This window comes from Oncorhynchus mykiss, chromosome 19, assembly GCF_057628025.1.
Source record: "Oncorhynchus mykiss isolate SJ-2025 chromosome 19, ASM5762802v1, whole genome shotgun sequence".
In the NCBI taxonomy this organism is placed as follows: domain Eukaryota; kingdom Metazoa; phylum Chordata; class Actinopteri; order Salmoniformes; family Salmonidae; genus Oncorhynchus; species Oncorhynchus mykiss.
In genome coordinates, this window is record NC_143040.1 from 2041604 (window position 1) to 2112351 (window position 70748).

The 70748-nt window shown below is 45.5% G+C and overlaps 5 protein-coding genes across 7 annotated transcripts in view; all 5 read left to right on the forward strand.

Moving 5' to 3' along the window:
* Nucleotides 1-15429, forward strand: part of LOC118936495 (NACHT, LRR and PYD domains-containing protein 1 homolog) — an 18621-nt gene extending 3192 nt beyond the window's left edge. The window contains exons 5-11 of the mRNA XM_090209859.1: nt 6679-6743; nt 6876-7090; nt 7279-7535; nt 7693-7821; nt 13509-13635; nt 13713-13742; nt 14382-15429. Coding sequence (XP_090065985.1) covers nt 6679-6743; nt 6876-7090; nt 7279-7535; nt 7693-7821; nt 13509-13635; nt 13713-13742; nt 14382-14716 — 1158 coding nt within the window. The 3' untranslated portion in view covers nt 14717-15429. The remainder of the gene's footprint in view (nt 1-6678; nt 6744-6875; nt 7091-7278; nt 7536-7692; nt 7822-13508; nt 13636-13712; nt 13743-14381) is intronic.
* A 3729-nt stretch (nt 15430-19158) lies between these two features.
* On the forward strand, nt 19159-28129 carry LOC149974632 (protein NLRC3-like). Its single transcript, XM_090209855.1, has 4 exons — nt 19159-19226; nt 23847-24168; nt 25944-26110; nt 26208-28129. Exons 2-4 carry the CDS (start codon nt 23873-23875, stop codon nt 28127-28129), a joined length of 2385 nt encoding a protein of 794 aa, XP_090065981.1. The 5' UTR covers nt 19159-19226; nt 23847-23872.
* An 817-nt stretch (nt 28130-28946) lies between these two features.
* Nucleotides 28947-32720, forward strand: LOC149974633 (neoverrucotoxin subunit beta-like; the record flags this gene model as incomplete). Its single annotated transcript, XM_090211789.1, has 3 exons — nt 28947-29164; nt 31580-31626; nt 31763-32720. Coding segments are annotated over 3 exons (819 nt in total), but the record flags the coding sequence as incomplete, so codon positions are not given.
* Nucleotides 32721-33575: 855 nt separating this feature from the next.
* On the forward strand, nt 33576-51167 carry LOC149974634 (NACHT, LRR and PYD domains-containing protein 1 homolog). 2 transcript variants are annotated; one of them, XM_090209831.1, is made up of 9 exons: nt 33576-34037; nt 34521-34558; nt 41993-42057; nt 42190-42404; nt 42593-42849; nt 43007-43135; nt 49828-49954; nt 50032-50061; nt 50701-51167. In XM_090209831.1, exons 3-9 carry the CDS (start codon nt 42050-42052, stop codon nt 51033-51035), a joined length of 1101 nt encoding a protein of 366 aa, XP_090065957.1. In that variant the 5' UTR covers nt 33576-34037; nt 34521-34558; nt 41993-42049; the 3' UTR covers nt 51036-51167. The 2 variants fall into 2 exon arrangements, with proteins under 2 accessions (XP_090065957.1, XP_090065956.1); XM_090209830.1 differs by lacking the exons at nt 33576-34037; nt 34521-34558 and having other exon boundaries at nt 40871-42057.
* A 7858-nt stretch (nt 51168-59025) lies between these two features.
* LOC149974635 (protein NLRC3-like) overlaps nt 59026-70748 on the forward strand; it is a 15360-nt gene continuing 3637 nt past the window's right edge. The window contains exons 1-14 of one of the 2 annotated variants that reach the window (XM_090209776.1): nt 60015-60151; nt 61927-62093; nt 62191-63991; nt 64075-64248; nt 64328-64501; nt 64670-64843; nt 65409-65455; nt 65592-66141; nt 67739-67974; nt 68459-68496; nt 69146-69210; nt 69343-69557; nt 69746-70002; nt 70160-70288. In XM_090209776.1, the coding sequence (XP_090065902.1) occupies nt 60081-60151; nt 61927-62093; nt 62191-63991; nt 64075-64248; nt 64328-64501; nt 64670-64843; nt 65409-65455; nt 65592-66141; nt 67739-67974; nt 68459-68496; nt 69146-69210; nt 69343-69557; nt 69746-70002; nt 70160-70288 (4098 nt within the window). In that variant the 5' untranslated portion in view covers nt 60015-60080. Of the gene's footprint in view, nt 60152-61926; nt 62094-62190; nt 63992-64074; nt 64249-64327; nt 64502-64669; nt 64844-65408; nt 65456-65591; nt 66142-67594; nt 67998-68458; nt 68497-69145; nt 69211-69342; nt 69558-69745; nt 70003-70159; nt 70289-70748 lie in introns of those variants that run through there. The other variant, XM_090209775.1, reaches the window with a different exon arrangement.

Consider the following 70748-nt stretch of genomic DNA (forward strand, 5'->3'; position numbering starts at 1 on the left):
CATACTGGGATATAGACAGTCCTGTGTTCTGCTTTAGTAATATAAACACAGTCTCACAGCCAGGTGTGTACTGACCAATCATTCATACTGGTATATAGACAGTCCTGTGTTCTGCTTTAGTAATATTAACACAGTCTCAAAGCCAGGTGTGTACTGACCAACCATTCATGCTGGGATATAGACAGTCCTGTGTTCTGCTTGGAGGCATGCAGGATTTTAGCTGTTGTCATATTTTGTCATTAGACAGTTCAATTGATAAATCACCAGCATTCCATGTAACATTGATTAAATACATTAGTTATAGTGTCACGTATTATCAAGGTGGGTGGAATCAGGCGCAGAGAGCAGGTTTCAGTGATTCGACAGTTTATTCTCCGGCGCACAAAAAACACGGTCAACCCAACACACAGGGTGAATAATCCAAACACAGGATCAAAATAGACCGGAGAGTAAAACACAAGTACTACACCAAATGACATGAATACAAAACAATCCCGCAAGGGCGGGACAACCTACTACATATAAGGACGTTAATTAAACTAAAATACACACAGGTGAAACTAATAAGACAAAACCAACAGACAAACGAAAAAGGGATCGGTTAGTGGCTAGTAGGACGGTGACGACGACCGCCGAGCACCGCCCGAACAGGCAGGAGAGCCAACTTCGCCGGAAGTCATGACAGTAGCCCCCCCCCCCCCCCTGACGCGCCGCCACCGCAGCGCGCCGCCACCGTCCTCGAGGACGACCCGGAGGACGAGGTGCTGGGCAATCCGGGTGGAGGCGGTGGAAATCTCTCAGGAGAGAAGGGTCCAAAATGTCCCCCACCGGAACCCAGCATCTCTCCTCTGGACCGTACCCCTCCCAGTCCACGAGGTACTGTAGGACCCCACCCGGCGTCTCGAATCCAGAATGCCCCGAACTGTGTACGCCGGGGACCCCTCGATGTCCAGAGGGGCGGATACTGTAATACCTAGGAAGTTGTAACCTGTAACACACCTCGTTTATTCTCCTCAGGACTTTGAACGGCCCCACACACTGCGGCCCCAGCTTCCGACAGGGCAGGCGGAGGGGCAGGTTTCGGGTCGAGAGCCAGACCCTGTCCCCCGGTGCAAACACGGGGGCCTCACTGCGGTGCTGGTCAGCGCTCCTCTTCTGCCGTTCTCCCGCTAACCGTAGTGAGTCCTGAACGGCTTTCCAGGTGTCCTTGGAGCGCTGTACCCATTCCTCCACCGCAGGAGCCTCGGTCTGGCTCTGATGCCATGGGGCCAGGACCGGCTGGTAACCTAACACACACTCGAAAGGGGACAAGTTAGTTGAGGAGTGGCGTAGGGAGTTCTGAGCTTGTTCAGCCCAGGGAACATACCTTGCCCACTCACCAGGCCGGTCCCGGCAATAGGACCGCAGAAACCTGCCCACATCCTGGTTTACGCGCTCCACCTGCGCATTACTCTTGGGGTGAAAACCTGAGGTTAAGCTGACCGAGACCCCCAGTCTCTCCATAAACGCCCTCCATACTCTGGACGTGAATTGGGGACCCCGATCAGAAACGATGTCCTCAGGCACCCCATAGTGCCGGAAGACACGGGTAAACAAGGTCTCCGCAGTCTGCAGGGCCGTAGGGAGACCGGGCAACGGGATGAGACGACAGGACTTAGAAAACCGATCCACAACGACCAGGATCGTAGTACTTCCCTGGGACGGGGGAAGGTCGGTAAGAAAGTCCACCGATAAGTGTGTCCACGGCCGTTGTGGAACGGGGAGAGGTTGTAATTTCCCTCTAGGCAGGTGCCGAGGAGTCTTGCTCTGAGCACACACTGAGCAGGAGGAGACATAAAATCTCACGTCTTTAGCCAGCGTGGGCCACCAGTATCTCCCTCTCAGACTCCGCACTGTCCTCTCGATGCCAGGATGACCCGAGGAGGGGAGAGTATGAGCCCACCGGATCAGCTTGTCCCGGACCCCCCTCGGCACGTACTGAGTCCCCACTGGACAGTTAGGGGGGGCCGGCTCTGACCGTGAGGCCTCCTCTATCTCCGCGTCCACCTCCCATTCCACCGGTGCCACGAGACATGACGGTGAAAGGATGGGAGTTGGCTCAACGGACCGCTCCTCGGTATCATAGAGGCGGGACAGCGCGTCGGCTTTGGTGTTTTGGGAGCCTGGCCGGTATGAGAGGGTAAACCAGAACCTGGTAAAAAACATGGCCCATCTAGCCTGATGTGGATTTAGTCTCGTCGCTGCCCGGATATACTCGAGATTACGATGGTCAGTCCAGATGAGAAAAGGGTGTTTATTCCCCTCAAGCCAATGTCTCCACACCTTCAGAGCCTTGACTACAGCTAACAACTCCCGGTCCCCCACATCATAGTTTTGCTCCGCTGGGCTGAGCTTGCTCGAAAAGAAAGCACACGGGCGAAGCTTGGGTGGCACGCCCGAGCGTTGGGACAGCACGGCTCCGACCCCAGCCTCGGACGCATCCACCTCCACTATGAACGCTAAAGAGGGGTCCGGATGCGCCAACACGGGCGCATTGGTGAACAGCTCCTTCAAACAACTGAAGGCTCAGCCCGCCTCTGCTGACCAGCGCAAGCGCACCGGTCCTCCCTTCAGCAGTGAGGTGATGGGAGCAGCCACCTGACCAAAACCCCGGATAAACCTCCGGTAGTAATTCGCAAACCCTAAAAACCGCTGCACCTCTTTCACCGTGGTCGGAGTCGGCCAATTACGCACGGCTGTAACGCGGTCATCCTCCATCACCACCCCGGAGGTGGAAATACGATACCCCAGGAAGGAAACGGACTGTTTGAAAAACTCACATTTCTCCGCCTTGCAATACAGGTCATGCTCCAGCAGTCGCCCAAGTACCTTACGCACCAGAGACACATGCGCCGCGCGTGTGGCAGAATAGATCAAGATGTCATCGATGTACACTACCACTCCCTGCCCGAGCAGGTCTCGGAGAATCTCATCTACGAAGGATTGGAAGACGGCTGGAGCATTCTTCAACCCATATGGCATGACGCGGTACTCATAGTGACCAGATGTAGTACTAAATGCGGTTTTCCACTCATCTCCTCCCCGGATACGCAACAGATTATACGCGCTCCTCAGGTCCAGTTTTGTGAAGAAGCGCGCCCCGTGAAATGATTCCACCGCCGTAGCAATGAGAGGTAGTGGGTAACTAAACCCCACTGTGATGGAATTTAGGCCTCTATAATCAATGCACGGACGCAGACCTCCATCCTTCTTCTTCACAAAAAAGAAGCTTGAGGAGACGGGTGATGCGGAGAGCCGAATGTACCCCTGTCCCAGCGATTCAGCAACATATGTTTCCATCGCTACCATCTCCTCCTGGGACAATGGATACACGTGACTCCTAGGAAGTGCAGCGTTCTCCAGAAGGTTTATCACGCAGTCCTATCGACGATGAGGTGGTAATTGGGTCACCTTCTTTTTACTGAAGGCGATAGCCAAATCGGCATATTCAGAGGGAATGCGCACGGTGGAAACTTGGTCTGGACTCTCCACCGTAGTCGCACCAACGGCAACTCCTATACACCTACCTGAACACTCCTCTGACCACCCCTTAAAAGCCCCCTGTTGCCAGAGAATCACAGGGTTGTGTTGAGCTAACCAGGGAACCCCCAACACCACTGGAAACGCAGGTGAATCTATAAGGAACAGACTAATCTGCTCCTTATGATCCCCCTGCGTTACCATGTCCAGCGGCACCGTAGCCTCTCTAATTACTCCTGACCCTAATGGTCGGCTATCTAAGGCGTGCACGGGGAAAGGTAGGTCTAACGACACCAGGGGAATCCCTAGCCTTAACGCAAGCCCACGATCCATGAAATTCCCAGCTGCGCCTGAATCGACTAGCGCCTTATGCTGTAGAGAGGGAAAAAACCCAGGGAAAGAAGTCAACACATACACATGACCGACAGGAAGCTCTGGGTGAGTCTGGTGCTTACTCACCTGGGGTGATCGAGCAGTGCTCCGCCTGCCCTCCCGACTCCCAGACGAGTTCCTCCAGCACCGGTCGGACGTGTGCCCTCGTCGACCACAACTGGTGCAGGAGGACACTCCTCCTCCGGTCCCCCTCGAAGCCGCCCCTCCTAATTCCATAGGGATAGGGGCAGGAGGGCTGGGAAGTGGAAACGACAGGGCCTGATCCAAACGCCCGCGGGCAGCCAGCAGGTTGTCGAGACGGATAGCCAAGTCAATGAGTTCATCCAGTGTGAATGTGGTGTCCCGACATGCCAGCTCCCTGCGGACGTCCTCCCTGAGACTGCATCTGAAATGATCGATCAAGGCCCTGTCGTTCCATCCTGCTCCTGCGGCCAAGGTCCTGAACTCCAGAGCAAAGTCCTGTACGCTCCTCGTCTCCTGACGCAGGTGGAACAGCCGTTCACCCGCCGCCCGACCCTCTGGTGGATGGTCAAAAACAGCTCGGAATCGGCGGGTGAACTCTGGGTAATTATCCCTCACCGAGTCCGGACCATTCCACACTGCGTTGGCCCACTCGAGGGCTCTCCCAGTCAAGCAGGAGACGAGGGCGCTCACGCTCTCCTCTCCGGAGGGAGCAGGACGCACGGTAGCCAGGTATAGTTCCAGTTGAAGGAGGAAACCCTGGCACCCAGCCGCCGTTCCGTCATACTCCCGTGGGAGTGTCAGCCGAAGAGCCCCGGAGCGAGATGTGGTCGCAGGAACAGGAGGTGCTGGAGAAGGGGGTGCTAGAGATGAGGTGGGAAGGCCACTCCTCTCACATCGATCCATCCTCTCCATCATTTGGTCCATGGCAGAACCAATCCGGTGAAGCACGCTGGTGTGATGGAGGACCCTCTCTTCCATCGATGGGAGAGGAGACGCGGCTGCTCCTGCTGATTCCATGGTTGGTGCGGGATTCTGTCACGTTTTATCAAGGTGGGTGGAATCAGGCGCAGAGAGCAGGTTTCAGTGATTCGACAGTTCATTCTCCGGAGCGCAAAAAACATGGTCAACCCAACACACAGGGTGAATAATCCAAACACAGGATCAAAATAGACCGGAGAGTAAAACACAAATAACAGGAATAAAAAAACAATCCCGCACAAAACAAGGGCGGGACAACCTACTACATATAAGGACGTTAATTAAACTAAAATACACACAGGTGAAACTAATAAGACAAAACCAACAGACAAACGAAAAAGGGATCGGTTAGTGGCTAGTAGGACGGTGACGACGACCGCCGAGCACCGCCCGAACAGGCAGGAGAGCAAACTTCGCCGGAAGTCATGACAGTAGCCCCCCCCCCCCCCCCCGACGCGCCGCCACCGCAGCGCGCCGCCACCGTCCTCGAGGACGACCCGGAGGACGAGGTGCCGCCCTCCATACTCTGAACGTGAATTGGGGACCCCGAGCAGAAACGATGTCCTCAGGCACCCCATAGTGCCGGAAGACACGGGTAAACAAGGTCTCCGCAGTCTGCAGGGCCGTAGGGAGACCGGGCAACGGGATGAGACGACAGGACTTAGAAAACCGATCCACAACGACCAGGATCGTAGTACTTCCCTGGGACGGGGGAAGGTCGGTAAGAAAGTCCACCGATAAGTGTGTCCACGGCCGTTGTGGAACGGGGAGAGGTTGTAATTTCCCTCTAGGCAGGTGCCGAGGAGTCTTGCTCTGAGCACACACTGAGCAGGAGGAGACATAAAATCTCACGTCTTTAGCCAGCGTGGGCCACCAGTATCTCCCTCTCAGACTCCGCACTGTCCTCTCGATGCCAGGATGACCCGAGGAGGGGAGAGTATGAGCCCACCGGATCAGCTTGTCCCGGACCCCCCTCGGCACGTACTGAGTCCCCACTGGACAGTTAGGGGGGGCCGGCTCTGACCGTGAGGCCTCCTCTATCTCCGCGTCCACCTCCCATACCACCGGTGCCACGAGACATGACGGTGAAATGATGGGAGTTGGCTCAACGAACCGCTCCTCGGTATCATAGAGGCGGGACAGCGCGTCGGCTTTGGTGTTTTGGGAGCCTGGCCGGTATGAGAGGGTAAACCGGAACCTGGTAAAAAACATGGCCCATCTAGCCTGATGTGGATTTAGTCTCGTCGCTGCCCGGATATACTCGAGATTACGATGGTCAGTCCAGATGAGAAAAGGGTGTTTAGCCCCCTCAAGCCAATGTCTCCACACCTTCAGAGCCTTGACTACAGCTAACAACTCCCGGTCCCCCACATCATAGTTTTGCTCCGCTGGGCTGAGCTTGCTCGAAAAGAAAGCACACGGGCGAAGCTTGGGTGGCACGCCCGAGCGTTGGGACAGCACGGCTCCGACCCCAGCCTCGGACGCATCCACCTCCACTATGACGACCGCCGAGCACCGCCCGAACAGGCAGGGGAGCAGACTTCGGCGGAAGTCGTGACATATAGATTAGATGAGTTACTTTCGTTAATGGGCCAGTTTCCCAGACACAGATTAAGTCTAGTCCTGGACCTTAAAGAACTTTCTATTGAAACTTCCATTGGGCATGCTTTTTTTTTTATTTATTTTTTTTATTTTACCTTTATTTAACCAGGCAAGTCAGTTAAGAACAAATTCTTATTTTCAATGACGGTCCAGCACTAGACTCAATCTGTGAGGCAGGAAACAGGCCCCATATGTATTACTGACATGCTTGTCCTTGTTCAGGACTTCACACACTGGCTTGAGATTGAACCCTTGACTTCCACTGTCCAGGGAGTGACAATGTTCAGGTAAAATAACTACTTTTAACATTTCATTCCACTTGCTAGTGTATTTCCCCATTACCTTTGGGAATAGTCTTCTAATCCAACCTCTCCATTTGACCATTGACCCTCTCTACCATATCTTGTTGTTGCTCTCAGACACAGGACACCCAAAGGGAGTTATGAGTGCACAGTGTCTGGGCTCCGCTGGCTGTGTGAGAGAGATGTCATTCTGAAGTATCACTTCAGGAACTGGGAACCCTACAGTCAACTTCTGAAAGACATGCAGTACACACAAGGTGGTCCATTGCTGGACATCACTATGGAGTTAGGTGAACTGGAGGAAGTTCATCTGCCACACTTTGTCTGTTTAGGTAAAACCATATAGAAATAGTTTTCAGAAAGACATTTCCATGTAACTGAGTTTCACTTCCTAAATTAATGAATGAACTATTCTGGGAGTTTGAGTTTACTGTGATCTGGTACTGCATATTCTTTGTGTTTTAGTTGGATGAATAATACAATATTTGTCTTTCTGTCTCCTTTGTATTGTGTTGTTCAGGGACCAACCCTTCCCTGAGGAATGAGATGAAGATTCTTCATGTAGAGGAACATGGAGTGTCTTTAGAGGAAGTGCATGAGGTCACCAGATTCCATGCTAAGATTCTCCATCCAAAGTTCTCAGCTATCTCTGTTATACTGAGATTACTGTCTTGGAACGTAGATGTCCACTGTGAGCTGATGCTCTATCTGACAGTGATAAAGGAAAAACTAATTCAACGCCTATACCTGTTTCCCAGTAACCCCGGCCAGATACAGGTGAGGTACCATTATTATAGAGATGACCTTAAACTGTACCACTGGTTAGTTATGTTGACACTCATTAAATGAAGATAAGTGTGTTGCTAGTTTTCTGAATAATGTTTGAATTAGACTATACATTGACTGGCTGTGTATTCCGTGCCTCGTTTCGCAGGCTGTGGAACAACAGGAAATAAAGTTTCAAGGGTCTAAAAGGATTCCCATCACAAGACCAGAGCGGTCCTTCAAACTGAATAGTTACTTCAGACTGAACATTCCCTGTTCAACCTCCATCACTCCACCGGTACAGTTTTAGTAGACTAAGAACATGAATCTGACATTTAAGTCACATATATCTCTCTCTCTCTGTCTCTGTTCATGCTGGCAGTGTTTGGTGCATGCTGGGTATTGTATGAGCGAGTGTGAGTGTTGCCTGGAGTTAGATCGCCTGTGGTTACTTTTCTGGGTGGTTTCCTTTTTGCCACTGATTCAGGTTTTTTTCAGTGGTAGAATTAGATATATTGTATTTCTTGTTGAATTGTTTTGGTTGGGATGGCGACCCACATGGGGATGTCACTGGAAATGGGGATGGCAGTGGAGGAGATGCCCGGTACTAGTGATGTGGTACAGGAGGGGGTTCAGGTGGGGCTAGTCTCCCAGGTAGTGGAGGAGATGCCCGGTACTAGTGATGTGGTACAGGAGGGGGTTCAGGTGGGGCTAGTCTCCCAGGTAGTGGAGGAGATGCCCGGTACTAGTGATGTGATACAGGAGGGGGTTCAGGTGGGGCTAGTCTCCCAGGTAGTGGAGGAGATGCCCGGTACTAGTGATGTGGTACAGGAGGGGGTTCAGGTGGGGCTAGTCTCCCAGGTAGTGGAGAAGATGGTACTAGTGATGTGGTACAGGAGGGGGTTCAGGTGGAGCTAGTCTCCCAGGTAGTGGAGGAGATGCCCGGTACTAGTGATGTGGTACAGGAGGGGGTTCAGGTGGAGCTAGTCTCCCAGGTAGTGGAGGAGATGCCCGGTACTAGTGATGTGGTACAGGAGGGGGTTCAGGTGGGGCTAGTCTCCCAGGTAGTGGAGGAGATGCCCGGTACTAGTGATGTGGTACAGGAGGGGGTTCAGGTGGAGCTAGTCTCCCAGGTAGTGGAGGAGATGCCCGGTACTAGTGATGTGGTACAGGAGGGGGTTCAGGTGGAGCTAGTCTCCCAGGTAGTGGAGATGCCCAGTACGGGTGATGTGGTACAGGAGGGGAGTGTTGAGAGGGATGTGGCAGAGGGGAGTCACGTGTCTGTGACCTCAGTTGAGGAGGATCAGGATAAGGATATGAACATTTCTGATATGATAGCAGCTGGCGATGACTCAATGGACAATCTAGGTAAATGCGTTTCTGGACCAGACTTTGGGGAAATCTGTTAAATTGGCTTGGGTATTAGAGGTAATAAAACAGAAATGGCTTCATTTAGTTTTTCAACAGGAGATACATGATGAGGCCAATGAGGTGGACTTGGGAATATGGTGGGAGGGGCAGCTTTTACACATGTTTTGCTGTTTGGGGTTTTAGGCTGGGTTTCTGTTCAGCACTTTGGGATACCAGCTGATGTACGAAGGGCTTTATAAATACATTTTATTTGATATACTCAGTCATGGTACTACTTTCATCCTGGGACGGCAATTTTGTTTTCTTCAGGCTTAAGGGTGACTGGTATCTAGAGATTGTCAAGGGTTAGGTTTTAGTGGTCAATGTTTTTTTTGTAATGTTTCTGCTCCTGATGAGGGTACAGAGTCCATTGCTGTATTTGATCAAGTAATGGAAACCTTAAGACAGCGTGGCTTCTTGTCTGTCTGGTCTACTAACTGAGTTTGAGCTTTCTGATGTGTGGAGTGTAAAGAATGCAAAAGTTAGTCAGTAAACATGGTTAAAAATTAATGAAGGTGGTGTCGGTGCAGCAGGGTTAGACAGGTTGTATTATCTGAGCTCTACTGTAGTATTTAATGAAGGTGGTGTCGGTGCAGCAAGGTTAGACAGGTTGTATGTATCTGAGCTCTACTGTAGTAGTTAATGAAGGTGGTGTCGGTGCAGCAAGGTTAGACAGGTTGTATGTATCTGAGCTCTACTGTAGTAGTTAATGAAGGTGGTGTCGGTGCAGCAAGGTTAGACAGGTTGTATTATCTGAGCTCTACTGTAGTATTTAATGAAGGTGGTGTCGGTGCAGCAAGGTTAGACAGGTTGTATTATCTGAGCTCTAGTGTAGTATTTAATGAAGGTGGTGTCGGTGCAGCAAGGTTAGACAGGTTGTATGTATCTGAGCTCTACTGTAGTAGTTAATGAAGGTGGTGTCGGTGCAGCAAGGTTAGACAGGTTGTATGTATCTGAGCTCTACTGTAGTAGTTAATGAAGGTGGTGTCGGTGCAGCAAGGTCAGACAGGTTGTATGTATTTGATCACTACTGTAGTAGTTAATGAAGGTGGTGTCGGTGCAGCAAGGTTAGACAGGTTGTATGTATCTGAGCTCTACTGTAGTAGTTAATGAAGGTGGTGTCGGTGCAGCAAGGTCAGACAGGTTGTATGTATTTGATCACTACTGTAGTAGTTAATGAAGGTGGTGTCGGTGCAACAAGGTTAGACAGGTTGTATGTATCTGATCACTACTGTAGTAGTTAATGAAGGTGGTGTCGGTGCAGCAAGGTTAGACAGGTTGTATGTATCTGAGCTCTACTGTAGTAGTTAATGAAGGTGGTGTCGGTGCAGCAAGGTTAGACAGGTTGTATTATCTGAGCTCTACTGTAGTAGTTAATGAAGGTGGTGTCGGTGCAGCAAGGTTAGACAGGTTGTATGTATCTGATAACTACTGTAGTAGTTAATGAAGGTGGTGTCGGTGCAGCAAGGTTAGACAGGTTGTATTATCTGAGCTCTACTGTAGTATTTAATGAAGGTGGTGTCGGTGCAGCAAGGTTAGACAGGTTGTATTATCTGAGCTCTACTGTAGTAGTTAATGAAGGTGGTGTCGGTGCAGCAAGGTTAGACAGGTTGTATGTATCTGAGCTCTACTGTAGTAGTTAATGAAGGTGGTGTCGGTGCAGCAAGGTCAGACAGGTTGTATGTATTTGATCACTACTGTAGTAGTTAATGAAGGTGGTGTCGGTGCAGCAAGGTTAGGCAGGTTGTATGTATCTGAGCTCTACTGTAGTAGTTAATGAAGGTGGTGTCGGTGCAGCAAGGTCAGACAGGTTGTATGTATTTGATCACTACTGTAGTAGTTAATGAAGGTGGTGTCGGTGCAGCAAGGTTAGACAGGTTGTATGTATCTGATCACTACTGTAGTAGTTAATGAAGGTGGTGTCGGTGCAGCAAGGTTAGACAGGTTGTATGTATCTGAGCTCTACTGTAGTAGTTAATGAAGGTGGTGTCGGTGCAGCAAGGTTAGACAGGTTGTATTATCTGAGCTCTACTGTAGTAGTTAATGAAGGTGGTGTCGGTGCAGCAAGGTTAGACAGGTTGTATGTATCTGATAACTACTGTAGTAGTTAATGAAGGTGGTGTCGGTGCAGCAAGGTTAGACAGGTTGTATTATCTGAGCTCTACTGTAGTATTTAATGAAGGTGGTGTCGGTGCAGCAAGGTTAGACAGGTTGTATTATCTGAGCTCTACTGTAGTAGTTAATGAAGGTGGTGTCAGTGCAGCAAGGTTAGACAGGTTGTATGTATCTGAGCTCTACTATAGTATTTAATGAAGGTGGTGTTGGTGCAGCAAGGTTAGACAGGTTGTATTATCTGAGCTCTACTGTAGTATTTAATGAAGGTGGTGTCGGTGCAGCAAGGTTAGACAGGTTGTATGTATCTGAGCTCTACTATAGTATTTAATGAAGGTGGTGTCGCTGCAGCAAGGTTAGACAGGTTGTATTATCTGAGCTCTACTGTAGTATTTAATGAAGGTGGTGTCGGTGCAGCAAGGTTAGACAGGTTGTATTATCTGAGCTCTACTGTAGTATTTAATGAAGGTGGTGTCGGTGCAGCAAGGTTAAACAGGTTGTATGTATCTGATCACTACTGCAGTAGGGTTGTAAGGTGACATTACTCCTGAGGGTTTTTCTGATCACCATATTGTTACTGTTGATATTCACTTGTCATGTCCATGAAGGTTCACCTTATTGGTATTTCAACATGAAGATATTACATGACGCAATGTTTTGGGAAAGGTTTTTGGTGTTTTGGGAAAAATTGAGGGTTATTAATTTGAATTTTGAATCCTTGAGACAATGGTGGGTGGTTGGGAAGGCCCAAATACGTGTGTCTTGTCAACAGTATACTGCTCCGTCTAGTATTGAGTTAAAGAGACTATCAGGGCCCTTAAACAGGACATCACATCTATTGAATTGAAGTTGCTCACTCAGATGGACCCCGGAGCCCCTGGCATCAATGTTTTACAATCTGAGTTCTATAAGCACTGGGGTGCTACCCCAGCTGTCTATTGGGGGGGATTTTTATGAAGTGGTGTGTGAATCTTGTCATGAGTATTCTCTTCCTGTATCCTGTCAACGTGTTGTGCTTTCATTGTTGCAAAAGGGGGGGATTTGGCCCTTTTAAAAAAAACTGCCAACTTGTTGCATTGCTGTGTGCAGAATTTTAAATGATATCTACGTGTCTCTCAAACAGGTATATAGAATGAAGAAGGCTTTTGATCGTGTGGACCACCATGTTTAAAACAATGAAAGCCTTTGGGTTTGGGGATGTTTTTTTTGTCTTGGATGAGTTTACTGTCTGCTGGGGCCTCGTGTATGGGGAGGGTGGGTTGAGCTGCCCCATCCCCATCCAAAGGGGCATCAGGCAGGGATGCCCAATTTCAGGACTGATATATTGTCTAAAGTTAAACTGTTACATTGGTGCCGTGACCCGGATCACTGGTTGCTGCGGAAAAGGAGGAGGTCAAAAGGGAGGTGAGTGTAACTGGTGTGAAATGGCTAGCTAGTTAGCGGTGGTGCGCGCTAATAGCATTTCAATCAGTGACGTCACTTGCTCTAAGACCTTGAAGTAGTGGTTCCCCTTGCTCTGCAAGGGCCACGGCTTTTGTGGGGCGATGGGTAACGATGCCAAGAGGGTGACTGTTGACGTGTGCAGAGCGTCCCTGGTTCGCGCCCAGGTTGGGGCGAGGGGATGGGTGTAAAGTCTAAACTGTTACACAAGGCCTGGTGGACATCTCTTCTTGGATCATGGCTTTCTGGCTTCATGCAGCCCAGAGACTGTTGTACTGTGACGGTTCTAGCTGGGTGGATACAGCCGACACATTGATGAGGAGAGCAGGCTGTTTGGCTTAGACAAGCAACTTTTCCTCTTAAAGCTGGAGGGGGGTGATTTGTCTGGCCTGACTCCATTCTATGAGTCTGTTATGCAGGCTTGGAGAGTTTCCTCTTAAAGCTGGAGGGGGGGTGATTTGTCTGGTCTGACTCCATTCTATAAGTCTGTTATACAGGCTTGGAGAGTTTTCACCATGTTGGGGAGGGGTGTCCATTCTGTGCTGAGTCTGAAACTCTGACACATCTGTTCTTACAGTGTCCCAGGTTGGTCGAGATGATTGACCTGATCACTGGTTGGTTCTCAGCTCTGGGAGAGGTTTTCTCTTCCCAAATGTTTATATTTGGGACAAAGTACAGGTTTAGTAGAAGGGGTGTTGTTCTCTTACTTAACTTTGTGTCAGGGGCAGCTAAATTATCAATTTGATAGACATGAAAGAACAGTATTCGGGAACAGGGGACTGTGGACGTGCTGGAGGGGATGTTGGCAGCCAGATTGAGGGTTGAGTTTGCCTGTTACAAAATGGTTAACATTGATCTGTTTGAGTATGTGGGTTATTCAGAGGCTGTTATATTTAGTTACTGTGGCGGAAGATTTGGAGTTGTGTTTTTAATTAATGTTTAACCATGTTTTTGTTTAACCTCTCCTCTCTCTCTTGCTCTCTCTCCCCCTCCCTCGCTCTCTCTCCCCCTCCCTCCCCCCAGAGGATTCATCTCATACATAGAGACACCACACCAAGCTTTTTCAAGGTGGATATGGAAATTACAGGGATTGAGATGGAGTTAATCGGTGATGATGAGAGGATAGTATGGAAAGAAACTCTACAAAAATGTAGGAGAATATGTCAATCATAACTTTTTCTGACAGATGCTATGTAGAGTGATATAACCAATTTATGTTTCTTTCAGATGAATTCATCACTGAAACCCATTCAACTAGTAAGTAAACATGAGAGATACAAACCAATGACTTGAGGGTCAGTCAACATGGTTTACTGTAGGACCCGGACTAGTCCTGATTATAAAAGACTGTCTTCAAGAACAATGACATCTCTTCCAGGACTTGATGTAGATTAGCCTGTTTCTGAATGCCCCAATGACATCTCCTCCAGGACTTGATGTAGATTAGCCTGGTTCTGAATGTCCCAATGACATCTCCTCCAGGACGTGATGTAGATTAGCCTGGTTCTGAATGCCCCAATGACATCTCCTCCAGGACTTGATGGAGATTAGCCTGGTTCTGAATGCCCCAATGACATCTCCTCCAGGACTTGATGTAGATTAGCCTGGTTCTGAATGCCCCAATGACATCTCCTCCAGGACTTGATGTAGATCAGCCTGGTTCTGAATGCCCCAATGACATCTCCTCCAGGACTTGATGTAGATTAGCCTGGTTCTGAATGCCCCAGTCTGGTTTTCTATGTCTGTGAAACCGCCCCTAAATGTGAATTTGTGATATGTTCAGGTCGTTATTGTAAAACAGAATGTTTTCTCAATACTTTTATTTTAGGATTCTGCTTCTAAATGACTGAAATGTAAATGTACAAATGTAATTATTTTGTAACCTGACTCTCTCAGGTGCTGTGTTGGGGGCAGGAGGTCCGGCTGAGAACAGTCTGACTGGTTCTGCAGTGCAGCAGCTGCGTTCTGTACGGACAGAGTTTGTGAAACGAGTATCAGGACCTGTCCTGGATGGTCTGCTGGACAGACTCCTGCAACACACAGTCATCAACCAGGAGGAAATGGAGTCAGTGAAGGTGATAGCTGAGAGGGCAGAGAAGGCACGTGACATCATCGACATGGTGTTGAGAAAAGGAACTGAGTCAAGTTACAGGATGATCAACTTATTTGGGGAACTGGACCCTTGTCTTTGTTCACAGCTTCAGATCAACAGTGTTGGGCTTCCAACCTAATGGTAGAATGGATAGTAACAGTGTTGGGGTAACAACCTAATGGTAGAATAGATAGTAACAGTGTTGGGGTACCAACCTAATGGTAGAATGGATAGTAACAGTGTTGGGGTACCAACCTAATGGTAGAATGGATAGTAACAGTGTTGGGGTACCAACCTAATGGTAGAATGGATAGTAACAGTGTTGGGGTACCAACCTAATGGTAGAATGGTTAGTAACAGTGTTGGGGTACCAACCTAATGGTAGAATGGATAGTAACAGTGTTGGGGTACCAACCTAATGGTAGAATGGATAGTAACAGTGTTGGGGTACCAACCTAATGGTAGAATGGATAGTAACAGTGTTGGGGTATCAACCTAATGGTAGAATGGATAGTAACAGTGTTGGGGTATCAACCTAATGGTAGAATGGGTAGTAACAGTGTTGGGGTAAAAACCTAATGGACAGTAACAGTGTTGGGGTATCAACCTAATGGTAGAATGGGTAGTAACAGTGTTGGGGTACCAACCTAATGGACAGTAACAGTGTTGGGGTACCAACCTAATGGTAGAATGGACAGTAACAGTGTTGGGGTACCAACCTAATGGACAGTAACAGTGTTGGGGTACCAACCTAATGGTAGAATGGACAGTAACAGTGTTGGGGTTAAGTGTTGTAGTAACAGTGTTGATCCTGATCCTAGACCAATTAAATATAGTTTTTGGTTCCTACAATGGTTCCATAGTGCTCTATTCACTATGTAGTGCACTAGTATCGACCAGGGCCCTATTCCCTATGTAGTGCACTACTTTAGACCAGGGCCCATAGGGCTCTATATAGGGAATAGGACTCTGGTCTATAGTAGTGCACTATATAGGGAATAGGGTCCCATTTAGGACTATCATTTAACTTGGTGAGTATTCCACCACACTTCTGTCTGTTCACCATTGGTTGGCTGGGAAGCCTGTAAACATTCATCTAATACACACACATTAAGAATGAGACACACACACACACACAGTAACGCAAAAACATCTACTGCCCCGTGTCCCTGAACAGGTAAATAATGTGCCAAACAAAAACCAGAACAGGTAACCAAAACAACAGGGTGAAGAAAAACAAACAGCTCCGTTCCGTTCGTTCTGCTTCGCTGATCAGTCCTCCGTCTATCGCTAAGCAACGGTCACTAGGCTGACACTACAACCCAGAGCCATGGATACAGGAAACTGGCCCATGTCCAGCTGTAGCATACGGGTCCATACAAATAGGCTCTAATCTCAACTGGCACCCTCTTCCCTATGAAGTGCACTACTTTAGACCAGAGCTGTGAGGGAAGTAGTACATTATATAAGGAGGAGGGTGCAATTTGAGGGTGTGATCATAGACTACAGAGTTTGTGTGATTGTCTCTGGTTTAGACGTGACAGTCTAGTGTGCAGAGATGAGTGGGAGAGGGGAGTCTAGAGCTGTTTTCGAATACCCATACTAACATACTGTATACTACATACTTAATGAGAAAATACTACATACTATTAGTTCATTTTAGTATACTGTATACTACATACTTAATGAGTATATACTACATACTATTAGTTAATTTTAGTATACTGTATACTATTAGTTCATTTTAGTATACTGTAACCGACCAGCTCGTTGCCTTCTCTACCGGAAGTTGATGCTGTTGCTATGCAACCTCTTGCTAGCTAGTTAGCGTAACAAATTACTAGTTACACATTGTTAGACTTTGGGTGTGTTATTACATTAAATCTGGAGTGCTGGACGCTCAGACAGAGGAGTAGGGTTGCTTTGGGCTTTCTGGTGCTGCTGGAAACAATTTAATTACGCTTTTTCCCCCCGATGTTTACTGACACTGGTCATATTCAACAGGTGTTGAGCGCCTCGTAAATTCATTATTCTGCGCTCTGGTCTCTCAGGCGAGATGCTCTGAAATCGGAGTAGAAACAGAGAGAATTTACGAAAACACAACGACTATACCATTTAGCTAAGCTAAGAATGACGGGAATAATCAAGTCAATAAACGTTGAGTAGTTAGTTAGCCTGTAGTTAATATACTGGCACGTTTGATGTATAAGTAGCCAACTACTGTAGCGTTAGGTAGGTAGCTAACATACCGGTACATACAGCTGTAATGATATGCTGTGTGGTTCGTAAGGACAGCGTAGCTATCAAATTATCAACCAACATAACGTGTAAGGTAACTTATTTGAAAAGTAATTACTTTCTTACATTGCTCAACATTTTCTGAACATTTGTCATAATTTGTTAAAGCAATGAATTTGTATCCGCTGTCGTTGGACTTCAGCAACATACTTTCCACTATTTTCTTCAAATCTGAAAACTATGTGAAGCCCCGCCCACTTCATGAAGAATTGCATTATGGGCCCAAAGTATGGAATTAGTGTGTTCTGCTTGTAAATTTAATATTTTGGCGAATACGTACGAGATCCGGGAACTTTTGGCAAACTAAACTATATCATACTATGACCAATAAGCATACTATCTACTCAAATCACGTTGCAAATAGTACGGTTAGTGTGGTTAGTATGAGTATTAGAAAACGAACTTCCATCTGAAATGACACCCTATTGGAGGAGATGAGGGGAGACTAAGATTACCATCTGAAATGACACCCTATTGGAGGAGATGAGGAGAGTCTAGGATTACCATCTGAAATGACACCCTATTGGAGGAGATAGGGGAGACTAAAATTACCATCTGAAATGACACCCTATTGGAGGAGATGAGGAGAGTCTAGGATTACCATCTGAACTGACACCCTATTGGAGGAGATGAGGGGGTCGAGGACTACCATCTGAAATGACACCCTATTGGAGGAGATTGTAAACATGTATTGTATATATATTGTAAACATGTATTGTGATGTTATTGGAATGTACTTACTGTATTTGCATACTCACTGTGAATGTGTCTGGGAAACTGGCTCTGAGAATTTGGCATTCAACTTAAAACCACAGAAATGTATTTGATGAATATATTGTACAGTGTTGGCCTGTTAGAGGTTAATGAGAGAGGCTGAATATCAACACAACCATCTCAGTCTATCAGCAGTTTTCTCAGTGAGAGCCTCACGTCTGGAACACATTGACCATTGACAGACATACGGAGCTGTGTAACCTGTCACCCCTTTACCAATGACTTGAGAGTGGTTGAAGGACAAATAAGGAGCTGTTAACCTGTCACCCCTTTACCAATGACTTGAGAGTGGTTGAAGGACAAATAAGGAGCTGTTAACCTGTCACTCCTTTCCCAATGACTTGAGAGTGTCTGAAGGACATATAAGGAGATGTGTGACCTGTCACTCCTTTACCAATGACTTGAGAGTGTCTGAAGGACATATAAGGAGCTGTGTGACCTGTCACTCCTTTACCAATGACTTGAGTGGTTGAAGGACATATAAGGAGATGTGTGACCTGTCACTCCTTTACCAATGACTTGAGAGTGTCTGAAGGACATATAAGGAGCTGTGTGACCTGTCACTCCTTTACCAATGACTTGAGAGTGTCTGAAGGACATATAAGGAGCTGTGTGACCTGTCACTCCTTTACCAATGACTTGAGAGTGTCTGAAGGACATATAAGGAGCTGTGTGACCTGTCACTCCTTTACCAATGACTTGAGTGGTTGAAGGACATATAAGGAGATGTGTGACCTGTCACTCCTTTACCAATGACTTGAGAGTGTCTGAAGGACATATAAGGAGCTGTGTGACCTGTCACTCCTTTACCAATGACTTGAGAGTGTCTGAAGGACATATAAGGAGCTGTGTGACCTGTCACTCCTTTACCAATGACTTGAGAGTGTCTGAATGACATATAAGGAGCTGTTCAACCTACGTTGATCTACCTGCCCAGGAACTACAGTTAAACTAGCTAGCTGGCTAAATCTGTCACATTTACAGAAATGATGACTGATGTGAAGTACCTCTGTCAAATACATTTTCAATAAATGACAGGAAAAGGAATGGAATGTATTTGTCTGTGCATGTCTATCTCTGAATGTGTGTTGGTCTCTGTGTGTGAATGTGTCTTTGATTAGTGTGATTAGTTCAATGTAACTTCCCATTATAAATAGTGTATTTTTAACTTCATATGCTATACATTATAATCAATATTTTGGGGGAGTTTGCAGAATCATTGTCTATCATTGGTTACCCATCCTATCATGTTCCCTTAACAACACAGATATGACCGTCTAGCGTCCTTCTGCCGAACCTGGTTGTTGTCACACTGCCCTCTGCTGGTAGCACTGCAAAACATCACTCAAACAAATCCTGATATAAAATAATACAAAATGCACGTGTACCAGATAGAATATGAATTCATGGTCTGAATTCTGGCATTAAGTGTATGAAAACGTTACATGACATAAATGTGAATCTATAATATAATCGTATACATGTTGAACCAGCCCACTGTGTTGAAATAGGAAGTATATTTATAAGGAAGTGAAGGAAGAAACTGACAATATCGGTAGAAGAAAAATGTTTCTAAGGTTTGTACTGTACCGTTCTTTTACAATTTTATGGAGAAAAGAGGTTTGGAGGAGTTAGGCCATCGCACAGGTAAGACATCCACAGAATTGTTAAATTATTACAATACTGATTTCAACTTTCAATAATAATTATTTTAGGCTTCCTTACATTGATGCTGATTCATATTGATCAGCCTAGTCAATATGAATCAATGTTATATTATAGTCTACAGGGCCATGAGGTAGGTAGGGTATGGGAGATTGACTGCACATGATCGTGATTATTATCTTTGCGCTCTTTCACTTCCCGAAGGAAGACGTGTATCACGTAAACTAGTTTGAAAAATAAAAGTAATTCTCGTCAATTCGGGCAAGTAAAAGTGACGTGCGGCAATGGGTATTGAAACTAAAAGAAGGGCTTATGTGAAAAGTTTTTGCCGCGATCACAACAACTGGGAGCTCTGAAAAATACGATGTCAGCTCTCGAGAAAGAGGACGGTTCAAATCGATTTTTCCCAGTCAGATTTAGTTTTTTACCGAGATCCCTGTGGTTTTGAATGCGACATTAAGTTGATAAACTCAGAAAGGTGGTGATCTGCTTTGCTCACTAGTTACCACATCCACAAATTCAGAAGGTCCGCCTACCCGACCAATCAGATGAGGGAGTGTGATGACGCATTAGCTTACCCGACCAATCATATGGTTGCGGGAAACGCTGCAATCTCCAAATGGGTAAATCTCGAGTTCAAGTTTTGAGGACCAAATAACGAAATACATTCAGGAACAAGAACTGGCAACGTCACTAAAATTCATAACATCAGGAAAATACAAACGTTTTGGCCAAAGAATTAAGTGGGCGTTTTTTCTTTTTTTCGATAACTAGTATTTAAATGATTAGATCAACTGTTTGTTTTTTACGCACAACAAAGCCTTGACAAGAATGACGCGCTCGGCCCACTATTTATTGTTTCTGCAGTAAGGATTCACCCTCTTTAGAGAATTATTGTGTAACTTATCTGCAGGTAATCGTTGTTTTGAGCTCAAAAAGCACCTCGTAGCTGTATGTAAACCAGGGAGCGAAATGAACGGCTCTTTCACCGATGCAATTCGGTTACCGACGTTCACCAAAAAGATCCGAACGACCCATCACTAGTTGAAACAGGAAATATTTGTATAAGGAAATAGAGGAAGTAACGGACGTTATCGTCGAAGAAACATGTTTCAGAGGTTTGTAGCTTTCTTTTACAATGTAATGTAGAAAAGTATTTTTGAGAAGTTAGTTCATCATAAAGAGAGAGATGATTTAGGGTTTAAGACATCCGCCAAGTTAATACAATATTTATTTAAACGTTCAAGAATGATTATTTTAGGTTTATTTACGTTGGTATTGATTCATAGTGATTAGCCTAATCAATAAGATCCAATGTGATGTGAGAAAGGCTACAGGGCTATGAGGTATGGTATTATTGTTATCGGTGATTGACAGCACATTAAGGTGATTATTATCTGAGGAAACTGGCTAACTTTCACTTCCCGAAAGAAGACATCGGAGTTATGTATATTATGTATAGCTGTCAATAAGTAAAATAGTCTGCCTCGTCAAGTAAATGTGACGTTCAACAATGTGCGTAGGAACTATTTAAATGTAGGGCTAAATCACATGTCAACTTTAAAGCTTTCTGGTGACAGATGAGGAAGGCAGTGGTCTGTTTGACGAACTGCAGATGCGCTCGATATTACGTCACCGGCTCATCTATGCGCGTTTTGAACCCCGGCTTGAATCGTCACAACAACTTTTCTCAGAATGTAAACCCCGGTGCGCCGGGCGAGATAAACTGATCGCACCTCAAGTGAACTCAAGCAGAACATGAGTCTCTTCACTAAACCAGGGATGTGCAACTGGCGGCCCGCAACCAATAATAATACAAACATTGTTTTGGAACTCAGTCTGGATCTCAACTTCCTGTTGACCGTTAGAATAATAGAAAATGTAAATGTAAATGTGGTTGAGCATCAGCAGTCAGTCTATTAGCCCATGTTAGCTACATGTTTTTAGATTGGTAAATTAGTCTAGCGGCTAAACTTGTGGTAAGCATGGTTGAATTACCAACCGGGGTGGGTCCCATTGATCATCAGTTATCATATTAAAAACTGTTAACATTTGTCTCCACCTCATGGCAACATGTCCCCATGGCAACATGAGTAGAATTATCTGTAAAACTGAAAATGTTTTTCTCCTGACCCATGGGGGTGTATGGATGTGGGTATGCAGACTCACGAGACACTGAGGCCCCTCATGATGACTGACATTTTTTTGTGGCCCCCACCTTATCAATGTTCTCCATCCCTGCACTAAATGATAAGGAGAGGGAACTACCTGAATTTGTCCAATAGAAACTCTCGTTGTTGAAACATTTTGCTCTCCTACCACGTTAATTATCCTAACCTGCGACGTTAATTATCCTAACCTACCACGTTAATTATCCTAACCTACCACGTTAATTATCCTAACCTGCCACGTTAATTATCCTAACCTACCACGTTAATAATCCTAACCTGCCACATTAGTCATCCTAACCTGCCACGTTAATTATCCTTAATCTGAGGTAATGGTTAGGCACAAGGTTAGCAGTGTGGTTAAGGTTAGGTTTAAAACCTGTTTGGGATAGGGGGCAGCATTTTCATGTTTGGATGAAAAGCGTGCCCAGAGTAAACATCCTGCTACTCAGGCCCAGAAGCTAATATATGCATATTATTAGTTGTATTGGATAGAAAACACTCTGAAGTTTCTAAAACTGTTTGAATGATGTCTGTGAGTATAACAGAACTCATATGGCAGGCGAAAACCTGAGAAAAATCCAACCAGGAAGTTGGAAATCTGAGGTTTGTAGTTTTTCAACTCATTGCCTATCGAATATACATGTTATATGTTATTGTTATTATAAATACAATATAATATTGTCATAATAGTTTGTAGGCCATAATAGTTTGTAGGCCATAATAGTTTGTAGGTCATAATAGTTTATAGGTCATAATAGTTTGTAGGCCATAATAGTTTGTAGGACAAACCGTTCAGACGCTACATAAGATTTTGTGAGAAAAACGATTTTCGGGATGTCTCGTGGTCTGACAAACACCGTTGAAGCTCTGCCATCTTCAACCGCAGATGCGGAAGGGCGATATCGACGGATTCATAGACGAAGCTATGGATGCAAGGACTGACCAGACATTATATCAACATTAAATTATCGTTTTAACCATGTTTTAAGGCTACGGTGATTGTTTACAAACATTGGGGTAAAACAAGCTTATATTTTGGGTTCTGATGCAGTACGACAGTTGAACTGAACTCATGAGGCATTTATAAGTTCTATTCTTCAAGAATGGATAAGTATTGTCACGAATTGGCTCAAAGCCCGTAACAAAAGGGAGACAACGTGGAGATAAGGAGTAACAAAACATATATTTATTAAATAAAGTAAACGAAGTTCAAGATACAATGGTAATGGTGTAATCAGTCATGTAAGTCAGTGTTTTGCATGAATGTGATAATGCAGGGTGTTGAAAGGTGCCAAAGCAAACAACCAAAAACCACCAAGATACACAACAAAATCCAAAAGGTGTCTGCATGGAGTCTCCTCCAAGAATGGGGAAGTGGTGTATTTGTCCTTGGACACACTGGACCCAGGTGTTTCACACGTAGCTGATGACCCTCCAAACTCCGCCCACCGGCATCCTAATAAGGAAACGAGAACAAAGAGAGAATACGGCAGACAGAGTGGGAGGGTCGTCACAGTATACAGTATATCATTAATTCATAAGTCCAAAAATGGATGTAGCAACTAAAGATTCTAGCTTTAAAGACCCAAAGCAGGCATGTTTATATCAATATCAAATCATTTCTGGTTAACAATTAATGAAGTACTTTGCTGTAATGGATTTCCCCCAAAAAATGGTCTGTTATGGAGTCAGGGTATCCAACCAGGTAGACTAGCTGTTGTTATGTAGTCAGGGGATCCAACCAGGTAGACTAGCTGTTGTTATGGAGTCAGGGGATCCAACCAGGTAGACTAGCTGTTGTTATGGAGTCAGGGGATCCAACCAGGTAGACTAGCTATTGTTATGAAGTCAGGGGATCCAACCAGGTAGACTAGCTGTTGTTATGGAATCAGGGGATCCAACCAGGTCGACTAGCTGTTGTTATGGAGTCAGCTAATGGGGATCCAACCAGGTAGACTAGCTGTTGTTATGGAATCAGGGGATCCAACCAGGTAGACTAGCTGTTGTTATGGAGTCAGGGGATCCAACCAGGTAGACTAGCTGTTGTTGTGGAATCAGCAAATGGGGATCCAAGTCAAATCAAATGAATAACATATTGGACTGTGTATCTTTAATAACATAGTGGACTGTGAATCTTTAATAACATAGTGGACTGTGTATCTTTAATAACATAGTGGACTGTGTATCTTTAATAACATAGTGGACTGTGTATCTTTAATAACATAGTGGACTGTGTATGTTGGATACAATATGAAGTCGCTGATTGAACTCTTTGACCACAGATAGTAAATGTGTTGTCATTGTTTATGGTTCTTCAACAATGTTCAGAAATATTGACTGTTCTGTTATTTCTTATTGTAGCTGAGTGAGTTTTGACTTACATCAAAATGAGTCTCTCTGGGGAGAGAGAGGAGGAGACCACTGCCTCTAAAATGAGTCTCTCTGGGGAGAGAAAGGACGGGCCTACTGCCTCTAAAATAAGTCTCTCTGGTGAGAGAGAGGAGGAGACCACTGCCTCTAAAATTAGTCTCTCTGGGGAGAGAGAGGAGGGGACTACTGCCTTTAAAATGAGTCTCTCTGGGGAGAGAGAGGAGGAGACCACTGCCTCTAAAATGAGTATCTTTGGGGAGAGAGAGGACGGGACCACTGCCTCTAAAATGACTCAAGACACCAGTTCAAAGTGGTAAGAGATTAAATGTAAAATATACATTTCTCTTAAAGATATAAAACTAAAGGGAAAAGTGTTCCCAACATTTTTGAGAATGACACAAATATTCGTTTTCACAAAGTCTGCTGCCTCAGTGTCTTTAGATATTTTTGTCAGATGTTACTATGGAATACTGAAGTATAATTACAAGCATTTCATAAGTGTCAAAGGCTTTTATTGACAATTACATGAAGTTGATGCAAAGAGTCAATATTTGCAGTGTTGACCCTTCTTTTTCAAGACCTCTGCATTCCGCCCTGGCATTCTGTCAATTAACTTCTGGGCCACATCCTGACTGATGGCAGCCCATTCTTGCATAATCAATGCTTGGAGTTTGTCAGAATTTGTGGGGTTTTGTTTGTCCACCCACCTGTTGAGGATTGACCAAAAGTTCTCAATGGGATTAAGGTCTGGGGAGTTTCCTGGCCATGGACCCAAAATATTGATATTTTTTTCTTCCCCGAGCCACTTAGTTATCACTTTTGCCTTATGATAAGGCGCTCCATCATGCTGGAAAAGGCATGGTTCGTCACCAAACTGTTTCTGGATGGTTGGGAGAAGTTGTTCTCAGAGAATGTGTTGGTACCATTCTTTATTCATGGCTGTGTTCTTAGGCAAAATTGTGAATGAGCCCACTCCCTTAGCTGAGAAGCAACCCCACACATGAATGGTCTCAGGATGCTTTACTGTTGGCATGACACAGGACTGATGGTAGCGCTCACCTTGTCTTCTCCGGACAAGCTTTTTTCTGGATGCCCCAAACAATCGGAAAGGGGATTCATCAGAGAAAATGACTCTACCCCAGTCCTCAGCAGTCCAATCCCTGTACCTTTTGCAGAATATCAGTCTGGCCCTGACTTTTTTCCTGGAGAGAAGTGGCTTCTTTGCTGCCCTTCTTGACACCAGGCCATCCTCCAAAAGTCTTCACCTCACTGTGCGTGCAGATGCACTCACACCTGCCTACTGCCATTCCTGAGCAAACTCTGTACTGGTGGTGCCCCGATTCTACAGCTGAATCAACTTTAGGAGACGGTGCTTTCGCTTTCTGGAATTTGGGAGCCCTGAAGCCTTCATTCACAACAATTGAACCGCTCTCCTTGAAGCTCTTGATGATCCGATAAATGGTTGATTTAGTTGCGATCTTACTGGCAGCATTATCCTTGCCCGTGAATCCCTTTTATTGTGCTAAGCAATGATGACGGCACGTGTTTCCTTGCAGGTAACCGTGGTTGACAGAGGAAGAACAATGATTCCAAACACAACCCTCCTTTTGAAGCTTCCAGTCTGTTATTCGAACTCAATCAGCATGACAGAGTGATCTACAGCCTTATCCTCATCAACACTCGCACCTGTGTTAAGGAGAGAATCACTGACATGATGTCGGCTGGTCCTTTTGCGGCAGGGCTGAAATGCAGTGGAAATGTTTTTGGGGGATTCAGTTCATTTGCATGGCAAAGAGGGGCTTTGAAAATCATCTGATCACTCTTCATAACATTCTGGAGTATATGCAAATTTCTATCATACAAACTGAGGCAGCAGACTTTGTGAAAATTTATATTCATTCTCAAAACTTTTGGCCATGACTGTACATCATTCATTTAAAAGGCCAAAAATGGATTTAACAATTGCAGACTGTAGCTTTAAAAGAAACATCAGGACTTCTAGAAGTTCCACTATACAGTTGTTAAAATGAAGTAGATGAGGATTTGATGTGATATTGATGAGGTGTTCTGTCTCCCTGTTTTGTTCAGTGTCCAGAAGCCCAGAGCAGAGTCACCTACAACCAGCCTGCTATCAATGAAGAGTGATCAGCCACCTGCTTTCAGCCAGGAACCATTACCAGATGACAATAAGGAAGTCGAGAGTTTGGACAGTGAGGATGTAATAAAGATCACACACAACCTTCTGGACAGAAGAAGTAAGACTGTGTTTCATACAATATCACAAACAACGGTACAAAGGCCCTTATAAAACACACAAACTTATGAGTCCCAACTCTCATTGTTTTCCTACAGGTCAAACTCTGCTGACAGTCCAACAAGATGTTAAGGCTAAACTGAAACACAAGTATCAACACATTGGAATTGGACACCATGGAAATCAAAGTTTGTTCAAGGACATCTACACAGAGCTCTACATCACAGAGGGTGGAAGTGGAGGGCTCAATAATGAACATGAGGTTAGACAGATAGAGATGGCATCCAAGAAACTAACCACACAAGAGACACAAATCAAATGCAACGACATCTTCAAGCCTTTACCTGGACAAGACAAACCAATCAGAACTGTGCTGACCAAAGGAATCGCTGGCATTGGAAAAACAGTCTCTGTGCAGAAGGTCATCCTTGACTGGGCAGAAGGAAAAGCAAATCAAGACATTCATTTCATGTTTCCTCTTCCTTTTTGTGATCTGAACCTGAAAAAGGACCAATACAGTCTGATGCAACTTCTTTCCCACTACTTGTCAGAGCTGAAAGAGATTGACAGCATTGAAGATGGTGAAACCAAAACTGTTTTCATTTTTGATGGTCTGGATGAGTGTCGACTTCCTCTAGACTTCAAAAACAATGAGAAATGCTGTGATGTCACGGAGCCAACCTCAGTGGACGTGCTGCTGACAAATCTCATCAAGGGGAATCTGCTTCCCTCTGCTCTCCTCTGGATAACCTCACGGCCTGCAGCAGCCAATCAGATCCCTCCTGAGTGTGTTGACCAGGTGACAGAGGTAAGAGGGTTCAATGATCCACAGAAGGAGGAGTATTTCAGGAAGAAAATCACAGATCAGAATCTGGCCAATGAAATCATCAAACACATGAAGACATCAAGGAGCCTCCACATCATGTGCCACATGCCAGTCTTCTGTTGGATATCAGCAACTGTCCTTGAGATGATGCTGAAAGAGGCAGAGAATGATGCAGTCCCCAAAACTCTGACCCAGATGTACTCACACTTCATGATCCAAATCATTTTGAAGAACAGGAAGTACAACAAAGCCACAGAGACAAACCCAAAGGAACTGTCTCAATCAGACAAAGAGATGATCCTGAAACTAGCAAAGCTGGCTTTCCAACAGCTGCAGAAGGGCAACCTGATCTTCTATGAGGAGGACCTGAGAGAGTGTGGCCTTGATGTCACAGAGGCATCAGAGTACTCAGCATTGTGTACAGAGATCTTTAAAGAGGAATCTGGGCTGTACCAAGACAAGGTCTACAGCTTTGTGCATCTGAGCATTCAGGAGTTTCTAGCAGCAGTGCATGCTTTAGAATCATGTCTAGGCAAGAAGGAAAATGTTTTCTCCCCCAAAGCAGTCACTAAGGGTCAAGATTATTATGAAAACAGCCGATTCAAATTCTGGTCATGCAAGTTGAAGCCTGACAAGTTGACGTCAATCGATGATAATGATTCCGATGATTGCGATGAAGACAAAAAGGATGACAATGATGAAGAGGAGTCAATCCAGTTGTTTGACTTACACAGGAGAGCAGTGGACCAGGCCTTGAAGAGTGAGATTGGAGACCTGGACCTGTTCCTCTGCTTCCTTCTGGGTCTCTCACTGGCGTCCAATCAGAATCTGTTACGAGGCCTTCTGACACAGACAGGATGTACCACACAGACCAATGAGGAAACAGTTGAGAGAACAGTCAGGTACCTTACAGACAACATCAAAAGGGAATCCTCAACAGAAAGGATCATCAACTTGTTCCACTGTCTGAATGAACTTGATGCCAATTCTCTAGTTGGAGACATGCAGACCTCCCTGCGATCAGGAACTCTTTCAGAAACAGAGCTAGAACCTGACCAATGTTCAGCCCTGGCCTTCCTGTTACTGATGTCAGAGGAGGTGCTGGAGGAGTTTGACCTGAAAACATACAACACATCAGAGAAAGGTTATCAGAGGTTGCTGCCCGTAGTGAAATTCTGCAAGAGAGCACTGTGAGTTATGTTATTGAGTTGATGTATACAGTATCATTATAATGAAGGATTTGTATATCTAACAGATTATCTCCTCTCTCCAGACTGGAAAGCTGTAAACTCACATATGAATCCTGTGAGACTCTGACCTCAGCTCTGCAGACACCAAACTCCCCCCTGAGAGAACTGGACCTCAGCTACAATGACCTGGGAGACAGAGGAGTGGAGCTGCTCTGTGTTGGACTAACCAGTCCACTCTGCAACATACAGACACTAGTGTGAGTTAAATAACTTGACAATGAGTTATTATGTGTGTTTGAACATTTGTTAATCCTGTGCTCTTCTGCCCTCTAGTCTAGGTCAGTGTGGTCTGACAGAGGGTACCTGTTCTGATCTGGCCTCAGTCCTGAGTTCACCCAGCTCACAACTGAAACAACTGGAGCTGAGAGACAATGACCTGCAGGACTCAGGAGTTACACTGCTGTCTGCTGGACTGGTGGATCCAGACTGTAAACTACACACACTGGGGTAAGTACAGCTGTTTCAGTCAGGTTGGTACTGAGCTGAGTTACACTGCTGTCTGCTGGACTGGAGGATCCAGACTGTAAACTACACACACTGGGGTAAGTACAGCTGTTTCAGTCAGGTTGGTACTGAGCTGAGTTACACTGCTGTCTGCTGAACTGGAGGATCCGGACTGTAAACTACACACACTGGGGTGAGTACAGCTGTTTCAGTCAGGTCGGTAATGAGCTTATTAAAACAAATTATCAGAAAATCTTATTTTTTATCACATTGTTTGTGTCATGGACAAATGTATTGGTGTCCTACAAGATGATTGACACCAGTACATCAACCTAGACAGCTGTTGTGTGTCTCTCTGTAGGCTGTCTGGCTGTCTGGTCACAGAGGAGGGCTGTGCTGCTCTGTCTTCAGCTCTGAGGTCAAACCCCTCCCACCTGAAAGAGCTGGACCTGAGCTACAATCACCCAGGAGTCTCTGCAGGGGGACTGCTTTCAGCTGCTCTGGTGGATCCCACATATAAACTGACGAAGCTGAAGTAAGTCAGAATAGATGTCCTGATAGTGTGAGCAGTGGTTGTGTCATATGTAGTGTAGTAGGGTCAGTAACATGAGGACATGATGGTAGAATTAAGGGGAAGTTTACCCAGCAGGCTGAGCACTCCAACACAGCATACATCATCACCACATGAATACTCTTCTTCTGCATCTCTGATATCCTGTTGGAATTGTACTCTGTTCTGTATGCAGTAGGTAGGATAGAATTCCTGTATGTCTCTGTTCTGTATGCAGTAGGTAGGATAGAATACCTGTATGTCTCTAGTAATGAATTGTACTCTGTTCTGTATGCAGTAGGTAGGATAGAATACCTGTATGTCTCTAGTAATGAATTGTACTCCGTTCTGTATGCAGTAGGTAGGATAGAATACCTGTATGTCTCTAGTAATGAATTGTACTCCGTTCTGTATGCATTAGGTAGGATAGAATACCTGTATGTCTCTAGTAATGAATTGTACTCCGTTCTGTATGAAGTACAGTACCTTGCGAAAGTATTCGGCCCCCTTGAACTTTGCGACCTTTTGCCACATTTCAGGCTTCAAACATAAAGATATAAAACTGTATTTTTTTGTGAAGAATCAACAACAAGTGGGACACAATCATGAAGTGGAACGACATTTATTGGATATTTCAAACTTTTTTAACAAATCAAAAACTGAAAAATTGGGCGTACAAAATTATTCAGCCCCTTTACTTTCAGTGCAGCAAACTCTCTCCAGAAGTTCAGTGAGGATCTCTGAATGATCCAATGTTGACCTAAATGACTAATGATGATTAATACAATCCACCTGTGTGTAATCAAGTCTCCGTATAAATGCACCTGCACTGTGATAGTCTCAGAGGTCCGTTAAAAGCGCAGAGAGCATCATGAAGAACAAGGAACACACCAGGCAGGTCCGAGATACTGTTGTGAAGAAGTTTAAAGCCGGATTTGGATACAAAAAGATTTCCCAAGCTTTAAACATCCCAAGGAGCACTGTGCAAGCAATAATATTGAAATGGAAGGAGTATCAGACCACTGCAAATCTACCAAGACCTGGCCGTCCCTCTAAACTTTCAGCTCATACAAGGAGAAGACTGATCAGGGATGCAGCCAAGAGGCCCATGATCACTCTGGATGAACTGCAGAGATCTACAGCTGAGGTGGGAGACTCTGTCCATAGGACAACAATCAGTCGTATATTGCACAAATCTGGCCTTTATGGAAGAGTGGCAAGAAGAAAGCCATTTCTTAAAGATATCCATAAAAAGTGTTGTTTAAAGTTTGCCACAAGCCACCTGGGAGACACACCAAACATGTGGAAGAAGGTGCTCTGGTCAGATGAAACCAAAATTGAACTTTTTGGCAACAATGCAAAACGTTATGTTTGGTGTAAAAGCAACACAGCTCATCACCCTGAACACACCATCCCCACTGTCAAACATGGTGGTGGCAGCATCATGGTTTGGGCCTGCTTTTCTTCAGCAGGGACAGGGAAGATGGTTAAAATTCATGGGAAGATGGATGGAGCCAAATACAGGACCATTCTGGAAGAAAACCTGATGGAGTCTGCAAAAGACCTGAGACAGGGACGGAGATTTGTCTTCCAACAAGACAATGATCCAAAACATAAAGCAAAATCTACAATGGAATGGTTCAAAAATAAACATATCCAGGTGTTAGAATGGCCAAGTCAAAGTCCAGACCTGAATCCAATCGAGAATCTGTGGAAAGAACTGAAAACTGCTGTTCACAAATGCTCTCCATCCAACCTCACTGAGCTCGAGCTGTTTTGCAAGGAGGAATGGGAAAACATTTCAGTCTCTCGATGTGCAAAACTGATAGAGACAATACCCCAAGCGACTTACAGCTGTAATCGCAGCAAAAGGTGGCGCTACAAAGTATTAACTTAAGGGGGCTGAATAATTTTGCACGCCCAATTTTTCAGTTTTTGATTTGTTAAAAAAGTTTGAAATATCCAATAAATGTCGTTCCACTTCATGATTGTGTCCCACTTGTTGTTGATTCTTCACAAAAAAATACAGTTTTATATCTTTATGTTTGAAGCCTGAAATGTGGCAAAAGGTCACAAAGTTCAAGGGGGCCGAATACTTTCGCAAGGCACTGTAGGTAGGATAGAATACCTGTATGTCTCTAGTAATGAATTGTACTCTGTTCTGTATGCAGTAGGTAGGATAGAATACCTGTATGTCTCTAGTACTGAATTGTACTCCATTCTGTATGCAGTAGGTAGGATAGAATACCTGTATGTCTCTAGTAATGAATTGTACTCCGTTCTGTATGCAGTACGTAGGATACTAATGAACTGGGATAGTGCACCAGAACACAGCAATATGGTTTAAATGTTGACTGCTTTATTAGGGTTTTGTCAGTCAATAACCTGTTTCTCCTACAGTGTGGATCATGGTGGAGAGTGCAGGCTGAAATCAGGGCTGAGGAAATGTAAGTCTCTTCAATCCTAATTAACTGCATATTCAGAACTATAGTAACATAGTAACTAATCAATACTTGTTCTGTACCTACAAAACAACATTTTATGTGAAGATGTGGTTTGATTAAACTCTCCTTTCATCTACAGATGCCTGTCATCTCACCCTGGACCCAGATACAGCACACCCAAACCTGAGACTGTCTGAGGGGAACAGGAAGGTGACACGGGTGTTGAAGGAGCAGCATTATGAAGACCATCCAGACAGATTTGATTGTCATTGCCAAGTTGTCTGCAGTGAAGTAATTTCTGGAGGTCGTTATTACTGGGAGGTGGAGAGGTATGGTGACATGGCTGACATTGGTGTGGTGTACAAAGGAATGAAGAGGAAGGGACGGGAGGATGACAGTTGGATTGGACTCAATAGGAAGTCCTGGTGTTTATACTGCTATGATAGTGCTTATGAATTTATCCATGCTGGAGTCAGCAGATCCATCTCTGGTCGTTATTCTCACAGAGTTGGAGTATATCTGGACTGGCCAGCTGGTACTTTGTCCTTCTATAGTGTGTCCTCCTCTGGTACACTGACACACCTTCACACAGAACACACCACATTCACTGAACCCCTCTATCCTGGATTTGGGGTTTACTCCTCCTCCTCAGTGACCCTGTGTCAGATAGATGACCAACACATTCAGAGGTGAGTCATAGCAATGTTTCATCATTTGTTTTCCCCTGGAATCATTTCTACAGTTAGATTAGTAGTAGTGGTGTTTTTTAATGTGTTCTCTTGGACCAACAGACAGTTAGATGTGGCACAAGCTCAGTGTTTTATGAGGGGGACGTATGTGTGTGGAGGTTGATACCTGGTGACTTCACATCTCTAGGGGGGTGTGTAACTCATGATACCTGGTGACTTCACATCTCTAGGGGGGTATGTAACTCATAATACCTGGTGACTTCACATCTCTAGGGGGGAATGTAACTCATGATACCTGGTGACTTCATCTCTAGGGGGTTATGTAACTCATGATACCTGGTGACTTCATCTCTAGGGGGGAATGTAACTCATGATACCTGGTGACTTCATCTCTAGGGGGAATGTAACTCATGATACCTGGTGACTTCACATCTATAAGCAATGTCCACCTGAGGGATCCTGAGTGTCGCAGACCAGGGTTCGATCCCGGGCTGTATCGCAACCGGCCGTGAGGGCGGCGCACAATTGGCCTAGCGTTGTCCGGGTTAGGGGAGGGTCTGGGGTAGGGGAGGGTTTGGCTGGGGTAGGGGAGGGTCTGAGGTATGGGAGGGTTTGGCTGGTGTAGGGGAGGTTCTGGGGTAGGGGAGGATCTGCCTGGGGTAGGGAAGGTTCTGGGGTAGGGGAGGGTCTGGCTGGGGTAGGGGAGGCTCTGGGGTAGAGGAGGGTCTGGGGTAGGGGAGGGTCTGGCTGGTGTAGGGGAGGCTCTGGCTGGGGTTGGGGAGGTTCTGGGGTAGGGGAGGTTCTGGGGTAGGGGAGGGTCTGGGGTAGGGGATGCTCTGGCTGGGGTAGGGGAGGGTCTGGGATAGGGGAGGTTCTGGTGTAGGGGAGGGTCTGGGGTAGGGGAGGTTCTGGGGTAGGGGAGGGTCTGGCTGGGATAGGGGAGGCTCTGGGGTAGGGGAGGGTCTGGGGTAGGGGATGCTCTGGCTGGGGTAGGGGAGGGTCTGGGGTAGGGGAGGTTCTGGGGTAGGGGAGGTTCTGGGGCAGGGGAGGTTCTGGGGTAGGGGAGATTCTGGGGTAGGGGAGGTTCTGGGGTAGGGGAGGTTCTGGCTGTAGGCCGCCATTTTAAATAAGATATTTTTCTTATTGTTCTTATCTTATTGACTTGCCTAGTTAAATAATAAAATAATAATATAACTAAATATAATATATTTAGTTGAATCAGTCTATCCTTCTGCTTTACCAACACCAGAGACCATGGTGGAGAGAGTTGGACCAAGCCTGGACCTGAGAAAACCAGAGACCATGGTGGAGAGAGTTGGACCAAGCCTGGACCTGAGGACACCAGAGACCATGGTGGAGAGTGTTGTATCAAGTCTGGACCTGAGAACACCAGAGACCATGGTGGAGAGAGTTGGACCAAGCCTGGACCTGAGAACACCAGAGACCATGGTGGAGAGAGTTGGACCAAGCCTGGACCTGAGAACACCAGAGACCATCGTGGAGAGAGTTGGACCAAGCCTGGACCTGAGAACACCAGAGACCATGGTGCAGAGTTTTGGATCAAACCTGAACCTGAGGACACAAGAGACCATGGTGGAGAGAGTTGTATCAAGCCTGGACCCGAGGACACCAGAGACCATGGTGGAGAGTGTTGTATCAAGCCTGGACCTGAGAACACCAGAGACCATGGTGGAGAGTGTTGTATCAAGTCTGGACCTGATAAATGTGAGTAAACTAATTTAATTGTTTTAAAATCCAAATACGATGAAAGCAATCACTACAGTTGATTCCCAGGCAAGGAACACAATCATGGTTTATTTGGTCAAAACAAACTTAAAGGTATTGTCAGCGATATGACGTAGATGCACAAAGTAAACGGTATTGTGTGCCGATTTCCGCAACAACTAAGAGCGTTGTAACACGATGCTAAACTTCTTGGCTGACACTCTGTTAGAGAGTGAAGAGAACATCCTAGGATCTAGCAGAAATCAGACCCCAACATCTACAAAACACGGACCAGAACGATGTTGTTTCCTGCTTCCACAAACATTAATTAATATAACACTTATGTCAGATTATGGTATGCTAATGAGTGTACATTCTGAGACTGTTGCTTAGTTTTATTCATTTTATTACAAGTCTATTTAATAATTATTAATTCATTATTACATGAGATTGTCCATTTTAAATAACTACTTTTGACTTCAGGGATTCCTCAGACCTGTAAGACTTGTGAACATGTTGAGGTAAGTCATAATGTCAATTCTTACTTTTACATATCTGCAGGAGTCAGGCACAGTCTCAAAACCAGGTGTGTACTGACCAACCATTCATACTGGGATATAGACAGTCCTGTGTTCTGCTTTAGTAATATAAACACAGTCTCACAGCCAGGTGTGTACTGACCAATCATTCATACTGGTATATAGACAGTCCTGTGTTCTGCTTTAGTAATATTAACACAGTCTCAAAGCCAGGTGTGTACTGACCAACCATTCATGCTGGGATATAGACAGTCCTGTGTTCTGCTTGGAGGCATGCAGGATTTTAGCTGTTGTCATATTTTGTCATTAGACAGTTCAATTGATAAATCCCCAGCATTCCATGTAACATTGATTAAATACATTAGTTATAGTGTCACGTATTATCAAGGTGGGTGGAATCAGGCGCAGAGAGCAGGTTTCAGTGATTCGACAGTTTATTCTCCGGCGCACAAAAAACACGGTCAACCCAACACACAGGGTGAATAATCCAAACACAGGATCAAAATAGACCGGAGAGTAAAACACAAGTACTACACCAAATGACATGAATACAAAACAATCCCGCACAAAACAAGGGCGGGACAACCTCCTACATATAAGGACGTTAATTAAACTAAAATACACACAGGTGAAACTAATAAGACAAAACCAACAGACAAACGAAAAAGGGATCGGTTAGTGGCTAGTAGGACGGTGACGACGACCGCCGAGCACCGCCCGAACAGGCAGGAGAGCCAACTTCGCCGGAAGTCATGACAGTAGCCCCCCCCCCCCTCCCGACGCGCCGCCACCGCAGCGCGCCGCCACCGTCCTCGAGGACGACCCGGAGGACGAGGTGCTGGGCAATCCGGGTGGAGGCGGTGGAAATCTCTCAGGAGAGAAGGGTCCAAAATGTCCCCCACCGGAACCCAGCATCTCTCCTCTGGACCGTACCCCTCCCAGTCCACGAGGTACTGTAGGACCCCACCCGGCGTCTCGAATCCAGAATGCCCCGAACTGTGTACGCCGGGGACCCCTCGATGTCCAGAGGGGCGGATACTGTAATACCTAGGAAGTTGTAACCTGTAACACACCTCGTTTATTCTCCTCAGGACTTTGAACGGCCCCACACACTGCGGCCCCAGCTTCCGACAGGGCAGGCGGAGGGGCAGGTTTCGGGTCGAGAGCCAGACCCTGTCCCCCGGTGCAAACACGGGGGCCTCACTGCGGTGCTGGTCAGCGCTCCTCTTCTGCCGTTCTCCCGCTAACCGTAGTGAGTCCTGAACGGCTTTCCAGGTGTCCTTGGAGCGCTGTACCCATTCCTCCACCGCAGGAGCCTCGGTCTGGCTCTGATGTCATGGGGCCAGGACCGGCTGGTAACCTAACACACACTCGAAAGGGGACAAGTTAGTTGAGGAGTGGCGTAGGGAGTTCTGAGCTTGTTCAGCCCAGGGAACATACCTTGCCCACTCACCAGGCCGGTCCCGGCAATAGGACCGCAGAAACCTGCCCACATCCTGGTTTACGCGCTCCACCTGCCCATTACTCTTGGGGTGAAAACCTGAGGTTAAGCTGACCGAGACCCCCAGTCTCTCCATAAACGCCCTCCATACTCTGGACGTGAATTGGGGACCCCGATCAGAAACAATGTCCTCAGGCACCCCATAGTGCCGGAAGACACGGGTAAACAAGGTCTCCGCAGTCTGCAGGGCCGTAGGGAGACCGGGCAACGGGATGAGACGACAGGACTTAGAAAACCGATCCACAACGACCAGGATCGTAGTACTTCCCTGGGACGGGGGAAGGTCGGTAAGAAAGTCCACCGATAAGTGTGTCCACGGCCGTTGTGGAACGGGGAGAGGTTGTAATTTCCCTCTAGGCAGGTGCCGAGGAGTCTTGCTCTGAGCACACACTGAGCAGGAGGAGACATAAAATCTCACGTCTTTAGCCAGCGTGGGCCACCAGTATCTCCCTCTCAGACTCCGCACTGTCCTCTCGATGCCAGGATGACCCGAGGAGGGGAGAGTATGAGCCCACCGGATCAGCTTGTCCCGGACCCCCCTCGGCACGTACTGAGTCCCCACTGGACAGTTAGGGGGGGCCGGCTCTGACCGTGAGGCCTCCTCTATCTCCGCGTCCACCTCCCATACCACCGGTGCCACGAGACATGACGGTGAAATGATGGGAGTTGGCTCAACGGACCGCTCCTCGGTATCATAGAGGCGGGACAGCGCGTCGGCTTTGGTGTTTTGGGAGCCTGGCCGGTATGAGAGGGTAAACCGGAACCTGGTAAAAAACATGGCCCATCTAGCCTGATGTGGATTTAGTCTCGTCGCTGCCCGGATATACTCGAGATTACGATGGTCAGTCCAGATGAGAAAAGGGTGTTTATTCCCCTCAAGCCAATGTCTCCACACCTTCAGAGCCTTGACTACAGCTAACAACTCCCGGTCCCCCACATCATAGTTTTGCTCCGCTGGGCTGAGCTTGCTCGAAAAGAAAGCACACGGGCGAAGCTTGGGTGGCACGCCCGAGCGTTGGGACAGCACGGCTCCGACCCCAGCCTCGGACGCATCCACCTCCACTATGAACGCTAAAGAGGGGTCCGGATGCGCCAACACGGGCGCATTGGTGAACAGCTCCTTCAAACAACTGAAGGCTCAGCCCGCCTCTGCTGACCAGCGCAAGCGCACCGGTCCTCCCTTCAGCAGTGAGGTGATGGGAGCAGCCACCTGACCAAAACCCCGGATAAACCTCCGGTAGTAATTGGCAAACCCTAAAAACCGCTGCACCTCTTTCACCGTGGTCGGAGTCGGCCAATTACGCACGGCTGTAACGCGGTCATCCTCCATCACCACCCCGGAGGTGGAAATACGATACCCCAGGAAGGAAACGGACTGTTTGAAAAACTCACATTTCTCCGCCTTGCAATACAGGTCATGCTCCAGCAGTCACCCAAGTACCTTACGCACCAGAGACACATGCGCCGCGCGTCTGGCAGAATAGATCAAGATGTCATCGATGTACACTACCACTCCCTGCCCGAGCAGTTCTCGGAGAATCTCATCTACGAAGGATTGGAAGACGGCTGGAGCATTCTTCAACCCATATGGCATGACGCGGTACTCATAGTGACCAGATGTAGTACTAAATGCGGTTTTCCACTCATCTCCTCCCCGGATACGCAACAGATTATACGCGCTCCTCAGGTCCAGTTTTGTGAAGAAGCGCGCCCCGTGAAATGATTCCACCGCCGTAGCAATGAGAGGTAGTGGGTAACTAAACCCCACTGTGATGGAATTTAGACCTCTATAATCAATGCACGGACGCAGACCTCCATCCTTCTTCTTCACAAAAAAGAAGCTTGAGGAGACGGGTGATGCGGAGAGCCGAATGTACCCCTGTCCCAGCGATTCAGCAACATATGTTTCCATCGCTACCATCTCCTCCTGGGACAATGGATACACGTGACTCCTAGGAAGTGCAGCGTTCTCCAGAAGGTTTATCACGCAGTCCTCTCGACGATGAGGTGGTAATTGGGTCGCCTTCTTTTTACTGAAGGCGATAGCCAAATCGGCATATTCAGAGGGAATGCGCACGGTGGAAACTTGGTCTGGACTCTCCACCGTAGTCGCACCAACGGCAACTCCTATACACCTACCTGAACACTCCTCTGACCACCCCTTAAAAGCCCCCTGTTGCCAGGGAATCACAGGGTTGTGTTGAGCTAACCAGGGAACCCCCAACACCACTGGAAACGCAGGTGAATCTATAAGGAACAGACTAATCTGCTCCTTATGATCCCCCTGCGTTACCATGTCCAGCGGCACCGTAGCCTCCCTAATTACTCCTGACCCTAATGGTCGGCTATCTAAGGCGTGCACGGGGAAAGGTAGGTCTAACGACACCAGGGGAATCCCTAGCCTTAACGCAAGCCCACGATCCATGAAATTCCCAGCTGCGCCTGAATCGACTAGCGCCTTATGCTGTAGAGAGGGAAAAAACCCAGGGAAAGAAGTCAACACATACACATGACCGACAGGAAGCTCTGGGTGAGTCTGGTGCTTACTCACCTGGGGTGATCGAGCAGTGCTCCGCCTGCCCTCCCGACTCCCAGACGAGTTCCTCCAGCACCGGTCGGACGTGTGCCCTCGTCGACCACAACTGGTGCAGGAGGACACTCCTCCTCCGGTCCCCCTCGAAGCCGCCCCTCCTAATTCCATAGGGATAGGGGCAGGAGGGCTGGGAAGTGGAAACGACAGGGCCTGATCCAAACGCCCGCGGGCAGCCAGCAGGTTGTCGAGACGGATAGCCAAGTCAATGAGTTCATCCAGTGTGAATGTGGTGTCCCGACATGCCAGCTCCCTGCGGACGTCCTCCCTGAGACTGCATCTGAAATGATCGATCAAGGCCCTGTCGTTCCATCCTGCTCCTGCGGCCAAGGTCCTGAACTCCAGAGCAAAGTCCTGTACGCTCCTCGTCTCCTGACGCAGGTGGAACAGCCGTTCACCCGCCGCCCGACCCTCTGGTGGATGGTCAAAAACAGCTCGGAATCGGCGGGTGAACTCTGGGTAATTATCCCTCACCGAGTCCGGACCATTCCACACTGCGTTGGCCCACTCGAGGCCTCTCCCAGTCAAGCAGGAGACGAGGGCGCTCACGCTCTCCTCTCCGGAGGGAGCAGGACGCACGGTAGCCAGGTATAGTTCCAGTTGAAGGAGGAAACCCTGGCACCCAGCCGCCGTTCCGTCATACTCCCGTGGGAGTGTCAGCCGAAGAGCCCCGGAGCGAGATGTGGTCGCAGGAACAGGAGGTGCTGGAGAAGGGGGTGCTAGAGATGAGGTGGGAAGGCCACTCCTCTCACATCGATCCATCCTCTCCATCATTTGGTCCATGGCAGAACCAATCCGGTGAAGCACGCTGGTGTGATGGAGGACCCTCTCTTCCATCGATGGAAGAGGAGACGCGGCTGCTCCTGCTGATTCCATGGTTGGTGCGGGATTCTGTCACGTTTTATCAAGGTGGGTGAAATCAGGCGCAGAGAGCAGGTTTCAGTGATTCGACAGTTCATTCTCCGGAGCGCAAAAAACATGGTCAACCCAACACACAGGGTGAATAATCCAAACACAGGATCAAAATAGACCGGAGAGTAAAACACAAATAACAGGAATAAAAAAACAATCCCGCACAAAACAAGGGCGGGACAACCTACTACATATAAGGACGTTAATTAAACTAAAATACACACAGGTGAATCTAATAAGACAAAACCAACAGACAAACGAAAAAGGGATTGGTTAGTGGCTAGTAGGACGGTGACGACGACCGCCGAGCACCGCCCGAACAGGCAGGAGAGCCAACTTCGCCGGAAGTCATGACAGTAGCCCCCCCCCCCCCCCTGACGCGCCGCCACCGCAGCGCGCCGCCACCGTCCTCGAGGACGACCCGGAGGACGAGGTGCTGGGCAATCCGGGTGGAGGCGGTGGAAATCTCTCAGGAGAGAAGGGTCCAAAATGTCCCCCACCGGAACCCAGCATCTCTCCTCTGGACCGTACCCCTCCCAGTCCACGAGGTACTGTAGGACCCCACCCGGCGTCTCGAATCCAGAATGCCCCGAACTGTGTACGCCGGGGACCCCTCGATGTCCAGAGGGGCGGATACTGTAATACCTAGGAAGTTGTAACCTGTAACACACCTCGTTTATTCTCCTCAGGACTTTGAACGGCCCCACACACTGCGGCCCCAGCTTCCGACAGGGCAGGCGGAGGGGCAGGTTTCGGGTCGAGAGCCAGACCCTGTCCCCCGGTGCAAACACGGGGGCCTCACTGCGGTGCTGGTCAGCGCTCCTCTTCTGCCGTTCTCCCGCTAACCGTAGTGAGTCCTGAACGGCTTTCCAGGTGTCCTTGGAGCGCTGTACCCATTCCTCCACCGCAGGAGCCTCGGTCTGGCTCTGATGTCATGGGGCCAGGACCGGCTGGTAACCTAACACACACTCGAAAGGGGACAAGTTAGTTGAGGAGTGGCGTAGGGAGTTCTGAGCTTGTTCAGCCCAGGGAACATACCTTGCCCACTCACCAGGCCGGTCCCGGCAATAGGACCGCAGAAACCTGCCCACATCCTGGTTTACGCGCTCCACCTGCCCATTACTCTTGGGGTGAAAACCTGAGGTTAAGCTGACCGAGACCCCCAGTCTCTCCATAAACGCCCTCCATACTCTGGACGTGAATTGGGGACCCCGATCAGAAACAATGTCCTCAGGCACCCCATAGTGCCGGAAGACACGGGTAAACAAGGTCTCCGCAGTCTGCAGGGCCGTAGGGAGACCGGGCAACGGGATGAGACGACAGGACTTAGAAAACCGATCCACAACGACCAGGATCGTAGTACTTCCCTGGGACGGGGGAAGGTCGGTAAGAAAGTCCACCGATAAGTGTGTCCACGGCCGTTGTGGAACGGGGAGAGGTTGTAATTTCCCTCTAGGCAGGTGCCGAGGAGTCTTGCTCTGAGCACACACTGAGCAGGAGGAGACATATAATCTCACGTCTTTAGCCAGCGTGGGCCACCAGTATCTCCCTCTCAGACTCCGCACTGTCCTCTCGATGCCAGGATGACCCGAGGAGGGGAGAGTATGAGCCCACCGGATCAGCTTGTCCCGGACCCCCCTCGGCACGTACTGAGTCCCCACTGGACAGTTAGGGGGGGCCGGCTCTGACCGTGAGGCCTCCTCTATCTCCGCGTCCACCTCCCATACCACCGGTGCCACGAGACATGACGGTGAAATGATGGGAGTTGGCTCAACGGACCGCTCCTCGGTATCATAGAGGCGGGACAGCGCGTCGGCTTTGGTGTTTTGGGAGCCTGGCCGGTATGAGAGGGTAAACCGGAACCTGGTAAAAAACATGGCCCATCTAGCCTGATGTGGATTTAGTCTCGACGCTGCCCGGATATACTCGAGATTACGATGGTCAGTCCAGATGAGAAAAGGGTGTTTAGCCCCCTCAAGCCAATGTCTCCACACCTTCAGAGCCTTGACTACAGCTAACAACTCCCGGTCCCCCACATCATAATTTTGCTCCGCTGGGCTGAGCTTGCTCGAAAAGAAAGCACACGGGCGAAGCTTGGGTGGCACGCCCGAGCGTTGGGACAGCACGGCTCCGACCCCAGCCTCAGACGCATCCACCTCCACTATGACGACCGCCGAGCACCGCCCGAACAGGCAGGGGAGCAGACTTCGGCGGAAGTCGTGACATATAGATTAGATGAGTTACTTTCGTTAATGGGCCAGTTTCCCAGACACAGATTAAGTCTAGTCCTGGACCTTAAAGAACTTTCTATTGAAACTTCCATTGGGCATGCTTTTTAGTCCAGCACTAGACTCAATCTGTGAGGCAGGAAACAGGCCCCATATGTATTACTGACATGCTTGTCCTTGTTCAGGACTCCACACACTGGCTTGAGATTGAACCCTTGACTTCCACTGTCCAGGGAGTGACAATGTTCAGGTAAAATAACTACTTTTAACATTTCATTCCACTTGCTAGTGTATTTCCCCATTACCTTTGGGAATAGTCTTCTAATCCAACCTCTCCATTTGACCATTGACCCTCTCTACCATATCTTGTTGTTGCTCTCAGACACAGGACACCCAAAGGGAGTTATGAGTGCACAGTGTCTGGGCTCCGCTGGCTGTGTGAGAGAGATGTCATTCTGAAGTATCACTTCAGGAACTGGGAACCCTACAGTCAACTTCTGAAAGACATGCAGTACACACAAGGTGGTCCATTGCTGGACATCACTATGGAGTTAGGTGAACTGGAGGAAGTTCATCTGCCACACTGTGTCTGTTTAGGTAAAACCATATAGAAATAGTTTTCAGAAAGACATTTCCATGTAACTGAGTTTCACTTCCTAAATTAATGAATGAACTATTCTGGGAGTTTGAGTTTACTGTGATCTGGTACTGCATATTCTTTGTGTTTTAGTTGGATGAATAATACAATATTTGTCTTTCTGTCTCCTTTGTATTGTGTTGTTCAGGGACCAACCCTTCCCTGAGGAATGAGATGAAGATTCTTCATGTAGAGGAACATGGAGTGTCTTTAGAGGAAGTGCATGAGGTCACCAGATTCCATGCTAAGATTCTCCATCCAAAGTTCTCAGCTATCTCTGTTATACTGAGATTACTGTCTTGGAACGTAGATGTCCACTGTGAGCTGATGCTCTATCTGACCGTGATAAAGGAAAAACTAATTCAACGCCTATACCTGTTTCCCAGTAACCCCGGCCAGATACAGGTGAGGTACCATTATTATAGAGATGACCTTAAACTGTACCACTGGTTAGTTATGTTGACACTCATTAAATGAAGATAAGTGTGTTGCTAGTTTTCTGAATAATGTTTGAATTAGACTATACATTGACTGGCTGTGTATTCCGTGCCTCGTTTCGCAGGCTGTGGAACAACAGGAAATAAAGTTTCAAGGGTCTAAAAGGATTCCCATCACAAGACCAGAGCGGTCCTTCAAACTGAATAGTTACTTCAGACTGAACATTCCCTGTTCAACCTCCATCACTCCACCGGTACAGTTTTAGTAGACTAAGAACATGAATCTGACATTTAAGTCACATATATCTCTCTCTCTCTGTCTCTGTTCATGCTGGCAGTGTTTGGTGCATGCTGGGTATTGTATGAGCGAGTGTGAGTGTTGCCTGGAGTTAGATCGCCTGTGGTTACTTTTCTGGGTGGTTTCCTTTTTGCCACTGATTCAGGTTTTTTTCAGTGGTAGAATTAGATATATTGTATTTCTTGTTGAATTGTTTTGGTTGGGATGGCGACCCACATGGGGATGTCACTGGAAATGGGGATGGCAGTGGAGGAGATGCCCGGTACTAGTGATGTGGTACAGGAGGGGGTTCAGGTGGGGCTAGTCTCCCAGGTAGTGGAGGAGATGCCCGGTACTAGTGATGTGGTACAGGAGGGGGTTCAGGTGGGGCTAGTCTCCCAGGTAGTGGAGGAGATGCCCGGTACTAGTGATGTGATACAGGAGGGGGTTCAGGTGGGGCTAGTCTCCCAGGTAGTGGAGGAGATGCCCGGTACTAGTGATGTGGTACAGGAGGGGGTTCAGGTGGGGCTAGTCTCCCAGGTAGTGGAGAAGATGGTACTAGTGATGTGGTACAGGAGGGGGTTCAGGTGGAGCTAGTCTCCCAGGTAGTGGAGGAGATGCCCGGTACTAGTGATGTGGTACAGGAGGGGGTTCAGGTGGAGCTAGTCTCCCAGGTAGTGGAGGAGATGCCCGGTACTAGTGATGTGGTACAGGAGGGGGTTCAGGTGGGGCTAGTCTCCCAGGTAGTGGAGGAGATGCCCGGTACTAGTGATGTGGTACAGGAGGGGGTTCAGGTGGAGCTAGTCTCCCAGGTAGTGGAGGAGATGCCCGGTACTAGTGATGTGGTACAGGAGGGGGTTCAGGTGGAGCTAGTCTCCCAGGTAGTGGAGATGCCCAGTACGGGTGATGTGGTACAGGAGGGGAGTGTTGAGAGGGATGTGGCAGAGGGGAGTCACGTGTCTGTGACCTCAGTTGAGGAGGATCAGGATAAGGATATGAACATTTCTGATATGATAGCAGCTGGCGATGACTCAATGGACAATCTAGGTAAATGCGTTTCTGGACCAGACTTTGGGGAAATCTGTTAAATTGGCTTGGGTATTAGAGGTAATAAAACAGAAATGGCTTCATTTAGTTTTTCAACAGGAGATACATGATGAGGCCAATGAGGTGGACTTGGGAATATGGTGGGAGGGGCAGCTTTTACACATGTTTTGCTGTTTGGGGTTTTAGGCTGGGTTTCTGTTCAGCACTTTGGGATACCAGCTGATGTACGAAGGGCTTTATAAATACATTTGATTTGATATACTCAGTCATGGTACTACTTTCAGTGCTGGGACGGCAATTTTGTTTTCCTCAGGCTTAAGGGTGACTGGTATCTAGAGATTGTCAAGGGTTAGGTTTTAGTGGTCAATGTTTTTTTTGTAATGTTTCTGCTCCTGATGAGGGTACAGAGTCCATTGCTGTATTTGATCAAGTAATGGAAACCTTAAGACAGCGTGGCTTCTTGTCTGTCTGGTCTACTAACTGAGTTTGAGCTTTCTGATGTGTGGAGTGTAAAGAATGCAAAAGTTAGTCAGTAAACATGGTTAAAAATTAATGAAGGTGGTGTCGGTGCAGCAGGGTTAGACAGGTTGTATTATCTGAGCTCTACTGTAGTATTTAATGAAGGTGGTGTCGGTGCAGCAAGGTTAGACAGGTTGTATGTATCTGAGCTCTACTGTAGTAGTTAATGAAGGTGGTGTCGGTGCAGCAAGGTTAGACAGGTTGTATGTATCTGAGCTCTACTGTAGTAGTTAATGAAGGTGGTGTCGGTGCAGCAAGGTTAGACAGGTTGTATTATCTGAGCTCTACTGTAGTATTTAATGAAGGTGGTGTCGGTGCAGCAAGGTTAGACAGGTTGTATTATCTGAGCTCTACTGTAGTATTTAATGAAGGTGGTGTCGGTGCAGCAAGGTTAGACAGGTTGTATGTATCTGAGCTCTACTGTAGTAGTTAATGAAGGTGGTGTCGGTGCAGCAAGGTTAGACAGGTTGTATGTATCTGAGCTCTACTGTAGTAGTTAATGAAGGTGGTGTCGGTGCAGCAAGGTCAGACAGGTTGTATGTATTTGATCACTACTGTAGTAGTTAATGAAGGTGGTGTCGGTGCAGCAAGGTTAGACAGGTTGTATGTATCTGAGCTCTACTGTAGTAGTTAATGAAGGTGGTGTCGGTGCAGCAAGGTCAGACAGGTTGTATGTATTTGATCACTACTGTAGTAGTTAATGAAGGTGGTGTCGGTGCAACAAGGTTAGACAGGTTGTATGTATCTGATCACTACTGTAGTAGTTAATGAAGGTGGTGTCGGTGCAGCAAGGTTAGACAGGTTGTATGTATCTGAGCTCTACTGTAGTAGTTAATGAAGGTGGTGTCGGTGCAGCAAGGTTAGACAGGTTGTATTATCTGAGCTCTACTGTAGTATTTAATGAAGGTGGTGTCGGTGCAGCAAGGTTAGACAGGTTGTATGTATCTGAGCTCTACTGTAGTAGTTAATGAAGGTGGTGTCGGTGCAGCAAGGTTAGACAGGTTGTATTATCTGAGCTCTACTGTAGTATTTAATGAAGGTGGTGTCGGTGCAGCAAGGTTAGACAGGTTGTATTATCTGAGCTCTACTGTAGTATTTAATGAAGGTGGTGTCGGTGCAGCAAGGTTAGACAGGTTGTATGTATCTGAGCTCTACTGTAGTAGTTAATGAAGGTGGTGTCGGTGCAGCAAGGTTAGACAGGTTGTATGTATCTGAGCTCTACTGTAGTAGTTAATGAAGGTGGTGTCGGTGCAGCAAGGTCAGACAGGTTGTATGTATTTGATCACTACTGTAGTAGTTAATGAAGGTGGTGTCGGTGCAGCAAGGTTAGGCAGGTTGTATGTATCTGAGCTCTACTGTAGTAGTTAATGAAGGTGGTGTCGGTGCAGCAAGGTCAGACAGGTTGTATGTATTTGATCACTACTGTAGTAGTTAATGAAGGTGGTGTCGGTGCAGCAAGGTTAGACAGGTTGTATGTATCTGATCACTACTGTAGTAGTTAATGAAGGTGGTGTCGGTGCAGCAAGGTTAGACAGGTTGTATGTATCTGAGCTCTACTGTAGTAGTTAATGAAGGTGGTGTCGGTGCAGCAAGGTTAGACAGGTTGTATTATCTGAGCTCTACTGTAGTAGTTAATGAAGGTGGTGTCGGTGCAGCAAGGTTAGACAGGTTGTATGTATCTGATAACTACTGTAGTAGTTAATGAAGGTGGTGTCGGTGCAGCAAGGTTAGACAGGTTGTATTATCTGAGCTCTACTGTAGTATTTAATGAAGGTGGTGTCGGTGCAGCAAGGTTAGACAGGTTGTATTATCTGAGCTCTACTGTAGTAGTTAATGAAGGTGGTGTCGGTGCAGCAAGGTTAGACAGGTTGTATGTATCTGAGCTCTACTATAGTATTTAATGAAGGTGGTGTTGGTGCAGCAAGGTTAGACAGGTTGTATTATCTGAGCTCTACTGTAGTATTTAATGAAGGTGGTGTCGGTGCAGCAAGGTTAGACAGGTTGTATGTATCTGAGCTCTACTATAGTATTTAATGAAGGTGGTGTCGCTGCAGCAAGGTTAGACAGGTTGTATTATCTGAGCTCTACTGTAGTATTTAATGAAGGTGGTGTCGGTGCAGCAAGGTTAGACAGGTTGTATTATCTGAGCTCTACTGTAGTATTTAATGAAGGTGGTGTCGGTGCAGCAAGGTTAAACAGGTTGTATTATCTGAGCTCTACTGTAGTAGTTAATGAAGGTGGTGTCGGTGCAGCAAGGTTAGACAGGTTGTATGTATCTGATAACTACTGTAGTAGTTAATGAAGGTGGTGTCGGTGCAGCAAGGTTAGACAGGTTGTATTATCTGAGCTCTACTGTAGTAGTTAATGAAGGTGGTGTCGGTGCAGCAAGGTTAGACAGGTTGTATGTATCTGATCACTACTGTAGTAGTTAATGAAGGTGGTGTCGGTGCAGCAAGGTTAGACAGGTTGTATGTATCTGAGCTCTACTGTAGTAGTTAATGAAGGTGGTGTCGGTGCAGCAAGGTTAGACAGGTTGTATTATCTGAGCTCTACTGTAGTAGTTAATGAAGGTGGTGTCGGTGCAGCAAGGTTAGACAGGTTGTATGTATCTGATAACTACTGTAGTAGTTAATGAAGGTGGTGTCGGTGCAGCAAGGTTAGACAGGTTGTATTATCTGAGCTCTACTGTAGTATTTAATGAAGGTGGTGTCGGTGCAGCAAGGTTAGACAGGTTGTATTATCTGAGCTCTACTGTAGTAGTTAATGAAGGTGGTGTCGGTGCAGCAAGGTTAGACAGGTTGTATGTATCTGAGCTCTACTATAGTATTTAATGAAGGTGGTGTTGGTGCAGCAAGGTTAGACAGGTTGTATTATCTGAGCTCTACTGTAGTATTTAATGAAGGTGGTGTCGGTGCAGCAAGGTTAGACAGGTTGTATGTATCTGAGCTCTACTATAGTATTTAATGAAGGTGGTGTCGCTGCAGCAAGGTTAGACAGGTTGTATTATCTGAGCTCTACTGTAGTATTTAATGAAGGTGGTGTCGGTGCAGCAAGGTTAGACAGGTTGTATTATCTGAGCTCTACTGTAGTATTTAATGAAGGTGGTGTCGGTGCAGCAAGGTTAAACAGGTTGTATGTATCTGATCACTACTGCAGTAGGGTTGTAAGGTGACATTACTCCTGAGGGTTTTTCTGATCACCATATTGTTACTGTTGATATTCACTTGTCATGTCCATGAAGGTTCACCTTATTGGTCTTTCAACATGAAGATATTACATGACGCAATGTTTTGGGAAAGGTTTTTGGTGTTTTGGGAAAAATTGAGGGTTATTAATTTGAATTTTGAATCCTTGAGACAATGGTGGGTGGTTGGGAAGGCCCAAATACGTGTGTCTTGTCAACAGTATACTGCTCCGTCTAGTATTGAGTTAAAGAGACTATCAGGGCCCTTAAACAGGACATCACATCTATTGAATTGAAGTTGCTCACTCAGATGGACCCCGGAGCCCCTGGCATCAATGTTTTACAATCTGAGTTCTATAAGCACTGGGGTGCTACCCCAGCTGTCTATTGGGGGGGATTTTTATGAAGTGGTGTGTGAATCTTGTCATGAGTATTCTCTTCCTGTATCCTGTCAACGTGTTGTGCTTTCATTGTTGCAAAAGGGGGGGATTTGGCCCTTTTAAAAAAAACTGCCAACTTGTTGCATTGCTGTGTGCAGAATTTTAAATGATATCTACGTGTCTCTCAAACAGGTATATAGAATGAAGAAGGCTTTTGATCGTGTGGACCACCATGTTTAAAACAATGAAAGCCTTTGGGTTTGGGGATGTTTTTTTTGTCTTGGATGAGTTTACTGTCTGCTGGGGCCTCGTGTATGGGGAGGGTGGGTTGAGCTGCCCCATCCCCATCCAAAGGGGCATCAGGCAGGGATGCCCAATTTCAGGACTGATATATTGTCTAAAGTTAAACTGTTACATTGGTGCCGTGACCCGGATCACTGGTTGCTGCGGAAAAGGAGGAGGTCAAAAGGGAGGTGAGTGTAACTGGTGTGAAATGGCTAGCTAGTTAGCGGTGGTGCGCGCTAATAGCATTTCAATCAGTGACGTCACTTGCTCTAAGACCTTGAAGTAGTGGTTCCCCTTGCTCTGCAAGGGCCACGGCTTTTGTGGGGCGATGGGTAACGATGCCAAGAGGGTGACTGTTGACGTGTGCAGAGCGTCCCTGGTTCGCGCCCAGGTTGGGGCGAGGGGATGGGTGTAAAGTCTAAACTGTTACACAAGGCCTGGTGGACATCTCTTCTTGGATCATGGCTTTCTGGCTTCATGCAGCCCAGAGACTGTTGTACTGTGACGGTTCTAGCTGGGTGGATACAGCCGACACATTGATGAGGAGAGCAGGCTGTTTGGCTTAGACAAGCAACTTTTCCTCTTAAAGATGGAGGGGGGTGATTTGTCTGGCCTGACTCCATTCTATGAGTCTGTTATGCAGGCTTGGAGAGTTTCCTCTTAAAGCTGGAGGGGGGGGTGATTTGTCTGGTCTGACTCCATTCTATAAGTCTGTTATACAGGCTTGGAGAGTTTTCACCATGTTGGGGAGGGGTGTCCATTCTGTGCTGAGTCTGAAACTCTGACACATCTGTTCTTACAGTGTCCCAGGTTGGTCGAGATGATTGACCTGATCACTGGTTGGTTCTCAGCTCTGGGAGAGGTTTTCTCTTCCCAAATGTTTATATTTGGGACAAAGTACAGGTTTAGTAGAAGGGGTGTTGTTCTCTTACTTAACTTTGTGTCAGGGGCAGCTAAATTATCAATTTGATAGACATGAAAGAACAGTATTCGGGAACAGGGGACTGTGGACGTGCTGGAGGGGATGTTGGCAGCCAGATTGAGGGTTGAGTTTGCCTGTTACAAAATGGTTAACATTGATCTGTTTGAGTATGTGGGTTATTCAGAGGCTGTTATATTTAGTTACTGTGGCGGAAGATTTGGAGTTGTGTTTTTAATTAATGTTTAACCATGTTTTTGTTTAACCTCTCCTCTCTCTCTCTCTCTTGCTCTCTCTCCCCCTCCCTCGCTCTCTCTCCCCCTCCCTCCCCCCAGAGGATTCATCTCATACATAGAGACACCACACCAAGCTTTTTCAAGGTGGATATGGAAATTACAGGGATTGAGATGGAGTTAATCGGTGATGATGAGAGGATAGTATGGAAAGAAACTCTACAAAAATGTAGGAGAATATGTCAATCATAACTTTTTCTGACAGATGCTATGTAGAGTGATATAACCAATTTATGTTTCTTTCAGATGAATTCATCACTGAAACCCATTCAACTAGTAAGTAAACATGAGAGATACAAACCAATGACTTGAGGGTCAGTCAACATGGTTTACTGTAGGACCCGGACTAGTCCTGATTATAAAAGACTGTCTTCAAGAACAATGACATCTCTTCCAGGACTTGATGTAGATTAGCCTGTTTCTGAATGCCCCAATGACATCTCCTCCAGGACTTGATGTAGATTAGCCTGGTTCTGAATGTCCCAATGACATCTCCTCCAGGACGTGATGTAGATTAGCCTGGTTCTGAATGCCCCAATGACATCTCCTCCAGGACTTGATGGAGATTAGCCTGGTTCTGAATGCCCCAATGACATCTCCTCCAGGACTTGATGTAGATTAGCCTGGTTCTGAATGCCCCAATGACATCTCCTCCAGGACTTGATGTAGATCAGCCTGGTTCTGAATGCCCCAATGACATCTCCTCCAGGACTTGATGTAGATTAGCCTGGTTCTGAATGCCCCAGTCTGGTTTTCTATGTCTGTGAAACCGCCCCTAAATGTGAATTTGTGATATGTTCAGGTCGTTATTGTAAAACAGAATGTTTTCTCAATACTTTTATTTTAGGATTCTGCTTCTAAATGACTGAAATGTAAATGTACAAATGTAATTATTTTGTAACCTGACTCTCTCAGGTGCTGTGTTGGGGGCAGGAGGTCCGGCTGAGAACAGTCTGACTGGTTCTGCAGTGCAGCAGCTGCGTTCTGTACGGACAGAGTTTGTGAAACGAGTATCAGGACCTGTCCTGGATGGTCTGCTGGACAGACTCCTGCAACACACAGTCATCAACCAGGAGGAAATGGAGTCAGTGAAGGTGATAGCTGAGAGGGCAGAGAAGGCACGTGACATCATCGACATGGTGTTGAGAAAAGGAACTGAGTCAAGTTACAGGATGATCAACTTATTTGGGGAACTGGACCCTTGTCTTTGTTCACAGCTTCAGATCAACAGTGTTGGGCTTCCAACCTAATGGTAGAATGGATAGTAACAGTGTTGGGGTAACAACCTAATGGTAGAATAGATAGTAACAGTGTTGGGGTACCAACCTAATGGTAGAATGGATAGTAACAGTGTTGGGGTACCAACCTAATGGTAGAATGGATAGTAACAGTGTTGGGGTACCAACCTAATGGTAGAATGGATAGTAACAGTGTTGGGGTACCAACCTAATGGTAGAATGGTTAGTAACAGTGTTGGGGTACCAACCTAATGGTAGAATGGATAGTAACAGTGTTGGGGTACCAACCTAATGGTAGAATGGATAGTAACAGTGTTGGGGTACCAACCTAATGGTAGAATGGATAGTAACAGTGTTGGGGTATCAACCTAATGGTAGAATGGATAGTAACAGTGTTGGGGTATCAACCTAATGGTAGAATGGGTAGTAACAGTGTTGGGGTAAAAACCTAATGGACAGTAACAGTGTTGGGGTATCAACCTAATGGTAGAATGGGTAGTAACAGTGTTGGGGTACCAACCTAATGGACAGTAACAGTGTTGGGGTACCAACCTAATGGTAGAATGGACAGTAACAGTGTTGGGGTACCAACCTAATGGACAGTAACAGTGTTGGGGTACCAACCTAATGGTAGAATGGACAGTAACAGTGTTGGGGTTAAGTGTTGTAGTAACAGTGTTGATCCTAGACCAATTAAATATAGTTTTTGGTTCCTACAATGGTTCCATAGTGCTCTATTCACTATGTAGTGCACTAGTATCGACCAGGGCCCTATTCCCTATGTAGTGCACTACTTTAGACCAGGGCCCATAGGGCTCTATATAGGGAATAGGACTCTGGTCTATAGTAGTGCACTACATAGGGAATAGGGCCCTGGTCTAAAGTAGTACCACTACATAGGGAATAGGGCCCTGGTCTAAAGTAGTGCACTATATAGGGAATAGGGTCCCATTTAGGACTATCATTTAACTTGGTGAGTATTCCACCACACTTCTGTCTGTTCACCATTGGTTGGCTGGGAAGCCTGTAAACATTCATCTAATACACACACATTAAGAATGAGACACACACACACACACAGTAACGCAAAAACATCTACTGCCCCGTGTCCCTGAACAGGTAAATAATGTGCCAAACAAAAACCAGAACAGGTAACCAAAACAACAGGGTGAAGAAAAACAAACAGCTCCGTTCCGTTCGTTCTGCTTCGCTGATCAGTCCTCCGTCTATCGCTAAGCAACGGTCACTAGGCTGACACTACAACCCAGAGCCATGGATACAGGAAACTGGCCCATGTCCAGCTGTAGCATACGGGTCCATACAAATAGGCTCTAATCTCAACTGGCACCCTCTTCCCTATGAAGTGCACTACTTTAGACCAGAGATGTGAGGGAAGTAGTACATTATATAAGGAGGAGGGTGCCATTTGAGGGTGTGATCATAGACTACAGAGTTTGTGTGATTGTCTCTGGTTTAGACGTGACAGTCTAGTGCGCAGAGATGAGTGGGAGAGGGGAGTCTAGAGCTGTTTTCGAATACCCATACTAACATACTGTATACTACATACTTAATGAGAAAATACTACATACTATTAGTTCATTTTAGTATACTGTATATTACATACTTAATGAGTATATACTACATACTATTAGTTAATTTTAGTATACTGTATACTACATACTTAATGAGTATATACCACATACTATTAGTTAATTTTAGTATACTGTATACTATTAGTTCATTTTAGTATACTGTAACCGACCAGCTCGTTGCCTTCTCTACCGGAAGTTGATGCTGTTGCTATGCAACCTCTTGCTAGCTAGTTAGCGTAACAAATTACTAGTTACACATTGTTAGACTTTGGGTGTGTTATTACATTAAATCTGGAGTGCTGGACGCTCAGACAGAGGAGTAGGGTTGATTTGAGCTTTCTGGTGCTGCTGGAAACAATTTGTTTACGCCTTTTCCGCCCGATGTTTACTGACACTGGTCGCCTCGTAAATTCATTATTCTGCGCTCTGGTCTCTCAGGCGAGATGCTCTGAAATCGGAGTAGAGACAGAGAGAATTTACGAAAACACAACGACTATACCATTTAGCTAAGCTAAGAATGACGGGAATAATCAAGTCAATAAACGTTGAGTAGTTAGTTGGCCTGTAGTTAATATACTGACACGTTTGATGTATAAGTAGCCAACTACTGTAGCGTCAGGTAGGTAGCTAACATACCGGTACATACAGCTGTATATGATGTGTGGTTCGTAAGGACAGCGTAGCTAGCAAATTATCAGCCAACATAACGTGTAAGGTAACTTATTTGAAAAGTAATTACTTTCTTACATTGCTCAACATTTTCTGAACATTTGTCATAATTTGTTAAAGCAATGACTTTGTATCCGCTGTCGTTGGACTTCAGCAACATACTTTCCACTATTTTCTTCAAATCTGAAAACTATGTGAAGCCCCGCCCACTTCATGAAGAATTGCATTATGGGCCCAAAGTATGGAATTAGTGTGTTCTGCTTGTAAATTTAATATTTTGGCGAATACGTACGAGATCCGGGAACTTTTGGCAAACTAAACTATATCATACTATGACCAATAAGCATACTATCTACTCAAATCACGTTGCAAATAGTACGGTTAGTGTGGTTAGTATGAGTATTAGAAAACGAACTTCCATCTGAAATGACACCCTATTGGAGGAGATGAGGGGAGACTAAGATTACCATCTGAAATGACACCCTATTGGAGGAGATGAGGAGAGTCTAGGACTACCATCTGAAATGACACCCTATTGGAGGAGATGAGGGGAGACTAAGATTACCATCTGAAATGACACCCTATTGGAGGAGATGAGGAGAGTCTAGGATTACCATCTGAACTGACACCCTATTGGAGGAGATGAGGGGGTCGAGGACTACCATCTGAAATGACACCCTATTGGAGGAGATTGTAAACATGTATTGTATATATATTGTAAACATGTATTGTGATGTTATTGGAATGTACTTACTGTATTTGCATACTCACTGTGAATGTGTCTGGGAAACTGGCTCTGAGAATTTGGCATTCAATTTAAAACCACAGAAATGTATTTGATGAATATATTGTACAGTGTTGGCCTGTTAGAGGTTAATGAGAGAGGCTGAATATCAACACAACCATCTCAGTCTATCAGCAGTTTTCTCAGTGAGAGCCTCATGTCTGGAACACATTGACCATTGAAGGACATATAAGGAGCTGTGTGACCTGTCACTCCTTTACCAATGACTTGAGAGTGTCTGAAGGACATATAAGGAGATGTGTGACCTGTCACTCCTTTACCAATGACTTGAGAGTGTCTGAAGGACATATAAGGAGCTGTGTGACCTGTCACTCCTTTACCAATGACTTGAGAGTGTCTGAAGGACATATAAGGAGCTGTTCGACCTACGTTGATCTACCTGCCCAGGAACTACAGTTAAACTAGCTAGCTGGCTCAATCTGTCACATTTACAGAAATTATGACTGATGCGAAGTACCTCTGTCAAATACATTTTCAATAAATGACAGGAAAAGGAATGGAATGTATTTGTCTGTGCATGTCTATCTCTGAATGTGTGTTGGTCTCTGTGTGTGAATGTGTCTTTGATCAGTGTGATTAGTTCAATGTAACTTCCCATTATAAATAGTGTATTTTTAACTTCATATGCTATACATTATAATCAATATTTTGGGGGGGTTTGCAGAATCATTGTCTATCATTGGTTACCCATTCTATCATGTTACCATAACAACATAGATATGACCGTCTTGCGTCCTTCTGCCGAACCTGGTTGTTGTCACACTGCCCTCTGCTGGTAGCACTGCAAAACATCACTCAAACAAATCCTGATATAAAATAATACAAAATGCACTTGTACCAGATAGAATATGAATTTATGGTCTGAATACTTGCATTAAGTGTATGAAAACGTTACATGACATAAATATGAATCTATAATATAAACTTATACATGTTGAACCAGCCCACTGTGTTGAAATAGGAAGTACATTTATAAGGAAGTAAAGGAAAAAATGGACAATATCGGTAGAAGAAAAATGTTTCTAAGGTTTGTACTGTACCGTTCTTTTACAATTTTATGGAGAAAAGTGGTTCGGAGAAGTTAGGCCATCGCAGAGAGGGGTAAGACATCCACAAAATTGTTAAATTATTACAATACTAATTTCAACTTTCAATAATGATTATTTTAGGCTTCCTTTCATTGATGCTGATTCATATCGATCAGCCTAGTCAATATGAATCAATGTTATATTATAGGCTACAGGGCTATGAGGTAGGTAGGGTATGGGCGATTGACTGCACATGACCGTGATTATTGTCTTTGCGCTCTTTCACTTCACGTAAACTAGTTTCTTTGAAAAATAAAAGTAATTCTCGTCAATTCGGGCAAGTAAAAGTGACATGCGGCAATGGGTATTGAAACTGAATGAAGGGCTTATGTGAAAAGTTTTTGCCGCGATCACAACAACTGGGAACAACTGGGAGCTCTGAAAAATACGATGTCAGCTCTCGAGAAAGAGGACGGTTCAAATCGATTTTTCCCAGTCAGATTTAGTTTTTTACCGAGATCCCTGTGGTTTTGAATGCGACATTAAGTTGATAAACTCAGAAAGGTGGTGATCTGCTTTGCTCACTAGTTACCACATCCACAAAGTAAGAAGGTCCGCCTACCCGACCAATCAGATGAGGGAGTGTGATGACGCAATAGCTTACCCGACCAATCATATGGTTGCGGGAAACGCTGCAATCTCCAAATGGGTAAATCTCGAGTTCAAGTTTTGAGGACCAAATAACGAAACACATTCAGGAACAAGAACTGGCAACGTCACTAAAATTCATAACATCTGGAAAATACAAACGTTTTGGCCAAAGAATTAAGTGGGCGTTTTTCTTTTTTTCAATAACTAGTATTTAAATGATTAGATCAACTGTTTGTTTTTTACGCACTACAAAGCCTTGACAAGAATGACGCGCTCGGCCCACTATTTATTGTTTCTGCAGTAAGTAAGGATTCACCCTCTTCAGAGAATTATTGTGTAACTTATCTGCAGGTAATCGTTGTTTTGAGCTCAAAAAGCACCTCGTAGCTGTATGTAAACCAGGGAGCGAAATGAGCAGCTCTTTCACCGATGCAATTCGGTTACCGACGTTCACCAAAAAGATCCGTTCAAAAACAACCTGTCGTTATCGAACGACCCATCACTAGTTGAAACGGGAAATATTTGTATAAGGAAGTAGAGGAAGTAACGGACGTTATCGTCGAAGAAACATGTTTCAGAGGTTTGTAGCTTTCTTTTACAATGTAATGTAGAAAAGTATTTTTGAGAAGTTAGTTCATCATAAAGAGAGAGATGATTTAGGGTTTAGGACATCCGCCAAGTTAATACAATATTTATTTAAACGTTCAAGAATGATTATTTTAGGTTTATTTACGTTGGTATTGATTCATAGTGATTAGCCTAATCAATAAGATCCAATGTGATGTGAGAAAGGCTACAGGGCTATGAGGTATGGTATTGTTGTTATAGGCTACAGGGCTATGAGGTATGGTTTTATTGTTATAGGCTACAGGGCTATGAGGTATGGTATTATTGTTATAGGCTACAGGGCTATGAGGTATGGTATTATTGTTATAGGCTACAGGGCTATGAGGTATGGTATTATTGTTATCGGTGATTGACAGCACATTAAGGTGATTATTATCTGAGGAAACTGGCTCACTTTCACTTCCCGAAAGAAGACATCGGAATTATGTATATTATGTATAGCTGTCAATAAGTAAAATAGTCTGCCTCGTCAAGTAAATGTGACGTTCAACAATGTGCGTAGGAACTATTTAAGTGTAGGGCTAAATCACATGTCAACTTTAAAGCTTTCTGGTGACAGATGAGGAAGGCAGTGGTCTGTTTGACGAACTGCAGATGCGCTCGAAATACGTCACCGGCTCATCTATGCGCGTTTTGAACCCCGGGCTGAATCATCACAACAACTTTTCTCAGAATGAAAACCCCGGTGCGCCGGGCGAGATAAACTGATCGCACCTCAAGTGAACTCAAGCAGAACATGAGTCTCTTCACTAAACCAGGGATGTGCAACTGGCGGCCCGCAACCAATAATAATAATAAAAACATTGTTTTGGAACTCAGTCTGGGTCTCAACTTCCTGTTGACCGTTAGATTAATAGAAAACACATGGTGCAGTTTGTAAATGTGGTTGAGCATCAGCAGTCAGTCTATTAGCCCATGTTAGCTGCATGTTTTTAGATTGGTAAATTAGTCTAGCGGCTAAACTTGTAGTAAGCATGGTTGAATTACCAACCGCGGTGGGTCCCATTGATCATCAGTTATCATATTAAAAACTGTTAACATTTACCTCCACTCTATGGCAACATGTCCCCATGGCAACATGAGTAGGATTATCTGTAAATCTGAAAATGTTTTCTCCTGACCCATGGGGGTGTATGGATGTGGGTATGCAGACCCACGAGACACTGAGGCCCCTCATGATGACTGACATTTTTTTGTGGCCCCCACCTTATCAATATTCTCCATCCCTGCACTAAATGATAAGGAGAGGGAACTACCTGAATTTGTCCAATAGAAACTCTCGTTGTTGAAACATTTTGCTCTCCTACCACATTAATTATCCTAACCTGCCACGTTAATTATCCTAACCTGCCACGTTAATTATCCTAACCTACGACGTTAATAATCCTAACCTGCCACATTAGTCATCCTAACCTGCCACGTTAATTATCCTTAATCTGAGGTAATGGTTAGGCACAAGGTTAGCAGTGTGGTTAAGGTCAGGTTTAAAACCTGTTTGGGATAGGGGGCAGCATTTTCATGTTTGGATGAAAAGCGTGCCCAGAGTAAACATCCTGCTACTCAGGCCCAGAAGCTAATATATGCATATTATTAGTTGTATTGGATAGAAAACAATCTGAAGTTTCTAAAACTGTTTGAATGATGTCTGTGAGTATAACAGAACTCATATGGCAGGCGAAAACCTGAGAAAAATCCAACCAGGAAGTTGGAAATCTGAGGTTTGTAGTTTTTCAACTCATTGCCTATCGAAAATACATGTTATATGTTATTGTTATTATAAATACAATATAATATGGTCATAATAGTTTATAGGTCATAATAGTTTGTAGGCCATAATAGTTTGTAGGACAAACCATTCAGACGCTACATAAGATTTTGTGAGAAAAACGATTTTCGGGATGTCTCGTGGTCTGACAAACACCGTTGAAGCTCTGCCATCTTCAACCGCAGATGCGGAAGGGCGATATCGACGGATTCATAGACGAAGCTATGGATGCAAGGACTGACCAGACATTATATCAACGTTAAATTACAGTTTTAACCATGTTTTAAGGCTACGGTGATTGTTTACAAACATTGGAGTAAAACACGCTTATATTTTGGGTTCTGATGCAGTACGACAGTTGAACTGAACTCATGAGGCATTTGTAAGTTCTATTCTTCAACAATGGATAAGTATTGTCACGAATCGGCTCAAAGCCCGTAACAAAAGGGAGACAACGTGGAGATAAGGAGTAACAAAACATATATTTATTAAATAAAGTAAACGAAGTTCAAGATACAATGGTAATGGTGTAATCAGTCATGTAAGTCAGTGTTTTGCATGAATGTGATAATGCAGGGTGTTGAAAGGTGCCAAAGCAAACAACCAAAAACCACCAAGATACACAACAAAATCCAAAAGGTGTCTGCATGGAGTCTCCTCCAAGAATGGGGAAGTGGTGTATTTGTCCTGGGAGACACTGGACCCAGGTGTTTCCCATGTAGCTGACGACCCTCCAAACTCCGCCCACCGGCATCCTAATAAGGAAACGAGAACAAAGAGAGAATACGGCAGACAGAGTGGGAGGGGCGTCACAGTATACAGTATATCATTAATTCATAAGTCCAAAAATGGATGTAGCAACTAAGGATTCTAGCTTTAAAGACCCAAAGCAGGCATGTTTATATCAATATCAAATCATTTCTGGTTAACAATTAATGAAGTACTTTGCTGTAATGGATTTCCCCCCAAAAATGGTCTGTTATGGAATCAGGGGATCCAACCAGGTAGACTAGCTGTTGTTATGTAGTCAGGGGATCCAACCAGGTAGACTAGCTGTTGTTATGGAATCAGGGGATCCAACCAGGTCGACTAGCTGTTGTTATGGAGTCAGCTAATGGGGATCCAACCAGGTAGACTAGCTGTTGTTATGGAATCAGGGGATCCAACCAGGTAGACTAGCTGTTGTTATGAAGTCAGGGAATCCAACCAGGTAGACTAGCTGTTGTTATGGAGTCAGGGGATCCAACCAGGTAGTCTAGCTGTTGTTATGAAGTCAGGAAATCCAACCAGGTAGACTAGCTGTTGTTATGGAATCAGGGGATCCAACCAGGTAGACTAGCTGTTGTTATGGAGTCAGTGGATCCAACCAGGTAGACTAGCTGTTGTTGTGGAATCAGCAAATGGGGATCCAAGTCAAATCAAATGAATAACATATTGGACTGTGTATCTTTAATAACATAGTGGACTGTGAATCTTTAATAACATAGTGGACTGTGTATCTTTAATAATATATTGGACTGTGTATCTTTAATAACATAGTGGACTGTGTATCTTTAATAACATAATGGACTGTGTATCTTTAATAACATAGTGGACTGTGTATCTTTAATAACATAGTGGACTGTGTATCTTTAATAACATATTGGACTGTGTATCTTTAATAACATAGTGGACTGTGTATGTTGGATACAATATGAAGTCGCTGATTGAACTCTTTGACCACAGATAGTAAATGTGTTGTCATTGTTTATGGTTCTTCAACAATGTTCAGAAATATTGACTGTTCTGTTATTTCTTATTGTAGCTGAGTGAGTTTTGACTTACATCAAAATTAGTCTCTCTGGGGAGAGAGAGGAGGAGACCACTGCCTCTAAAATTAGTCTCTCTGGGGAGAGAGAGGAGGGGACCACTGCCTCTAAAATGAGTATCTTTGGGGAGAGAGAGGACGGGACCACTGCCTCTAAAATGACTCAAGACACCAGTTCAAAGTGGTAAGAGATTAAATGTAAAATATACATTTCTCTTAAAGATATAAAACTAAAGGGAAAAGTGTTCCCAACATTTTTGAGAATGACACAAATATTCGTTTTCACAAAGTCTGCTGCCTCAGTGTCTTTAGATATTTTTGTCAGATGTTACTATGGAATACTGAAGTATAATTACAAGCATTTCATAAGTGTCAAAGGCTTTTATTGACAATTACATGAAGTTGATGCAAAGAGTCAATATTTGCAGTGTTGACCCTTCTTTTTCAAGACCTCTGCATTCCGCCCTGGCATGCTGTCAATTAACTTCTGGGCCACATCCTGACTGATGGCAGCCCATTCTTGCATAATCAATGCTTCTAGTTTGTCAGAATTTATGGGGTTTTGTTTGTCCACCCACCTGTTGAGGATTGACCAAAAGTTCTCAATGGGATTAAGGTCTGGGGAGTTTCCTGGCCATGGACCCAAAATATTGATATTTTTTTCTTCCCCGAGCCACTTAGTTATCACTTTTGCCTTATGATAAGGCGCTCCATCATGCTGGAAAAGGCATGGTTCGTCACCAAACTGTTTCTGGATGGTTGGGAGAAGTTGTTCTCAGAGAATGTGTTGGTACCATTCTTTATTCATGGCTGTGTTCTTAGGCAAAATTGTGAATGAGCCCACTCCCTTAGCTGAGAAGCAACCCCACACATGAATGGTCTCAGGATGCTTTACTGTTTGCATGACACAGGACTGATGGTAGCGCTCACCTTGTCTTCTCCGGACAAGCTTTTTTCTGGATGCCCCAAACAATCGGAAAGGGGATTCATCAGAGAAAATGACTTTACCCCAGTCCTCAGCAGTCCAATCCCTGTACCTTTTGCAGAATATCAGTCTGGCCCTGACTTTTTTCCTGGAGAGAAGTGGCTTCTTTGCTGCCCTTCTTGACACCAGGCCATCCTCCAAAAGTCTTCACCTCACTGTGCGTGCAGATGCACTCACACCTGCCTACTGCCATTCCTGAGCAAACTCTGTACTGGTGGTGCCCCGATTCTACAGCTGAATCAACTTTAGGAGACGGTGCTTTCGCTTTCTGGAATTTGGGAGCCCTGAAGCCTTCATTCACAACAATTGAACCGCTCTCCTTGAAGCTCTTGATGATCCGATAAATGGTTGATTTAGTTGCGATCTTACTGGCAGCATTATCCTTGCCCGTGAATCCCTTTTATTGTGCTAAGCAATGATGACGGCACGTGTTTCCTTGCAGGTAACCGTGGTTGACAGAGGAAGAACAATGATTCCAAACACAACCCTCCTTTTGAAGCTTCCAGTCTGTTATTCGAACTCAATCAGCATGACAGAGTGATCTACAGCCTTATCCTCATCAACACTCGCACCTGTGTTAAGGAGAGAATCACTGACATGATGTCGGCTGGTCCTTTTGCGGCAGGGCTGAAATGCAGTGGAAATGTTTTTGGGGGATTCAGTTCATTTGCATGGCAAAGAGGGGCTTTGAAAATCATCTGATCACTCTTCATAACATTCTGGAGTATATGCAAATTTCTATCATACAAACTGAGGCAGCAGACTTTGTGAAAATTTATATTCATTCTCAAAACTTTTGGCCATGACTGTACATCATTCATTTAAAAGGCCAAAAATTGATTTAACAATTGCAGACTGTAGCTTTAAAAGAAACATCAGGACTTCTAGAAGTTCCACTATACAGTTGTTAAAATGAAGTAGATGAGGATTTGATGTGATATTGATGAGGTGTTCTGTCTCCCTGTTTTGTTCAGTGTCCAGAAGCCCAGAGCAGAGTCACCTACAACCAGCCTGCTATCAATGAAGAGTGATCAGCCACCTGCTTTCAGCCAGGAACCATTACCAGATGACAATAATGAAGTGGAGAGTTTGGACAGTGAGGATGCATTAAAGATCACACACAACCTTCTGGACAGAAGAAGTAAGACTGTGTTTCATACAATATCACAAAGAACGGTACAAAGGCCATTATAAAACACACCAACTTATGAGTCCCAACTCTCATTGTTTTCCCACAGGTCAAACTCTGCTGACAGTCCAACAAGACGTTAAGGCTAAACTGAAACACAAGTATCAACACATATCTGAAGGAATTGGACACCATGGAAATCAAAGTTTGTTCAAGGACATCTACACAGACCTCTACATCACAGAGGGTGGAAGTGGAGGGCTCAATAATGAACATGAGATTAGACAGATCGAGATGGCATCCAAGAAACTAACCACACAAGAGACACCAATCAAATGCAACGACATCTTCAAGCCTTTACCTGGACAAGACAAACCTATCAAAACTGTGCTGACCAAAGGAATCGCTGGCATTGGAAAAACAGTCTCTGTGCAGAAGGTCATCCTTGACTGGGCAGAAGGAAAAGCAAATCAGGACGTTCATTTCATGTTTCCTCTTCCTTTCCGTGATCTGAACCTGAAAAAGGACCAATACAGTCTGATGCAACTTCTTGCCCACTACTTCTCAGAGCTGAAAGAGATTGACAGCATTGAAGATGGTGAAACCAAAACTGTTTTCATTTTTGATGGTCTGGATGAGTGTCGACTTCCTCTAGACTTCAAAAACAATGAGAAATGCTGTGATGTCACGAAACCAACCTCAGTGGACGTGCTGCTGACAAACCTCATTAAGGGGAATCTGCTTCCTTCTGCTCTCCTCTGGATTACCTCAAGGCCTGCAGCAGCCAATCAGATCCCTCCTGAGTGTGTTGACCAGGTGACAGAGGTACGAGGGTTCAATGATCCACAGAAGGAGGAGTATTTCAGGAAGAAAATCACAGATCAGAACCTGGCCAATGAAATCATCAAGCACATGAAGACATCAAGGAGCCTCCACATCATGTGCCACATGCCAGTGTTCTGTTGGTTATCAGCCACTGTCCTTGAGATGATGCTGAAAGAGGCAGAGAAGGATGACATCCCCAAAACTCTGACCCAGATGTACTCACACTTCATTCTCATCCAAATCATTGTGAAGAACAAGAAGTACAACAAAGCCACAGAGACAAACCCCGAGGAACTGTCTCAGTCAGACAAAGAGATGATCCTGAAACTGGCAAAGCTGGCTTTCCAACAGCTGCAGAAGGGCAACCTGATCTTCTATGAGGAGGACCTGAGAGAGTGTGGCCTTGATGTCACAGAGGCATCAGAGTACTCAGCATTGTGTACAGAGATCTTTAAAGAAGAATCTGGGGTGTACCAAGACAAGGTCTACAGCTTTGTGCATCTGAGCATTCAGGAGTTTCTAGCAGCAGTGCATGCTTTAGAATCATGTCTGGACAAGAAGGAAAATGTTTTCTCCCCCACTAGTGATGATGAAGAGAAGGAGTCAATCCAGTTGTCGGACTTACACAGGAGAGCAGTGGACCAGGCCTTGAAGAGTAAGAATGGACACCTGGACCTGTTCCTCCGCTTCCTTCTGGGTCTTTCACTGGAGTCCAATCAGAATCTGTTACGAGGCCTTCTGACACAGACAGGAAGTACAACACAGACCAATGAGGAAACAGTTAACAGAACAGTCAGGTACCTTTCAGACAAGATCAACCAGGAATCCTCACCAGAAAGGATCATCAACTTGTTCCACTGTCTGAATGAACTTGGTGCCAATTCTCTTGTTGAAGACATGCAGACCTCCCTGCGTTCAGGAACTCTTTCTGAAACAGAGCTTGAACCTGACCAATGTTCAGCCCTGGCTTACCTGTTACTGATGTCAGAGGAGGTGCTGGAGGAGTTTGACATGAAGACATACAACACGTCAAAGGAAGGTTATCAGAGGTTGCTGCCGGTAGTGAGAACCTGCAAGAGAGCACTGTAAGTTCTGTTATTGAGTTGATGTTTACAGTATCATTATAATGAAGGACTTGTATATCTAACAGATGATCTCCTCTCTCCAGACTGCATGGCTGTAAACTCGCATATGAATCTTGTGAGACTCTGGCCTCAGCTCTGCAGACACCAACCTCCCCCCTGAGAGAACTGGACCTCAGCTACAATGACCTGGGAGACAGAGGAGTGAAGCTGCTCTGTATTGGACTAACCAGTCCACTCTGCAACATACAGACACTAGTGTGAATTAATTATCTTCAGTATGAGTTATTATGTGGATGTTTTAAACATGTGTTAATCTTGTGTTCTTCTGCCCTCTAGTCTAGGTCAGTGTGGTCTGACAGAGGGTTGCTGTTCAGATCTGGCCTCAGTCCTGAGTTCACCCAACTCACAACTGAACCAACTGGAGCTGAGAGACAATGACCTGCAGGACTCAGGAGTTACATTGCTGTCTGCTGGACTGGAGGATCCAGACTGTAAACTACACACACTTGGGTAAGTACAGCTGTTACATTCAGATCGGTACTGAGCTTAGTAAAACAAAAACTCTCAAAATCTGATGTTTCATCACAATATTTGTGTCATGTACAAATGAATTGGTGTCCTACAAGATGATTGACACCCGTACACCAACCTAGACAGCTGTTGTGTGTCTCTTTGTAGGCTGTCTGGCTGTCTGGTCTCAGAGGAGGGCTGTACTGCTCTGTCTTCAGCTCTGAGGTCAAACCCCTCCCACCTGAAAAAGCTGGACCTGAGCTACAATCACCCAGGAGACTCTGCAGGGGGACTGCTTTCAGCTGCTCTGGTGGATCCCACATTTAAACTGATGAAGCTGAAGTAAGTCAGAATAGATGTCCTAATAGTGTGAGCAGTGGTTGTGTCATACTGTATGTAGTGTAGTAGGGTCAGTAACATGAGGACATGATGGTAGAATTAAGGGGAAGTTTACTCAGCAGGCTGAGCACTCCAACACAGCATACATCATCACCACATGAATACTCTTCTTCTGCATCTCTGATATCCTGTTGGAATTGTACTCTGTTCTGTATGCAATAGGTAGGATAGAATACCTGTATGTCTCTAGTAATGAATTGTACTCTGTTCTGTATGCAGTAGGTAGGTTATAATACCTGTATGTCTCTAGTAATGAATTGTACTCTGTTCTGTATGCAGTAGGTAGGTTATAATACCTGTATGTCTCTAGTAATGAATTGTACTCCGTTCTGTATGCAGTAGGTAGGATAGAATGCCTGTATGTCTCTAGTAATGAATTTTACTCTGTTCTGTATGCAGTAGGTAGGATAGTAATGAACTGGGATAGTGCACCAGAACACAACAATATGGTTTAAATGTTGACTGCTTTATTAGGTCTTTGTCAGTCAATAACCTGTTTCTCCTACAGTGTGGATCATGGTGGAGAGTGCTGGCTGAAATCAGGACTGAGGAAATGTAAGTCTCTTCAATCCTAATTAACTGCATATTCAGAACTATAGTAACATAGTAACCAATCAATACTTGTTCTGTACCTACAAAACAACATTTTATATGAAGATGTGGTTTGATTAAACTCTCATTTTGTCTACAGATGCCTGTCATCTCACTATGGACCCAAATACAGAAAACCCAAACCTGATACTGTCTGAGGGGAACAGAAAGGTGACACGGGTGGTGGAGAAGCAGCCTTATGAAGACCATCCAGACAGATTTGACTCTCTGTACCAAGTTCTCTGCAGAGAAGGCTTATCTGGAGGTCGTTATTACTGGGAGGTGGAGAGGGATGGTACCGGGGCTGACATTGGTGTGGTGTACAAAGGAATGAAGAGGAAGGGAAGGGAGGATGACAGTTGGATTGGATCCAATAGGGAATCCTGGTGTTTATACTGCTCTCATAGTGGTTATGAATTTAACCATTCTGCATTCTGCAGATCCATCTCTGGTCCTGATTCTGACAGAGTTGGAGTGTATCTGGACTGGTCAGCTGGTACTTTGTCCTTCTATAGTGTGTCCTCCTCTGGTACACTGACACACCTTCACACAGAACACACCACATTCACTGAACCCCTCTATCCTGGGTTTGGGGTTTACTCCTCCTCCTCAGTGACCCTGTGTCAGATAGATGACCAACACATTCAGAGGTGAGTCATAGCAATGTTTCATCATTTGTTTCCTCTGGAATCATTCCTACAATTAGATTAGTAGTAGTGGTGTGTTTTAATGGGTTCTGTTGGACCTACAGACAGTTAGATTAGTGGTAGTGGTGTGTTTTAATGGGTTCTGTTGGACCTACAGACAGTTAGATTAGTAGTAGTGGTGTGTTTTAATGCGTTCTGTTGGACCCACAGACAGTTAGATTAGTGGTGTGTTTTAATGGGTTCTGTTGGACCTACAGACAGTTAGATTAGTGGTAGTGGTGTGTTTTAATGGGTTCTGTTGGACCCACAGACAGTTAGATTAGTGATGTGTTTACAGGTGAGGACTGAGGAGCAACATGATGATTTTGAAGCATTTATTTTATCTAGTCTCACATAGCACGTGACGTCACATCTCTAGGGGGGTATGTAACTCATGATATCTGGTGACTTCACATCTCTAGGGGGGAATGTAACTCATGATACCTGGTGACGTCATCTCTAGGGGGGTATGTAACTCATGATACCTGGTGACTTCATCTCTAGGCGGGAATGTAACTCATGATACCTGGTGACTTCACATCTATAAGCAATGTCCACCTGAGGGATCCTGAGTGTCGCAGACCAGGGTTCGATCCCGGGCTGTATCGCAACCGGCCGTGAGGGCGGCGCACAATTGGCCTAGCGCTGTCCGGATTAGGGGAGGGTCTGGGGTAGGGGAGGGTTTGGCTGGTGTAGCGGAGGGTCTGAGGTATGGGAGGGTTTGGCTGGTGTAGGAGAGGTTCTGGGGTAGGGGAGGGTCTGGCTGGGGTAGGGGAGGTTCTGGAGGGGATGTTCCGGGGTAGGGGATGTTCCGGGGTAGGGGATGTTCCGGGGTAGGGGATGTTCCGGGGTAGGGGAGGTTCTGGGTTAGTGGAGGTTCTGGCTGGTGTATGCCGCCATTTTAAACAATATATTTTTCTTATTGTTCTCATCTTATTGACTTGCCTAGTTAAATAAAGGTTGAATAATACATTTAAAGAACTGTAACATCAGTATTGACTTTATGGAAGTTGACATGGTGGGTTATGTCACATTTAGGTAATGCATCCTACATAGGGAGCTGTCCAATCACCCTTTATACTCTTGTTGTATTGCTTATGAAGACTGTATGCGTAGTGGTGAGAGCGTTGGACTAGTAACCAGAAGGTTGCAAGTTCAAACCCCCTAGCTGACAAGGTACAAATCTGTGGTTCTGCCCCTGAACAGGCAGTTAACCCACTGTTCCTAGGCCGTCATTGAAAATAAGGATTTGTTCTTAACTGACTTGCCTCGTTAAATAAAGGTAAAATAAATAAAGAACAACCTTCGGTCTCCTTTTAAATAAAGGTTTAATAAAAAAATGTAATGTATGCTTTATAAAGCCTTAATAAGTTGTATTTAGTTGAATCAGTCTATCCTTCTGCTTTACCAACACCAGAGACCATGGTGGAGAGAGTTGGAACAAGCCTGGACCTGAGAAAACCAGAGACCATGGTGGAGAGAGTTGGACCAAGCCTGGACCTGAGAAAACCAGAGACCATGGTGGAGAGAGTTGGACCAAGCCTGGACCTGAGAACACCAGAGACCATGGTGGAGAGAGTTGTATCAAGCCTGGACCTGAGAACACCAGAGACCATGGTGGAGAGAGTTGGACCAAGCCTGGACCTGAGAACACCAGAGACCATGGTGGAGAGAGTTGGACCAAGCCTGGACCTGAGAACACCAGAGACCATCGTGGAGAGAGTTGGACCAAGCCTGGACCTGAGAACACCAGAGACCATGGTGGAGAGTGTTGTATCAAGTCTGGACCTGAGAAATGTGAGTAAACTAATTTAATTGTTTTAAAATCCAAATACGATGAAAGCAATCATTACACTTGATTCCCAGGCAAGGAACACAATCATGATCTATTTGGTCAAAACAAACTTAAAGGTAGAGTCAGCGATATGACGTAGATGCACAAAGTAAACGGTATTGTGGGCCGATTTCCGCAAAACAACTAAGAGCGTTGTAACACGATGCTAAACTTCTTGGCTGACACTGTTAGAGAGTGAAGAGAACATCCTAGGATCTACCAGAAATCAGACCTCAACATCTACAAAACACGGACCAGAACGATGTTGTTTCCTGCTTCCACAAACATTAATTAATATAACTCTAATGTCAGATTATGGTATGCTAATGAGTGTACATTCTGAGACTGTTGCTCACTTATATTCATTTTAGTTACAAGTCTATTTAATAATTATTAATTCATTATTACTTGAGATTGTCCATTTTAAATAACTACTTTTGACTTCAGGGATTCCTCAGAGCTGTGAGACTTGTGACCATGTTGAGGTAAGTCATAATGTCAATTCTTACTTTTACATACCTGCAGGAGTCAGGCACAGTCTCAAAGCCAGGTGTGTAGTGACCAACCATTCATACTGGGATATAGACAGTCCTGTGTTCTGCTTTAGTAATATAAACACAGTCTCACATCCAGGTGTGTACTGACCAACAATTCATACTGGTATATAGACAGTCCTGTGTTCTGCTTTAGTAATATTAAAACAGTCTCACAGCCAGGTGTGTACTGACCAAGAATTCATACTGGTATATAGACAGTCCTGTGTTCTGCTTTAGTAATATAAACACAGTCTCAAAGCCAGGTGTGTACTGACCAACCATTCATGCTGGGATATAGACAGTTCTGTGTTCTGCTTGGAGGCATGCAGGATTTTAGCTGTTGTCATATTTTGTCATTAGACAGTTTAATTGATAAATCACCATCATTCCATGTAACATTGAGTAAATACATTAGTTATAGATTAGTTACTTTGGTTAATGGGCCAGTTTCCCAGACACAGATTAAGTCTAGTCCTGGACCTTTAAGAACTTTCTATTGAAACTTCCATTGAGCATGCTTTTTAGTTCAGCACTAGACTCAATCTGTGTCCAAGAAACAGGCCCCATATGTATTACTGACATGCTTGTCCTTGTTCAGGACTCCACACACTGGCTTGAGATTGAACCCTTGACTTCCACTGTCCAGGGAGTGACAATGTTCAGGTAAAATAACTACTTTTAACATTTCATTCCACCTGCTAGTGTATTTCCCCGTTACCTTTGGGAATAGTCTTCTAATCCAACCTCTCCATTTGACCATTGACCCTCTCTACCACATATTGTTGTTGGCATAAGGCACAGGACACCCAAAGGGAGTTATGAGTGCACAGTGTCTGGGCTCCGCTGGCTGTGTGAGAGAGATGTCATTCTGAAGTATCACTTCAGGAACTGGGAACCCTACAGTCAACTTCTGAAAGACATGCAATACACACAAGGTGGTCCATTGCTGGACATCACTATGGAGTTAGGTGAACTGGAGGAAGTTCATCTGCCACACTGTGTCTGTTTAGGTAAAACCATATAGAAATAGTTTTCAGAAAGACATTTCCATGTAACTGAGTTTCACTTCTTAAATTAATTAATGAACTATTCTGGGAGTTTGAGTTTACTGTGATCTGGTACTGCATATTCTGTGTGTTTTAGTTGGATGAATAATACAATATTTGTCTTTCTGTCTCCTTTGTACTGTGTTGTTCAGGGACCAACCCTTCCCTGAGGAATGAGATGAAGATTCTTCATGTAGAGGAACATGGAGTGTCTTTAGAGGAAGTGCATGAGGTCACCAGATTCCATGCTAAGATTCTCCATCCCAAGTTCTCACCTATCTCCCTGATACTGAGATTACTGTCTTGGAACGTAGATGTCCACTGTGAGCTGATGCTCTATCTGACAGTGATAAAGGAAAAACTAATTCAACGCCTATACCTGTTCCCCAGTGACCCCGGCCAAATACAGGTGAGGTACCATTATTATAGAGATGACCTTAAACTGCACCACTGGTTCGTTATGTTGACACTCATTAAATGAAGATAAGTGTGTTGCTAGTTTTCTGAATAATGTTTGAATCAGACTATACATTGACTGGCTGGGCATTTCGTGCCTCGTTTCGCAGGCTGTGGAACAACAGGAAATAAAGTTTCAAGGGTCTAAAAGGATTCCCATCACAAGACCAGAGCGTTCCTTCAAACTGAATAGTTACTTCAGACTGAACATTCCCTGTTCAACCTCCATCACTCCACCGGTACAGTTTTAGTAGACTAAGAACATGAATCTGACATTTAAGTCACATATCTCTCTCTCTCTGTCTCTGTTCATGCTGGCAGTGTTTGGTGCATGCTGGGTATTGTATGAGCGAGTGTGAGTGTTGCCTGGAGTTAGATCGCCTGTGGTTACTTCTCTGGGTGGTTTCCTTTTTGCCACTGATTCAGGTTTTTTTCAGTGGTAGAATTAGATATATTGTATTTCTTGTTGAATTGTTTTGGTTGGGATGGCGACCCACATGGGGATGTCACTGGAAATGGGGATGGCAGTGGAGGAGATGCCCGGTACTAGTGATGTGGTACAGGAGGGGGTTCAGGTGGAGCTAGTTTCCCAGGTAGTGGAGGAGATGCCCGGTACTAGTGATGTGGTACAGGAGGGGGTTCAGGTGGAGCTAGTTTCCCAGGTAGTGGAGGAGATGCCCGGTACTAGTGATGTGGTAC

Coding starts and splice junctions, on each gene's coding strand:
- LOC149974632 (XM_090209855.1), top strand. CDS start 23,873: ATGAGTCTCTCTGGGGAGAGAGAGGAGGAGACCACTGCCTCTAAAATG. Junction 24,169..25,943: donor CAAGACACCAGTTCAAAGTG/GTAAGAGATTAA, acceptor TGTTTTGTTCAG/TGTCCAGAAGCCCAGAGCAG. Junction 26,111..26,207: donor CAACCTTCTGGACAGAAGAA/GTAAGACTGTGT, acceptor GTTTTCCTACAG/GTCAAACTCTGCTGACAGTC.
- LOC149974634 (XM_090209830.1), top strand. CDS start 41,975: ATGCTTGTCCTTGTTCAGGACTCCACACACTGGCTTGAGATTGAACCC. Junction 42,850..43,006: donor GTAACCCCGGCCAGATACAG/GTGAGGTACCAT, acceptor CTCGTTTCGCAG/GCTGTGGAACAACAGGAAAT. Junction 50,062..50,700: donor CACTGAAACCCATTCAACTA/GTAAGTAAACAT, acceptor TGACTCTCTCAG/GTGCTGTGTTGGGGGCAGGA.